General features: G+C 31.8%; 7 protein-coding genes and 1 long non-coding RNA gene across 17 annotated transcripts in view; 5 read left to right on the forward strand and 3 right to left on the reverse strand.

The window, feature by feature from the left end:
• Positions 1-834: 834 nt before the first annotated feature.
• LOC100814645 (auxin-responsive protein SAUR50) lies at positions 835-1,469 on the reverse strand. The gene has a single exon (XM_003520603.4). The coding sequence runs from the start codon at positions 1,458-1,460 to the stop codon at positions 1,095-1,097; it is 366 nt and encodes a 121-aa protein (XP_003520651.3). The 5' UTR covers positions 1,461-1,469; the 3' UTR covers positions 835-1,094.
• Positions 1,470-8,841: 7,372 nt separating this feature from the next.
• On the reverse strand, positions 8,842-14,075 carry LOC106798100 (uncharacterized). Of its 6 annotated transcripts, XR_005890787.1 has the most exons (5): positions 12,178-13,933; positions 11,556-11,671; positions 10,162-10,225; positions 9,920-9,945; positions 8,842-9,691 (listed from the first exon to the last, which is right to left on the reverse strand). It is a non-coding gene; the product is annotated as an uncharacterized lncRNA (long non-coding RNA). The 6 variants fall into 6 exon arrangements; XR_001387566.2 differs by having other exon boundaries at positions 10,162-11,671; XR_001387565.2 differs by having other exon boundaries at positions 11,556-13,933.
• A 1,725-nt stretch (positions 14,076-15,800) lies between these two features.
• On the forward strand, positions 15,801-20,423 carry LOC100790026 (serine/threonine-protein kinase PCRK1). 2 transcript variants are annotated; one of them, XM_003521352.5, is made up of 5 exons: positions 15,801-16,149; positions 16,847-17,250; positions 17,661-17,921; positions 18,742-18,864; positions 19,417-20,423. In XM_003521352.5, exons 2-5 carry the CDS (start codon positions 16,861-16,863, stop codon positions 19,927-19,929), a joined length of 1,287 nt encoding a protein of 428 aa, XP_003521400.1. In that variant the 5' UTR covers positions 15,801-16,149; positions 16,847-16,860; the 3' UTR covers positions 19,930-20,423. The 2 variants fall into 2 exon arrangements, with proteins under 2 accessions (XP_003521400.1, XP_006577026.1); XM_006576963.4 differs by lacking the exon at positions 15,801-16,149 and adding an exon at positions 16,168-16,720.
• A 3,045-nt stretch (positions 20,424-23,468) lies between these two features.
• LOC100791075 (OVARIAN TUMOR DOMAIN-containing deubiquitinating enzyme 12) lies at positions 23,469-30,686 on the forward strand. 2 transcript variants are annotated; one of them, XM_006576964.4, is made up of 11 exons: positions 23,470-23,674; positions 24,597-24,968; positions 25,072-25,226; positions 25,806-25,879; positions 26,103-26,157; positions 27,418-27,492; positions 27,578-27,651; positions 27,752-27,800; positions 28,357-28,441; positions 29,319-29,411; positions 30,567-30,686. In XM_006576964.4, the coding sequence occupies exons 2-11, from the start codon at positions 24,677-24,679 to the stop codon at positions 30,626-30,628; spliced, it is 1,014 nt and encodes a 337-aa protein (XP_006577027.1). In that variant the 5' UTR covers positions 23,470-23,674; positions 24,597-24,676; the 3' UTR covers positions 30,629-30,686. The 2 variants fall into 2 exon arrangements, with proteins under 2 accessions (XP_040870060.1, XP_006577027.1); XM_041014126.1 differs by lacking the exon at positions 27,418-27,492 and having other exon boundaries at positions 23,469-23,674; positions 27,527-27,651.
• Positions 30,687-39,514: 8,828 nt separating this feature from the next.
• Positions 39,515-44,749, forward strand: LOC100815699 (RNA polymerase sigma factor sigF, chloroplastic). 2 transcript variants are annotated; one of them, XM_006576966.3, is made up of 9 exons: positions 39,515-39,764; positions 40,012-40,151; positions 41,129-41,253; positions 41,365-41,568; positions 41,677-41,965; positions 42,049-42,279; positions 42,574-42,714; positions 42,919-43,119; positions 44,101-44,749. In XM_006576966.3, exons 1-9 carry the CDS (start codon positions 39,719-39,721, stop codon positions 44,386-44,388), a joined length of 1,665 nt encoding a protein of 554 aa, XP_006577029.1. In that variant the 5' UTR covers positions 39,515-39,718; the 3' UTR covers positions 44,389-44,749. The 2 variants fall into 2 exon arrangements, with proteins under 2 accessions (XP_006577029.1, XP_006577030.1); XM_006576967.3 differs by lacking the exon at positions 39,515-39,764 and having other exon boundaries at positions 41,331-41,568.
• Positions 44,750-46,984: 2,235 nt separating this feature from the next.
• Positions 46,985-47,905, forward strand: LOC102661214 (uncharacterized). Its single transcript, XM_006576968.4, has one exon. The coding sequence runs from the start codon at positions 47,098-47,100 to the stop codon at positions 47,413-47,415; it is 318 nt and encodes a 105-aa protein (XP_006577031.1). The 5' UTR covers positions 46,985-47,097; the 3' UTR covers positions 47,416-47,905.
• A 13,947-nt stretch (positions 47,906-61,852) lies between these two features.
• LOC100791603 (cell division cycle protein 48 homolog) lies at positions 61,853-66,659 on the reverse strand. Its single transcript, XM_003521355.3, has 9 exons — positions 66,499-66,659; positions 66,206-66,371; positions 65,377-65,605; positions 63,981-64,747; positions 63,670-63,891; positions 63,446-63,517; positions 63,062-63,343; positions 62,567-62,926; positions 61,853-62,447 (listed from the first exon to the last, which is right to left on the reverse strand). The coding sequence occupies exons 1-9, from the start codon at positions 66,525-66,527 to the stop codon at positions 62,148-62,150; spliced, it is 2,427 nt and encodes an 808-aa protein (XP_003521403.1). The 5' UTR covers positions 66,528-66,659; the 3' UTR covers positions 61,853-62,147.
• A 1,307-nt stretch (positions 66,660-67,966) lies between these two features.
• The window catches only part of LOC100792127 (membrane magnesium transporter homolog), a 3,937-nt gene continuing 1,188 nt past the window's right edge, over positions 67,967-70,715 (forward strand). Inside the window, exons 1-4 of one of the 2 annotated variants that reach the window (XM_026127687.2) lie at positions 68,058-68,437; positions 68,525-68,577; positions 68,658-68,758; positions 69,399-69,818. In XM_026127687.2, coding sequence (XP_025983472.1) covers positions 68,365-68,437; positions 68,525-68,577; positions 68,658-68,758; positions 69,399-69,462 — 291 coding nt within the window. In that variant the 5' untranslated portion in view covers positions 68,058-68,364 and the 3' untranslated portion in view covers positions 69,463-69,818. Of the gene's footprint in view, positions 68,438-68,524; positions 68,578-68,657; positions 68,759-69,398; positions 69,819-70,715 lie in introns of those variants that run through there. The other variant, NM_001253057.3, reaches the window with a different exon arrangement.

Below are 70,715 nucleotides of genomic sequence, written 5' to 3' on the forward strand. Positions count from 1 at the left end.
CCATTTCAATGAAAAAACACACTTTTAAGAGAGTTGCTAATAGAAGTTTTATAAGACCATTTTTAACGCAAGTTTTTTCCCAGTTTCATAATTTTTATTTTTTTAAAAAAAGGTACCAGTACAAGTTACAAGACTTGCTTATAGAAGCAACGCAAAAAAGTGAGATGCTGTTTTTTTTTTCTTCATATAATGTAGCAGAAAGAACAAATAAGCAACGTATCACCATTAAAAGTACTCTAATGAATACAATCAGGAGTATTTGGGTAAGCGATGATTATTGTTGGATTTTAATGAAATAAGGACTTAAGTAATCAATTCTTATAATTTGAAGTTGCTAAAAAGAGGCTTTTCTTTTTGAAATTATAAATATTAAACTGTTTGACATTAGATCCATAATCCATTGTATGTTCGTTGACATTTGTGTATTTCATGCCTTTTAAACATGTCTGTCAGTCGTACAAGTATTTAGCGGTTGATATTATAAAAAGACTTAAAAAACAGTTCAAAACCACAAAACTATTCTAAATAAAAGGTTCATTAAATTAGGAAGGAGTTCTACGTAATTTTATAATTTCGAACAAATTTTAACTTATAACAGAGAATATATTAAAAAGTGTGTTGATAATATTATTTCATATATGTGTAATTATAAACAAATTGTTTTCATAATTTAAAATGTAATTGAAGAATTAGTTCATAATATTATAAGTATTATAGCTAAATTTTATATATATAAGTATTCATCCACAGCTTAAAATTTCTGAATTATTACTGCGCACATTTGATTTTCTTATCTATAACTCTAAAAGTGAGTTACGGAGAGAGATCCCCATCCTTAGAACCACGGATCAAGTAGGTTTAATTACAGAGAGTAATGAACTTCTTATTGTAATTAATTTGCTCAATTACTAACTCTGCATGTTCCCTGATAAGAGCAAAAATACAGAACAGGAACCTCTCCACACTTACACGCCTCAATCTACAACATAACATGGCTACACACGCGCGCGGACACACACACATATATATATCATTGTACGTAGTTGTTAGAGCTTAATTAATAATAATAATTAATGACTCAGACACACAAACACTCATTCGTTGTGTGGAGTAGTAGTGCTTGCACGGCGTAGGACAGTGAGGAAAAGATGCTCAGTGCAAGGAATATAGAGCTTTGAATCTGCAATGAAATCATACTCATCCTTAGCTTGATCCAGCAAAGTCTTGAAGAGTGGATGGTTGAGTAAGGTAATCTTGATCACATATCTCTTATGGTGCTCTCCCACATACACAACCAAGTGACCCTTTGGCACATCATTGGGGATAGAGTCCCCTTCATCTTCATGCATGGATGACCACTGTTCCCATTCACAGCAGTAACTGTAGGCAGCACAATGGATGACTCTACTTCCCATTTTCTTCCACTTGTTAAGGCACCCTCTTAGGAACTTTCCCTTCATAGTGAGAGAGAGAATGGGAAAGGGAGAAAAAGTACATGGAGTACAAGGAAAATGAAAAGGTTTATATAATAACGGCATGAGAAGTACAAATAAATGCTCTGCAGCATCATGTGTTTGCTTACTCGTTTTGAAGCCTATGCTTATTTTTTAATGTATGAGTTACGTGATTGTTGCAAGACAATTTTGTTTCATGACTCAATCTCAAAGCAACTGACTAAGTTAAGTGGTGTCAATTAATTCGTGCATTAATTAGTTAAAATGATGATACTTGAACACTCATATTTGTTAAATATCTAATTAACATTCAATATTTTCTCTCTCTTCGTATCACATCATAATACCTACAATATTTTATATTTTTCTCACTTTTATATCTTTTTCACTAGATGTCATTTGACATATTGAATGTTCATGAATAATTCTATTTTCTTGATGATATTTAGACACTTATAAGTTACTAATACTTTATTAATACTTTTAATTTCTCTATATCTCTTTATTTTATTTTATTATAATATCAATCAAATCAATCATATATCTATCTTTTCTTCTTATATCTCTCCAAGTATAAGCATCCAAGCGTGTTAAGATACATTTTCATTACTAATAAGCCAATGCTTATGTCATGAGAGAAAACATATGAAAGATTTTTTTATTTTTTATTTTTGTTACATTCCGTTAGGTTCTATTTGAACTAAACACCAAAGATACAGTAAATGGTTGACATGATACATCGTAGCTTTTGCCTATACAATTATCGCGGAAACATCAGTATCCAATATATATTATTCTAAGTGTGTCAGATACTTGGATACATCAAAATCCAATATATATTATTCTAAAGCTTGTCAGATACAATTAGCTGACCTTGCTTGTTAGTAGCTTCTTTATATAGCATCACACCTTGCGAAATAATACCAGCATGCAACGCAAGTAGGTTAGAAAATAATAGACAGGAAGAGCTAATTTCAGTTATGCATATAGTCAAAATTAACTTGAATTATGTTTTTATTTTTTACAATCTCTCTTGATATGTATGTCATATAATGTGGGTATTGTCTTGCTAACATGTGTTTGGTTAGTTATAAATTTAATTTTAGAGTGTTTTGGTTTGATAAATATAATTTAAGTAAAAGTGCATTGAAATTAAGTTAACGTATTTGAAAACCTATATATAAAAAATGGTCTTGATGATAAAATAAATAACATTAGAATAATGTTATTCAAAATTACTTTTGAATTATAGTATAACCAAACCAGTATGTCAGGTAGGCGAGTAGTTAAAAAGAGAAATCAAGTTTATACAATATAAAAATTTATGCAACGTACAGAGAGAGAAATGGAAAAAGAAGAGAAAGAAATATGTGATAAAGTAATTGATATGATTAATAGAGAATGAGACAAAAGAAAAAGTAACATTGTAAAAATTAAAATTATTGTATAGACTTTACATATCAGTTAAAAAAGTTTTGACATAAACAAACAAAAATGTCTATTGCGACTTTCTTACGACTTTCTTACTTCCATCCAAATCTCACTTTGAGGAAAAGACTCAACGGTTATTTACTTATTTGCCACAAATGCAAACTTTGCCAATCCTTTGCCACCAATTATATGTTTAGAGTACGTCTCAAACGCACAATTGCAGTTATCAATGTTAATAGTGTATAGAGCTTATTATGAGCATTAAAACTTATTTAAAGATTTGCTAGCTAGAAAAAGCCACTTGACTGTAATTCAATGTTCTAATTAAATTAATATCTTTCCCAGGAAGTAAGGGTAGTGTCTTTCTCTGTAATTCTCAAGGCCGGTGCTTGATGATTGACCTTTCAAAGTTTTTAAAGTTCAGACCCCACAACTTGGGGAGGAAAAGATAAGATATGAATGAGGAATGGGATAAAGTTTCTTGGGTGAAGTGCGATCCCACTTATTTCTCCTGAATTTCGATTTGTTTTCATTTTCTATATTTGTTACAAGAGAGAAAAATACTACACATGAGAAGCCACAAACATGTAACTAATAATAAATTCTAGTATAATTATTCCTATGTCTTTTACCCTTGTATCACAGAAAAATAAACATGAGAAGCCACAATCATGTGTCTTAGACAGTGTGATACCCACATTTTTTCTCTCTCTATATTATACTTATATGTAGAACTGATCAACCACATTCTATGTAGAACATTGGTGTCTTTGTCAATTGGAGCTGCTTTTTTCTAAGCATGTATTGATATGAATTTATTATTCTTATTTGGACTGATTTCAGCTTAATACTTGTTGAATAGCCTTGAATTTGTCATGCCGGCCAAATCTTGCATTTTGCATGGAGTAAGGAGGGTACTATATATCCGTACGAAAAAGTTACTGATTCAGTCCTCTAGGAAAGTGGGTTTGTGATGAGTTTTATTGTCCCTACGTAGCTCTCACACATTAAGGAATGAAAAATTCTATTTCCCTCATGTTTTTCTATAATTAGAAAATTGATGATAAAATGAATAATGTAATGGAATTAAAAAAGAAAAAAAAGTTATGAAAATTGTTATTATATTATAAGGATAAAATATCTCTCTAAGAAATGGGCTTATACATTGTATAAGGAATGGAAGAAAACATGTACAGTTGCAGACAGCAGAATGAGTGGTACAGTTCTTCACCCTGAAATCTTTGACCATCGATAGATGTGAAATGTTTGACTTGATTCCCGCAATCCGGTTCCTCATACTAAATTCACTGATCTTTAGAATTTAGATATTTTAACTAGGATATTGATTTTCAATGGTTTCGGATTCTGTTTTCAGCCCTTTATTGATTTTAATCTTAGCATTATATCACATGTTTTTTGTTTTCTTGAAATGAAGGTTAACATAATACATAAAGTGTAACCAAAAGTATAGACTGAAAAAAAAAATCAAAGAACCATACAATTTGTACCACTACAGTTCATTTTGCCACTTTGTTTTGGTTGAGAGAGGTTTAGAAAATGATGGGGTAGATTTTTAAATCTTACTTTTCATTGTATAATTAGAAATTATTAGGGAGTTGGAAACACTATTTTCTATGAAGAATAACTTTTAGCACTTACACTGAAATAATTGTTGACGATGGATGGGGTTTGAGATCCCCTTTCTCCTGGTCTGTGATGCTCAGAGACTCAGTATATACTGACCCTTTAAGACAAAAGTGGGTCGTGCTTAGTTGTTTGAAAGGAATAGCTAGCATGTCCAATTTGACACAACCTGCAACAGTTTTCCAGATATGAGAGGGACCATAGTGGCCAAGTATATGTTTTTGAAAAGCCCTTCTGAGGATCTTGTGAAATTAATTTTGTAATGGAACAACTATTTATTCAATATCAAATTACTAACTAAATACAAGAAGATTAATTGAAGAATAAACACAAATAATTATTTCCATAAAAAATTGTCATGTTAAATCACAAAAATTAACAAATCAGTGAAAAAAAGATGAAGAATCACGAATTGCCACAAAAGAAGGTCAAACTTCAATTGTAAGAAACTTTGATCACATTATAATTAATGCTTCATGATCTCTGATTTAACTCTAATTTACTCTCCTCTTCTAACGACTGTTAACTTCTTTAATTTCAGTAAGATGGTCTTTTTTGTATTGAGTTCTAGAGAACAATACTGTAATTATACTCACTGCATACATAGCTATAGATATTATTGGATCATGTCTGTGCTGACGAAACAACACTCTACATAGTACACATACCCGAATCCAATGGCTACTTGTGCAACATAATTACAATGATAAGAGAGAGTCTTCAAGGATAGTTGAAGCAGTTATTCAATTCAAATTGAAATTTGATGAGGTTCATTGTGCTCCATAAGGCTCGCGGATGATATATATATATATATATATATATGTTATTACACCTCAAGGCACTCAATACTCATATACTTATAATCCACCATCCATTTTATACATCGAAATTATTTGATTTGACTTGCTTTGCTCCTATTCCACCTGCAATTCTCTGTTCACATGAGCTGGTGCTACTGGCAACTTTATCATTTTTTGTTCCAACTTCTTCCTAAGTGCCCCCACACACATCCCTCTATTAATTCCTCTCCATGCTTCCTTTTAGGGAGCAATGCCTCTCTGTACTCTTAATGTGGGGGGTTTGATTTGGTCAGGATCGTGTGAAATTTAAAATTTAGTGTCGGTTGAGTACGTGGAAACCTTGGTTTAGACAATTTATTGACTGAATCGATATTTAGGCTACAAAATAATATCTACTATTTTCTTTGGGAGAAAAAAGGTCTTAGTATTTTGATGCCATTCCACATATAAGAGTTTTAAATAATGTTTTAGAGCTTGATTTTGTCAGATCTAAGGTTTGCAGAATGTCCTAAAACGGAAGACAGAATTATAGGCAACAGCAGATAGTATCTCATTTTGGACTTCAAATTACATAAGTAGATGTCATTTTAAAATGCAATCTTTACACACACACAATTCCAAGTTAAATATGGTGAAAATGAGACTCACAATATATTATTTTTCTTATTTTTTATTTATTTATTTATGATAAGAGTGTCTGAAAAGTGTTTAGCCAAAGATATTAGGTTACTCTCTTCATTTATATTTGTCTGAGTTGAAAAAAACATTTTTAATATAAAAATATTTTTTAATTAAAGAGTGTCAAACACATTTTCAAAAGACATGTTTGACAAGTGTATGTCCGAAAAGTATTTAAGACACCATGTCATTCACATTCCATAGGAGTGTTCGTGCTTTCTAAACCTAAGTATTCTATAATAATCTTTAATACAAATTTTTATTACATAGATTATTGAAATTAAACTTTAAATTCAATTGAAAAACAACATAAAGAAACACATAATGTACTGCATTTAGGTTTTGTTTTTTATTTCATTGGTAAAGTAAAACTGGGGACAAGTGTCCTTCATCTTTCCCGAGCCCTCTCATCTAATCATGTCTAGTATGAAAATGTATGGAACAAAGAAATGGGTACTTTATTGTTAAAATGTGATGTGATGTGATGTGTTTAGTCATAGTTGATAATGTTCCATTGTTTTAAAATTGAACAGAATTGCAGTCGTTAGAATTAATTTTGAATTGTTAAATGTAATTAAGAAGTGGTTCTATGGAAAATAAACTTGTTTCATTTATAGGTTTCTTACATTAAAATGTGTGCACTTTGTAAAAAGTTGGTTCTTGATGGAAAATAAACGGATCTTCAATCTTTTTCTCGCCTTTTACAGTATGCCAGTATTTTTAAGCAGAAAGATAATTGTAAATGGTGTTATATATATATATTTTTCAAGATAAAAGAAAAAAAATAAAAAAATAAATATTTTATTTTTCATTTGAAATCGGTACGTACTTTTATGCTTTAATTTAATTTTTTATTTTATTTTTATCATTTGAACTAAACGCATCCTAACTCTTACATTTCTTGGAGAGATGTCAGAGATACAATAAGAGAGAATGAAAAATGTAATGATGATGTGTTGCGAAACTAAAAAAGAAATAGAGAATTATAAGAAAATTAAAGTTGTATATAATTAATCATGCATTGGCATCTACATATTGCGGAGATTTGATTATTCTGTCATGATACGTTTTTGTCTAATATTTTTTTAAAATTTAAAATGAGCGCATTAACCAACTCTTACAATAGCAATTCAGATACTTTAAGAGCATATTATAAAATAACAAAAAGAATACTTATGCTTTTTACTGCCTTTTTAGTTTTTAGAACAGCAAACAAAGAAAAACATTAAAATAATTCCATAGAACCGCAGAGGATAAGTCATGAGTTGTCAGAAGGATTTCATTAGCTGATATGACCCTCGTAGGAAAAATTCACATCAATGATCAAACAAGAGACCTTGTATAAAAATTTCACTCGTTAAAAGCAGTATTATATATACCATTATCCTACTCCATGCATATCGTTTAACAAGATTTGCTTAGATTGTCATTGCATGAGATTGAAAAATAAAATTATAGTGAAATTGCGCGAAAGCCCACCTTATCTTGTCACATATTAACAAGCCCACAACAATCATATAAAATAATTGGCATCCGTGTGGTACATAAAGCCTTCATTTGCGTTTTTATAGATATTAAGTAAGGAAGCTAAAGTGCTTGAAGAATAAAGATTAAACTACTAGCTTTTTTTATAGCATTTATAGTGGTCACGTCTCTCTTGGGAGAATCGAAGGCCTCAGGAATAGGTGGGATATATGGCCAACAACAGAGAAATCGCGTTGGAAGGGGAAAAGTGATGGGAAAAAGGCCAATATCAATAACCCAAAAAGCAGTGTTGAAAGTGTAAACTACCACCATTCCAAGCTTAAAGGAAACTACAACGATGTCGTAGGAACTTCTCAAGAAGATGGTGGGAATAGAAATTTAGATGGCAAGTTCAAACATAGGGTAGTCCATGCATGAGAGCTACATGCATAGGTTGAGTATGATGATATTATATATGGTTGCTCTAATAAAGGGGCTCTTTATTTGTGCTGGCAAGTAACTAAGCTCGATTACTTTTTTATAATATAGTCCAAGGTTTATGTTGGGCATAAGATGTGAGAATTACTGGCATGTATAATGGGGCTAGCTCCTGGTTTCGTTTGCTAAGTTGTAGATTCCAGTGGTGTGTTGTTCTTATGTGTATGTGTAACTGTCTTGAGAACTAGCTTGCGTTGGCCGTTTCTAACTTTTTGCTCTGGTGTCCTCACTTGACCTTTTTTTTGCTACATAATAGGACTTGACCTTATTCTTTTGTTTCATTCAACATTCGCTTTTGCAAAACTGACTTGTAGTCTTAAAAATAGCCACCACTTTGTTTCTTAATTTAAATATTATATAGTCATTCAATCATAATTTATCATATATAAAAAATTTATTAATTTTTAAAATAATTTAAGCAGTAGTTTAGTTTATAATTAAATAACAATGTAAAACTATTTGTACACACTGTAATCTTCTGACTGAATTCTCTCAACTGAGTGAAGTGTGTTGTGAAATACACACTGCAAATTAACAACTTCTGACTAGAATTCTTATTGATTTTATTTTAGACTATGAAACTATCATATCCTGACGTTATCGGAGCCGTTAGAATCCAGTCTTCGAATTCCCTTTAAATTCCTCAAAATTATAACACCCTATTAGATAACCTAATTTTTTTTATAAAATAATAATTTAACTTATTTAATTTTGAATACCTCACCTTCGTGCTTCTTGTTAAGAATCAATGAATTACCATCTTTATTCTCTATTTCTTTAATCTCTTAAACATTTATTTTGCAATAGGAAATTACAACTTCATTCAATTCCTTGTTAACCAAAGGGGTGAAATGTTTTAAAAAAACTTCAAATAGTCCACTGTGGATTGAATTGAAAATCCCCGTTCAACTCACCACAAAGCATTAATAACTTCAACGTACTATATTTTCCATTTGGAACATTGGAAATACAGGGTTCTCAGTTCTCAAGATGTTTGAGTCAGCACCAGATACTGACAATTGTACTTCCGTACTCATGAATCTTGCTTTCATCAACCAGTAGAAATAGAATTCCAGTTACAGCTAACAGCAAGCTGAGCCTATCAAAGTTTTTAAGGTCCATAGTTGTTGAGAAGCTAGTAAAGCTCCATGTACTGAAGGTCTCGCTTTCAGTCCACAGGTATCACAACTTAAGCTTAAGATTGTCCTTCGATTCCAGGATCTCCAAGTTTCCGACTGACTCACCATTGGGTGTCAAACCCCGAATCTTAACATCATAGTAAACTTCTTCTAGTTTTCTTAAGTCATACTTCATGCCTGACAAGCCAATGGTGGAAAGATATCATCCAAAAAGATGGTATGAGTGAATACAACTCCATGTAAACTGCCGCAAATACCTTTAGTACACACAGCTTGTATTAATTATTATAGTTTAGTAGACCAATATTGTTTTAAGATGACAAATATTTGTGAGAACACTGAGAATACAATATCAGTACTCAGCACCATTATCTGATGAAGGTAATGCAATGACAACAGGAAAGAAAAGAAATTATGCATAGACAAGGTACAAGTAATAACGCATCAAACTTCTTTCGCAAAAAATCATTGCGAAAATTAAGCATGCGGAATGCAGCATGGAGATCTGTTAAGAACTTTAAGACCTTCCTTAGACAATCATAGTCCCCACCCCAGCAGTCACTTGATTCACCACATACCTCGGCTGCAAAGTCAAATGAATGGCAAAATAAGGTGTAATTGTCATGATGTATTTTCCTTAAACATACAGAAGTTTGATAATCTATTGTGTATATGTAGGTTCAAATATACAAACATTCATCCATCTCTAGTCTATATTCTTCTTGACAATATGGTTAAAAACATGTAGTGAAATATCTACTCTATTTTATACAAGTTGATATGTAACAATTAAGAGGAAACAAGTTCTTACCAATTCATTAGACATAAAACAGACACCTGCATGGTATAAATGTATCAACATCAGTATAAACAGCAAAACTCTGAAATCATAATCAGCTATGCAATGTGATTGGTAAAAACTAGACCTATGACTCAAATCAAAAGATGGAGTTGTGGGTTGGATGATTTTGGTTGACTTCTTTAATCAGAGTAAAAAACTTAAGAATCATCTGTACTAATGAGGAATGACTAAATATAACATTATAACATTACACATTTGGTTATTGAGCTCCTTTGCCTTGGAAACCCTGCTGATTCTGACTGCCATACCCATGTTCTTCAAAATGAAAATCATATTTAAATTAGTCACCACTTCCTGAAGGAAGCCCGCCTAAGAAAACATGCAATAGAATCATATTCATCTCCATAAATGATCATTATACAGAAAAAATTAATGCATGTACATATTTAGAAGGCTCATGTATTAAGTAATCTTCAACATCTAGGCCAAATTCTGAACTATTATTCACTGCAACATAACAATAAGCAAACAGAACTTATAAATCTCAGTGCTATGTGCGGAAAGTAGTTGACATTATGGCAAAAAAACAGGTAGGAAAAAAAACAAATACATTTTGTTTCCACTTATTCTGAGTCACAAAAGACAGGAATGGGCATGGTGCATATAGAAGAATAGAAGATAAACAAATAAATTGACATAAACAATCAACTAAGAACTATATGTTCAATAATATAATTTGATATAAAACTATAGAAGTTTATTACAATCATAAGTTCAATCACAATGGCTCTTATTATTTAGAATAGCATTGAAAAAGGTTGGAAAATTTAACTGTCCAAAATATGCTTAGCTATCCCAGTTAGATGTTAAAACTCGTGTTAATGGAAATTTACATGAGGCAAGACTCTTAAACGTAAAACAATGAACTCTAGGTATTTCAGTTTAAATAATCTTTGATTTTGGTACTTCTAATATGTAGGGCACGCATTAAATTTTAAAGTATTGAGTTGATACCCACCAATTGGACAATCAATGGTTCAGATTTTTACAGCTTACAAGTACCTATATAATAAATTATAAATTATATATGTAAGAACCCAGTCCCTTGATCTTACCATTCTACACCAGTGTAAAGTGCAACCTTCATTAGATTTAGAATATCTCAATGTAGAACAAATAACAATAGTTCAGCAGGACATTCGTTATGCCAAAAATAATGTTGGCTGTTTCTTCTATATAGCAACATGAATGATATAGAGTTCTTTAGAACAACTATGTGAAAGCTGTACAGCTAATTAATGCCAAATATTGGACACATAGTTCTGCCCTTATGCATGGCGTTCCTTTTATTTTCCCTTCTCCATGTTTACGATTTAGATATCAATGTGGTAAACACCAAGTCCTTCAATACTTTGCCTAACCGTGAAACTCTTTCATGCATATGCTTATTTTACGAAAGACATCAGTTTGAAACTTACAATCCCCTGCTGCTTAAAAACTTAGGACTATATAATGCATTGAAGTAATATATAGTTATTAATAATGCGCAATGACATCAACATATGCATGCATACCTACCTACCTACCTAATGAATAAAACATTGATTGACATGGCAATAACTAACACGAGAGTATTAAGACATACACCCAAGTTTTTCCTCAGCCTCTTTGTGCTCGAGAAGGCTTCCTGTTTCAAGCCAGTGCATAAAAGTAAGCATCGAAACTACGGGCTGCGTCTCACTCTTCCAATCACCATGATACCTACAACACACAAAAAGATTACATACCCAAAAAGGAAGAAAAAAAACACTAAAAAGTTAGAAGATAAACAGTTCCTCCGAACTTAATCATCTATAGTATTGCCCAGGGTATCCTCCAACAACTTCAGCAAGTTGCTTATACTGCTTCTTTAACACATTAACCTGAGACTTGGCCTTCTCTAAAAGCTCTGTTGTTCAAACCCAAAAAACCAGATACAAGAGATAATGAGAAAACACTTTGCCTTGCCACATCATACACTTCACCCCCTCAACATTCATCGCAGGTATTCAATGGATAGCAAAATCATCTAAACCTAAAAATGCGGAACACAAGTTTGGATTTTGATGCTTTCTACTTAACACTCAACCCTTAACAAACAAACCCATTTGCACACCACAAGTACACGATAGAGAAACCCAAAATCGGTCCAAAAAAAAAGTTAAAAAAAGGAAATTAGTGTGGTTAGGGTTAAGTGAAGAAGAGGGACACAGTGTGGTTGGTTGTACCGGGAGTGGGGCGAGACTGGTGAACGAGAAGAAGGGTGACATAGATGAGTCTAGTGGAGGACTCGATCTCCGAAACGACGCTTCGAATTCGTTCGCGCAAGGTTCCAGATTCTTCGAACTGAACCCTAAAGTCGTCGAATTGCTTCTCCAGCGAAGACGCCATTAAGGAGGAGAAGCACGAAATGGGTGGTGCGAGGCGAAACGTTTGGGGTCTTCCAAATGGGGAGACGAGGTGGAGAGGGTTAGAGTTTAAGGTTAAGGAGCGAGAAAAGGCGTGGCAGTAGAAAGCCGCGTTTCGAAACGCCGGTTTCATATATTGCATGGTATTGATTGTTTCCTTGGTGTAATTGCTATGCTTCGCATTCGCAAGCAAAGTGTTACCATCAACGACTACTTACGTGCTTGCCAAAGGGTGACTTCTATAAGAAATATCAAATGATAGCTAATGAAACGGAAAATCAATCATTACGTTATTTTTTTTAGGATTAAAAAAAAATAAGAATGTGAAGTGTAATAAAAGCACACCACATTTATAATCATTGTAATTTACTCTTTTTTTTTATCTCCTAAAGTAGGTTTCTTGTTTTTTTTTTTTAATATATGAGTTGATATTGACATGTTATTGATTAACCGAAAATAAAGACTCAAAACAAATTTTTATATATTAAAGATTCAATACAATAAAAAATTATTAATATTAGTGATTTAAAACAAAAAAAAATGGCATTATCTAAAAATTATTTTTTAAAACTTATAACAAACATAAAAATACTATATTCTCGTATTTACATTCGTGAAAATAACTTTTAATATGTGAATTAAACACATTAAATACAATACAGTAAAAACTATATAAACAAAACATATACGTGGACAACAAAAGAGGATAACTAAGAGTCAACAAAGAAAAAGAAACAGGATGCAGTTGCAGGGCGGCAAAGCTGTGTAGTGAGAAAAGAAAGAAAATTGATAGAAGAAAGCAGCCGTAGAAGAGAAGAAAAAAATAGGATCAGATGAAGAAGAGAAAAAAAGAAGGAAAAGGGGTTCCAACTTGCAGAAGTGAAAGAGAGGAAGGAAAATAGGAGTGAGTCGCTCAAAAACAGATAATGCTCAAACCAAACACCACCTAAGTTGGTCGCTGAAAACATAGCATCGTTACATTATTATTTTTTACCCCTCTTTTGATTTGTAAAATGCTTTCAGGGAACTTTTAAATCACAAAATGTTGATGGCTACGATAAAACTTTTATTTTCATTAGTTTCACACACAATTGCATCATCGAGCATTAAAAAATATACCCACGAATTAATCCTTTAAGAGGAGACTTACTAAATAAAGCCCACAGAGAAACATTTTACAATACACAAATTAAGAAGAGAAGGAACATTTGCATCACTAGTAGTGCCTTCACTGTAAATAAATTTAAGCCTTGGAATTCAAAACAAGTAACCAAACAGAAGCATCACGGGAATGAACAAGGATGAAGATTTGATTGAATAAGTGCTTGCACTATTCTTCCCCTTATGATCCTTAACGTTATTTTGATTTCTGTGACACCTTTGTGTGTTGGACAACATGCAATCCTAGATTTGTTCTTTTTTGAGTGTTTGGTTTGCTTGATTCCATGATCACACCGTACATGGCTGCATGCATGCCCCAGAAAAAAATGCTTTTTGAATTTGATTTTTTTATATAAGAAATTAGACAAAGAGAAGTAGGACAAGAAAAAATAGCAGAGAAAAAGCAAAAAAAAATTGTTACTTTTGATTTCCTTTTGTTGCCTTTTGTAGTAAATGTGCTCCCAGTAGCTGAAAACATGAGGATGTTGATCAATAGAAAAACCCATAGAAGTAATGTTTTGGTCATATTTTCAAATTGTTTGGGAGAGTAAAGTTGCTTGAGGAGAGGCATTCGAAAAATTTCATTATTTATAAGGATTTTTTTCTAATGAGTAAAGATGGTTCTAGTAAGTGAATAATGTTTGTGCGGTGCACATGCTTCATGCTTCCATTGATTATCTTACCTTGGCAAAAGTATCATCTTCTTTGAGCATAATCCAGCTAGCATGGCTTCCCTTAAATGGGAATATAACACGATGATAGAAAGTAAACGTACATAAACCTTGTCCAAAAAAAAAAAAGAACATATTCCCGTAACCGAAATATATACGAAACTAACATTTTCTTCTGTTTTGTTTACCTCGAGTCAACCATGGAAAACACTTAGTTTGTTTGGTTCCACTTTAGTAACCACCAAACTTTGAGTTTAGATCTAGTCAAACTTGATCATGACTTTACCAATATGTTTGACACTTCCATGTGATTTAGTTGAATAAATTTGAGTCTGTATTAATGTTATTTTGAGTAATTTTTGTGTTTGATAAAAAAATTATATTAAATTTTCTCCTAATGTGATTTTATAATAAAAACATTCAAACATAAATTATAACGTTTTAAAATCAATTTTAATTAAAATTAATCTCATTTAAAATTAATTTTACCAATAGAACAATACTTATTAAAACACGCACTCAAAATGTCATGCTTTTTCCATGTGCATGTCACTCCAAAAGTACATCTTTTCACATTTGAGATAAGCCTTAAGTGTGTGTTTGATTTGTTAGTGACATAAACTCTAAAATGAACAAAAAAATATTTAAAAAAATATTTAAAAGACTAAAAATGAGTAAAATCAAAACTCTAATTTGATAATGAACAAAAACATATTTAAATCTAAATTTTATATCATATTATTTCACGTACTAGTACAATATAAAAAATACATAAATTTTTATGATATGAATTTCATTTGTTTCATAACAAGTATTGTTTTAAATTTTTTTACATAGAGCAAGAAAATTTTGAAAATGATAACAACAATGTCTCTTAATATTTTTTTTAATACTTAAGATTAGTCAAAATTTATCAAAAATTACAAATTTTGATGGATTTCATTTCTCAAATAAGAAGAAATAGTCATTAAATGAAAAATTTCTCCCACAAAAATAGATGATTTTTAATAAGTTTTAATCAATAATAAAAATGTTAGAGAAAATATTGTTAAAGAACACTCCTTATTTATTGCATTCCACTTACTTCCTTCATCTTATAATAATCATTATTATGTAAGAAGAAAAAAATATTTTAAAATAATTATTATTTTAATTTTTTAAAAAATAATTATCATTTTAATTTTTTCATGTAATATTATTTATTTTTTTCATTTATATATATTCTTTACAATATTAATAATATGAACTAAAAAATGAATTAATAATAATAAGGTTAATTTAATAAAATTATTGTAATATTATTATTCTCGTTCGCTTATTTATTTATTTCTTGATTTGTGTAAAATGATTTAGCATGACAGTTACACCGACACAGATGAAATGTAATTTTATAATCCAAATAAATTTTAATTAATTAAAAAATAATGTTAGAAAGAATAGAACTCCATTTGGTTTAACTTTTAAATACATATACAAACTTGGGAGAGGGAATAAGAAATTAAAGTGTGATTTGGATTGTATCCATTCACCAACAAGGGACCTTGACTTTGATGACATTGTCCACTAACATTAACCATTTAACCTTAACACAAGCTGTTTGTTCCGTCTCATACGGCAGCAGTGCTCATTGGAGTCAAATCCTAAACACCCTTTTCACATTCCTTTTCCTCTCTTAATGACACATCAATGCAACGAAGGTTTGACTATTACTTACTTTATTAGGCTCTTAAACTCTGTTTGGTAAACTAAGGTGACCAAGCCAGAAGCTGCCGTGTGGAAAACTTCTCCTTCCGAGCCTGGACTGGACTCTGTCTTTCTCTTCTTCATTCTCAAAAAGTCTTCACTTTTCGAGGCAAATGAGTTATGTTGTTGTGAGGGTGGTCCTCTTCAGAATCTTGTCCTAAAGGGAACTTCCAGCATCTTAATCTTATTAGATCAAAAGTTTTCTTTTGAACCAGAGGTGAGTTTCAACCTCAAAACTCTCCTTTTTCTTGTTTTTCTTTTCATTTAAATAAATGGTTAGCAATTTATCCCATTTGACCCTGAACACGTTCAAACGATACTGGGCTTCTCCTCTTTCAGATTGCAGTATGCATATGGCCAATTTGGACAATTCCTAAGTTTCTAGTCTTAATTTATTTCCTAGAAACAAAACTTTGTTTCTATTAGCAATTTTTAACTATGTGTAGTTCAACAAATTGACTTATTTTTTATGGATGGTTTCTATTAGTATGGAGGTTTACTATTTCCAAGACAAAAATTTGATTTGTTTAGTATTTCCCAAAAGCAAAACTTAGTTTCTATTAGTATTAGTATGGATGGCCAATTTGGGCACTTCCTAGATCAGAATTGGTTCTCTGAATGCTGTTGACTTGTTTAGCTTTGGTTGGGGGCAAAATATACATGCAAAAATTTTCATTGATTGAAAACATTTATGTTTGGGTTATCTGAAATTGGAGATGTTGATGACAGGGAGAATTAGGCTGATAAGGCTGCTTTGGAAGGTTTTTTTATATGTTTTTTTGATGCAAGTGGGTGCTTTTTTTCTTTCTGAATTCTATTTAAGGACTCTTCAATCTTCACCATATATGACTTTATATGCTGTATTGCTTTTCAACTCTCAACTTTTATTTTCCCTTCTGAAAATGGAAATGCAGTCCGGTCAGCAGCGATGAAGTGTTTTCCATTCTCGTATGGAGAGAAAAAAGATGAACCGAAAGGCTTGCAGTTGCAGTCAACATCGGGTCGATCTGACAATTCCATGTGTGTTGAGGCTGAGGTTAGAAGATCCGGTTCTGAGTTAAATTCTCAGGATGTTTCGGACAATGGCAGCTCAGAATCCCAGAGGAGGAATGCAATTCCCAGTTTGTCCCAGAGACCCAGCAACCTCAGAGTGTTTACTGTATCTGAACTGAAATCAGCCACCAAGAATTTCAGTCGCTCTGTTATGATCGGAGAGGGTGGGTTTGGGTGTGTCTACCTGGGATTGATAAGAAGCGCAGAGGACTCCTCCAGAAGAATTGAAGTTGCAGTTAAACAACTTAGTAAAAGAGGAATGCAGGTGAGAGTTTGCCTTCTGTTTTTATCTTAGTGAAGGTATTGCCATGCACCAGTGTGTAGTTATTTTTCTCTATGATATATACATTTTGTGTTGTGATATCATAATTCAAGTTATAATGCATATATTATAAAACTTGAATGCTTTGAATTGTCACATTAGTTGCCTCATGTAGACATGGTTAGACACTTAAATAATCTAACTCTGTTCCGGTGTTCCCATATGTTAAATTTAACTGGTGCAAAAACTTTTAAATTGTCACATTTTGATTTTGTTAACCTTACTTGAGGCTAGAAGATTTCTGTTGTCAAGTAAGATGCTCTGGTTGGTACACAAGATAGGAATTATGGGTTAATCTTTTCTATGTATTTTTTCCTTCACTTTAAATTTGTTACTTTACTTTTGCCTTGTAGGGCCATAGGGAATGGGTGACAGAAGTGAATGTTCTGGGCATTGTTGAGCATCCCAATCTTGTGAAACTAGTGGGTTACTGTGCTGATGATGATGAAAGAGGAATCCAGAGGCTTCTAATTTATGAATACATGCCAAACAGAAGTGTGGAACACCATTTATCTCACCGATCAGAGACTCCTCTCCCATGGACTAGGAGATTAAAAATAGCTCGAGATGCAGCTCGTGGGTTAACATACCTGCATGAGGAAATGGATTTCCAGGTATAGGTTTATAGCCAAACTTTCATCAATTCCTATTCAATTTAATAAGCCTGGTCTAGAGTTTTTTTCTGCACATTTATATACATCACATCCCAAAAGGAAAAGGGTTAATTACTCTCTCCTTGCCTGAATAATGGTTATGTTATACTTTCCTCTCTAGTCTCGACTCTCGAGTCACCTCTTATTTTAAAACTTACACTCCCTCCCCTAAGAGATGAAATGTTTAGTAAAATTTAATGTACATGATCCTTTTTGTAATGAACAACTATGAATGAGCCTCCTAGAGACATTTTCCTCTGCATACAACTTTTAGTTTGGCTGGGCCTGGGGCAGCTAATTTTAAGCATACTATAATTGATTTTACATTGATTTTACATTGATTTTAGGACTTTAAATGAAAAAATGATGTTTAAACACCCCTTTTAATGCCTTTGGAACTTACAATCTTTATTTCATTTTCTAAAATTCCAAAGTCAATAGTGAAGGTTCAAAACTGGCTACATATTAAGCAAAGGGTCACAAAGATAGGAAAACTATTCGTAAGGTAAGAGGCCCGTGCACCTTAAAATGGACTAAAGCATAACATATATTAATCTTAGGGAAAGGGAGTGTAATTTTGTAAAATAGAGGAGAGGGCTGTGTAATTTAAGCTTTTAAGCATATAATATATTACTAGAGAGAAATGTAATTTACCCAAAAAAGAAGAATGGGATCTGGGAGGAATTAAATTTGAATACTTCGACCAATGTCATGCTAAATTTATTTACCATTCAGATCTGTGGTGCAGTTGATTGATGCTAACTGTGAGTGCATTGTGTAGATAATTTTCAGAGATTTCAAATCTTCAAATATCCTATTGGATGAACAGTGGAATGCAAAGCTATCAGACTTTGGGTTAGCAAGGTTGGGACCATCAGATGGACTGACTCATGTCTCAACGGCGGTATGTCTAAGTGTATTAATCTACGATTTTGTAAATATATATTGTTTTGCCTTTAATCTTTTCTATTGATTATTTACATGAGGAAGTAGAGAAATTCAACATAAGACTAGGGGCCTGAACTTTCATTGTCTGTAAAGCTGCTGCTGGTCTAATAGGGCTGAATAAAATGATCATGTGAATTATTTGATATAATAGAATGATTGATAAAAAATATGACTGAAAATTGATAAAAAAAAAAAAGAATCATAATTCAGTACAGAAAATCATAAGAAATGCTCTGGGTGTCTTTTGATAGCCATCTATGTCAAAACTTGGGTTCATTTCTTAAACATAGAACATTTACTCAATCTAAATTCACCTTTCATTTTATCACTGTTATTGTTATTTCAACATGGGCATATAGATAATAGATGGTTAAATCACCCCTTTGTTGCTACCTCTTTTATTGTTCAAGTCTGTAGCATATTATCCAAACAGCACTCAACCATAGATAAGTGTAATCCAGTGACTCAATATATTACTTGTGTTCATATGGCTGTCTATGTTTGTTAGGTTGTAGGAACAATGGGATATGCCGCTCCTGAATATGTTCAAACCGGACGTCTAACTTCAAAGAATGATGTATGGAGCTACGGTGTCTTCCTTTATGAACTCATCACTGGTAGGCGCCCTTTAGATCGAAATCGCCCCAGGCGTGAGCAGAAGTTGTTGGAATGGATAAGGCCATACCTATCAGATGGGAAGAAATTTCAACTAATATTAGATCCAAGACTTGATAAGAAACAAGTCTTCAAGTCAGCCCAGAGACTCGCTATGATTGCTAACCAATGCTTGGCAAAAAATCCCAAGAATCGCCCAAAGATGAGTGAGGTATTGGAAATGGTAAATGGAATGGTAGAATCATCATCCAGTTCTAGTCCACAGTTGCCCCTGAGGAGTGTGGTGACATTGGAAGCTTCCCAGGATACTGAAACAAATAACAAGAAACGAACCATGGATCAGAAGCTCGGAGAAAGTAATTGGTTTGTTAGGATGTGGAGACCAAAGCTTGTAAGAACATGCTGATTATTGTAGCTTTAAGCCGTCAAGCCTGTTACTTGGGAGCAAAGCTTCTTCATGATAAGGGAAGAGCTACAGCATGTTTCTCAATGTCTGCAACTTCTTCATCTCTTCTAAGGATGTGTACAAATCTGCCATTACATGCTACTTACCAACTACCATAGTTTTTTCTTTCTTGTCAAACTACTTGAGGAAATTTTCAGGGATGATTTATGAATTTTAGGAGAGACAATAGGTTTCTGAGGATATCTGATGATTCTGTTTGTTTTGGTTCTCAGAGAAACCATAATGCTGGAAATTAATCACTCAACTGAAATGGTTGTAAAATAGTTTAGCTATAGTTTTAAATTAATCTTTAACAGCATCTTGTAATTTTACTACTTTTGTTAAGAGTTCCATAGAAGTTCTGCAGTGTCTTGAATCAAATGCACAAAATGCATGAATGATTCTTGCATGGTAATTGGTAAATGAAAGTTCAAAACCTAGAAAGGCAATTCCTACGTGAAATCACATTATCCTTAAGTTTCTTTGGTTGAACTGATATAGTTCCATGGGCGGTTTAAAATGAGGTGAACTTTTGGTCTTAATAACAAATGCATTAATTATTATGATGTGAGTTTAATTTTGATATGTTGATATTTGTCTGTAAATTTTTCATGTCATTATGTATTGACACTTGTTCCCAAGCCAGAACACAATTGTTATTGGATAATGTGATAATGGCTGATAATATGAGAAATTTAAACCTAGCGTGACTTAAATTAAAGTCAGAAAGGGTTTTATTTCTTCTCTATATACATGGGCACACACAGATGGTTAAGTGTGTTGCACCAAACAGCAACACCCAGTCATTAAGCCATTAGTAAGTCATAACATTTGGCTTAGCTGTAAAAAATAGAAAACATTTCAATAAAAATTATAAGTTTACATTGTGAATATATTATAATAAAAAATCATCAGCTGGTTGTAAGGACTCCTGAATATGTTAAAACTGGACGTTTCACGTCAATGTTGTATAGAGCTGTTTATGAACTCATTACTAGCAGAAGCTATCAGATGGGAAGAAATTAAATTTCAACTAATATTGGATCGAGGACTTGATAACAAACATATAATCAAATTAATAAGCCAGAGACTTGCTATGATTGGTAAGAGCTCATGCATACTTTCAAGTTTCAATGCCATGCTGTCACAAAAATGTGCAACCTTTCTATCTCCTCTAGCGACGTGTATAAATCAACCATAGGTGCTTCTTCTGTCTGGTCAAGCCATCTGAGGAAATTGATGCTATAGATGAATGATTTATGAATTTCATGAGAGACGATAGGTTTCCATAGAATACACTATAGGCATATTGGCTGACCCCAGTGTGCATTTGTTTCAAAATTTTCCATTTTTTTCTCTCATTTCATATTATTTAAAACATTTAACTGTTGATCAGACTTCACCCAACTCAATTATGATTTGTTGGATTGGGTCTGACTCAATCAAACAAGTAAACCCAGTTCAACTAATTTATTTATTCACCCCTTTTTTTGATCCATGCACTCCTGTAACGCCAACGTCATTGCAGATGTGATTCTTTTGTATCTGTAGCTTCATTGTTAAGATGTCTTACAAGTGCTCCTTTGAATTAGATTAAACACCATCTTTGACGTCAAGAATTCAACCATTTCCTCGTCTTTAATATTCACATTCAACAATGCATGCACAAAGTTTTCGCTTTGAATAATATGGTTGAAAAAAAGAACAACAATGAAGAAGCAAAGGAGATCGACGGCAACCAAAGGTTGGTACAAATAATAGTAACTTATATTCAGATTCAAATTCTAATTAATCCTTCAATGTGAAATATTTAAAAGGATAATTAAAAAACTAGGAAATTGGATATGTAAATCATTATTTATTTAAAAACAATAATTAGAAAATTTGATAAATATATTTTTTATAAAAAATTTGATAAATATAAAAAAGATAAAAATGAAAGAAAGTATAAAAAATTAAAAATTAATATTTTAAAAAATGTTAGTTTGAGTAGCATTTTTTAACCTTAAAATTATTTTAAAAAAACTAATTTACCTGCAACAAATTTTTCTACTAGTAAACAAAAATTAGAAGATATGTAAAATTCCTTTTCTTACCTAGCCAGAACAAACTCGCCTGAGTCCTGTCAACATCATTTTCTATTTTTTTTTTAAGTTAATAGCTATCAAATAAAACGTGAGTACATCATCTCGCACTGAATTTATGCTGTTGGGTCCTTATTCTCAAGCAATTAAAAAAAGAAATCATATTTCATTTACTTAAAAGCTTCAAGTGAAAGCAACTCTTCCTCAATTCCCTCCTTTTTCTTCTCGCCTAAAAATTGCTAAAGATACTGTGAATGATTAATCCACAAAATAAACACACGAGCATTATCAACAAAAAAAAAAAAAAATATCTGGACGAGTATAGCTGATTAAGAAATTAATAATAATTATTTTATATACTATTAATATTTTTAATAAAAAATTATTTTTGCTGTAAAAAAATTAAAAAATTCTCTCTTATTTTTATGATAAATATATTTAAGATTTTAGTTCTAGATAAATCTTGTACAACACATAACATGAATACAAAATGTGAAACCGATGTGCTGGATTTTTTCGCTCTCTCAATGGAAAACTGATCTTTCAACAAAGATGGGTGAAAAAAGGAAAAAGAAAGCCAATACTCTATTTATTGCTTCATTTTGTTTAGTTTTTAGGAAAAGCCAATTTACGAGAATGTTGCGCCAATCACAGACGTTGATTCTCTGCCTTCTTCACTGAGCAACCGATCTGAACCGTTGTTTTCTTTTCCCAGTCTCAATTCGAATCGCACCCAACCCAAACCCACCCCTTAATCAATCAACTGTCATTCCTAGTATTTTTTTTTATAACACTTAACTTTTTAAATTTGTCTCTTATTTATTTAAGATTCAATCCATATTATATTATGTATAATTATTTTTAAACTAAAAATACACCTTAACTAAATTAAAAGAACTATTTAGAAGAGACAAATATTAATTACAATCAAAATTTTATAAATATATAAAATTTAAAATAATTTATTATTATAAATTAAATTAATTATTTTTCTTAAGTTTAATAAATTAAGTAATTAAATCTTATAAATAAGAATAAAAATAGTACAAAGTTTCCACAAGATCCTCGACAGACGAAGAGCATCACCTTTTGAAGATTTTCAGGATTGAGAATTATGTTATGCCTGTGATTAAAACAAAATATCCACAATGTAACAAAAGAAACAAAATACTCAATATGTTAAGAGTTAAATTTTTTATTACGTGAATAGAATAATACATGTAAGAGTTTCTCATTAACTTATATTTTATTTTCATGACTTTTCACTATAGAATATGGACCTTTTGCTGATAAAAAGAAACACAAAATAAACAGAGCTTAGGAAAAATTGTAGTAAAAGCTTTTCTCACATAGTGCAATTAATACAACCTAAGAAAGAAACCAAGGTGTTCGAACTTTAACGTCGTGGTAAACCGTATATAAGCGCGTGAATTGAAGTGCGTTTTTTATTTAATTTTTCTCCATTCGTATCATAAATACTCATTCAATTCAATGCATCCATCGTCGTCATCTATTGCGATTGTACCTTCCCTATGTGAACAGTGATTTTTCCTCAACAACCCTCTTTTTTTCCTTGTTCAACTGTGCTGCACTTTCTCAATTCAGTTGGTGCTGAATCGAAGGTGGGAAAGTTCTCGACTCTGTTCAATTTGATTGTGCTGTTCAATCTCTATTTTATTTTTTCAGTGTTTCATTTTCTGCATGTTATTGGAACACACTCAGTTTGTTTTAGATGGATGTAAGCGGTAATCACGAGGTGTAGTGTAATAGTTGTTTGATCTCAAAATATTGAATGAAGATGGTAGAAAGTTTCTACTTTTGTGTTGTATTTTTTTTTTTTTTACGCATAAGATCCTTGGAGGAGGCACATTTTAATTCGTTCTTCTGAAAAGGAGAGCAATGTGGACGTTTCCATTGATCATACAATAATATTTGATGGTGTTGAAAGTTGAAAGCGATTATCAAATACTTTTATAAATTCCAATTTGTTAAATCCTTTTTGACCAATATCTGGGAAGCTGGTCTAGCGGGATTATATATTACTATTGGAGTTGAACGTGGAGAAAGCTTTCAATTGGGTTTTTTTTTATAAGGGGAATATGCTACACTATGCCTACTTGGTTATTGCATTAGTTTAACTTTTTGTTCACTACGTGTATGAAAGGTAGTCTCTTCTACCTATCATGCTAGAACATGTAGATTGTGTTTGTGAATGTTAAGGAGATTTTCAACCGGTCCAATTAACGTGGATTAAAATCTTGAATTTCAATTTTCAAACATGAAAAGCTGGAAACAAAAGAAGTCTATATTATCATGTTTGATGTACCAAATATAGGACATGATGAGTGTTTATTCGATAAAATGTAAAGGTTCAAAATTGTTATTATTTGCATCTACACGTTCATTTTAGGTCCTTAATGTTAAACTTTGAAGAATTGTGCCTGCTCTGATAACTGTATTATGATTTCTTCCTAACTAGCTCTCTGTCATTTTCTTTGTTACATCTCATGATCCAATCTCTTAATCTACAAATTACTTGTACAGGTGTATTCTTTCTGGTTTGCAAATCATTTCAACTTTCTCAGAAGAAGATTCATATTCCTTTTCAAGATTAGTGTTTAGAGATGGCTTTATATGAGCATTCAGATGTTTTTCAGTGGGGTCTCAATCTTCTTGACGGTGACCCTGCTTATAGTCCTGGATACAATAGCAACATAATTCAAAAGGATGATAATGAATGTAACAATGAAGAGACTGATGGGATGATTACCCGTAAACTTCAAGAAGAGTTTTCACAGCTAGAGATTGCCGAATATTCAGGATATTTACAGGGAGGTGAACAACAGTTCCATGTTCCTGATACTCAGCCTGCATATGATTGGAATAGCTCTTCAATGGTGAACTATTGTTCAGAAGGTATCATTAAAGATGTAAACTGTTTTTTCTTGGTTATATTTGATTGGGGTTTATTTATTTTAGTGGGTATTGATTTATTCAATCAAATATTTTACACATGCAGGTTATGATTATGCCCAAGAAGGAATTGGTAATGGAGAACCCTCTAGTTCATGTTCTCGTCCTTGTGAAACAGAGGAATATTCGTTAGAGCTAACTGACAATTACCCACTTGATGATGAAGTAGGAAGGAGATTGAGTCAAATGATACCAATTCATGTATGTTAAGCCTCATTTGCTTCTGTATATTCCTTTTTGGCTCATCTATTGAAACGATAAATAGATATACTTGTGACCTTTTAATGCTCATTTAGGTACTAAGCAGATAATTCACTGTGTTAGACTTTTGTCAACTTCTAGGATTTTTTTTTCAGGATTACATTTTCATTTTATTAAGTTAATTGGTACTGATAGTAATATTTCTTTTCATAATTTTAAATTATTGGTTTCTGAAAGTCTGAAACATTTAGTCCTACAACTTATTATTTTTCATGTTTATTGATGAGTGAAGCAACTTCCAGGTTAAGTCATCTACCGTGCAGTGGTCGTTTTTTTGGGCAGTATAACAAAATATATACTGAATTTATCCAGTTTTCTAACAATGTGGTTTCACTAGCACCCAGTTTAAAATGTTTGTCTGTTGTTATTTTTTCTTTTTTAATGATGAATTTTATCCCTTTATTGTCAACCTACTGCCTTTCACTTAGTATGATTTTTAGAATGTTCATTTTTTTTTATCCGTCATAAGACTTGTGTATTCGAAAGTGATGCTTAAAATGCCTTCATTTTCTTGTTTAGCATGTTCCAAAAATTAATGGTGAAATTCCTTCAATTGATGAAGAAACTTCAGATCATCAAAGGCTTCTGGATAGGTATTAGTCACAAATGATTTTCTTTCTGAGTAATTGAATATTCACTATTTTCTTTGTTTTTTGTTGTCACTATTAAAGCTTAAGCTATTGTGAGAGATGGGCTTCATCTTGAAATGTTTGTTGTTTTTGAGTTTATAAATAAATTATTGGTTGAAAAATTATTTGTTGTGTAGATTTTCGTATCTTCGACATGCCTAACTAAACTGGGCAAAATTTTAAACAGATTGCAGTTATACGACTTCGTGGAGCACAAAGTACAAGGTGATGGGAATTGTCAGGTGTGTTGCATCAAATGTTCATTCATTTCCAATTTTCTCAAAATCCAGGGCTAGAGTAGATATCATTTGCTTTAGACTGCACTTTTTGAGAAATATCAATTATTATTATGTGATTAGGATTTTGCTCTAAATATAACATTTTGCTCTATAGGCAGGAGGGTGGCTAGCACAAGGCCAATAAGGCAACAGCGGTTGGCCTTATTGAATTTTTATATATTTTTTAAAAATATTTTAAAATTATTAGATAATAAATTTTATTATATTATTTGTATTTAATTTTTTATTAAAGATTTAGTAAAATTTCTTCTCTCTAAATATAAAATAGAATAACTGTATTAAATGAGAATTTTTTAAGAATTATTGTTTAATTAGAACACTTTTTAAAAAATCTTTAACAAAAATAATTTTGGATTTTTTTTGTTAATTTTTCCTTTTTTCAACCTATCTTTTTCATCTTTAAAGTTAAATTCAAATATTTTTTAAAGAAATTATTAATAAGTAAAAAATAACTTTATATAACAATATAAATAACTTATCATAGTATTAAAATATAATTATATCTTCAAAATATTTTTTGATAAAATTTTTAATTATAATATAATACTCCATATATAATAATTTTTTATTATATAAAATAAACATTTATCTTGTGTATGAAGCGTGCTAATATATTATAAAAATTAGCAATATTTAATTACATATGTGCACGCGTGTGTATGTGTGTTTGTATGTGTAAATTTAAGTTCTAGGTAGCATCAATTTGATATTAGCAGTGTATACATTTTTTTTTTAAATTAAAGTTAGTAAAAGGAATTACTGGCCTAATAAAAGTATGAAACTATGTTAGAAAAATCTTTTTTAGGGCATGTAATGTTCATAGAATATTATTATTACTTCTTGTAATTATTGTCAATGATTGTTGATTTTTTTTTAAGATTACGTTTTTTAAGATTTAATCTGAGATAAACTTTGTTGTAAGATAGTGATTAAAGAATAAAATGTTCAAATTGCTTAATTATTAAATTTTAGTTAACAAATATATTTCACAATATTAGAAGAATAAAATAAAAAGTGAAACTCAAATAAAAGACTTGTTTAAGACCTCAAAACCAGTAGGCAAGGTCCTGACTATAGTAACTGCTTCCTCAACCTAACCTGGAAAATTTTCTTAATCACATGATAGTAATTTATATTTTTCAAAAGTAATTATGTTTAGAGTAGTTTTCATAGAATAATTATTTTATTTTCATTCCTCCCTAGTTCCGTGCACTATCTGATCAATTGTATCATGCACCTGATCACCACGTGTTTGTGAGACGACAAGTTGTCAATAAGGTTTGTTGCTTATTGTATTATCTTTTTTATGCAGGTTTGTTCAATTATTCTTGGATTCTTACTGTTGAATTGTGTTTTTAATCAGCTTAAATCTAACCCAGAGATTTATGATGGATATGTTCCCATGGAATATGATGACTATTTGATCAAGATGTCTAAGTAATAATCTCTCTTTGAGTGAGTGCACACACTCATGCACTGAGTAATTTGTTTTTGGTTAACTGACTGTCCCTTTTCTTTCATCATAAAATGAAATTAGGAGTGGCGAATGGGGTGATCATGTCACTCTCCAAGCAGCTGCAGATTCGGTATGACTGTTACAACTTAATTACTCTTCCATATATCCTTTTTTATAGTACTTGTATTCAATTTGCTGTGCAACGAAAAATGTTTCGTCAAACATCTAGAAATAATTAAATGATAGTGTGACCATTTAGTTTCCCAATTTGTTGCTTAACTGTTTCAAGTTTGGTTGTTGGCTTTATGCTCGGCCATTATTTTGTTATAGTCATCATATTTAATTTTTCTGGAAAGAAGATGATTGAATTTGGCTATGGACTACTACCTGTTGTATCTCCTTATAAAATGGATCATTTGTTGGATGTTGTAGTAGTTTTGACTATCATACCCTTCAAATTACAAGGTGTTTAGTAAATAAAGTCTATCAATGCAGGTTTGTAATATTTAAAAATTAAATAATGAATTATCAACTTTGAGGTATTGTCTGATAAAGTTTGTTAACCTTGTGTGTTTGGAGACAATGTCATTACAAAGTTTAAAATAGTATTTGGAACTTGCTATGAAATGATATGCCTTTTTACTTCATATTAATATATTTGATTTTCTTTTTTCTTTTTCCTCCAGTATGGTGTGAGAATATTTGTGATAACTTCTTTCAAGGACACCTGTTGCATAGAGATACTTCCTCATTTTGAGAAGCCAAAAGAAGGTTGGTTTTCTTTATGATGGGTCTGGAAAAATGATTCATCTTATCACTAAGCCCTGCCCTATTTTTCTACTTGAGTTGAGACCAAGTGGGGCTGGTTTTTTCCTCTACCAAGACTTTTCATTTTTTTTTCATCTTCTAAATTTTCATTTTTTGCTCTCCTGTTATTCTTTTTCATTTCCTTCCTATATTTTGTTCACGTTGCCTTGATGATAATTTAACTTTATCCTTTTTTTTTCCTTTCCAAGGAATGCTGTCATGCTTATAAGAAGATGCAATAGTTCTATCTGTTTTATTGTGGTGGAAATTTTAAAGATAATTGTTGAAATAGTTTTTTCATACTTATGAATTGTGTTCATTATTTTTTGTTGTATAAATAAATTTTTTTCTTTTGTAATTTTTTGTATGTCTAACTTATAATATGTAATATTTTAAAAAAATATTCATTATTTTTACACATAAAATTGAAACTACTTTTATTTTAAATGATATAATTTTGATGGGTATCATAATAACAACAAACACACAACTAATTTTATATAATTTTATACTAGTTATCATCATAATCATTGTTATAATAACAACAAACAAAACTAATTTTGCATAATTTTACACTATCTAACCTTAACCATCATTATTTTATATCAAATAAAATTAATTTTACATAATTTTACACTACCCAACTTTAAAAATATATATACACATATACAAGAAATACCAAGAGGGGGGCTAGCATCCCTTCCTCAGAATGGGATTCTAGCCCCCTCTACATCCATCACGGAATTTTGACAACATTTTGCTTTCGGTATTAACTATTTTAAGATAATTATTTTAATTTCATCATATAATCAACTTGGCTAATATGTCTCTTTTGTTGCAGTGATTTTTCTGAGTTTCTGGGCAGAGGTGCATTACAACTCCATTTATCCCCAAGGAGGTATCAAGACTCTATCTACAAGTTTTGAGGTTTTAGGTAAGTTTTTTATTTGAGTTAGACTTTAATATAACTCTTCAATTTTTATTTATTCTTCTAACATTGTGAATTATATTTATTAATTAAATTTTAGTAATGAATATTTTTTACATTTTATTTTTAATAACTTATTTAATCACTGTCTTATAACATAGTTTGTCTTAAATTAAATCTTAAGAAAATGTAATCTTTAAAAATTATTTTCAACAATTATTCACAATAATTACAAGAAGTAATAATAATATTCTACTGACATTACATGCACTAAACAGATTAATTTATTTTGATAGTAATTCTTTTACTAAATTTAATTTTTTTAAAAAAGTCTAAACTACTAATACCAAATTGATGTTCACTAAAATTTAAATTTACACACGCACGCATATGTGCACACATATATAATTAAAAATTATTAATTTTTATAATATATTAGCTTGCACCATGCATAAGATAAATGCTTATTTTATATAAAAAAATATTTATATTATATTATAATTCAAATTCTTATAAAAAATATTTTGAACTTATAATTATATTTTAATATTATGATAAGTTATTCATATTTTTACATGAAATTACTTTTACTTATTAATAATTTATTTAAAAAATATTTGAATTCAACTTAAAAACAAAGATGAAGATGGATTTTGCAACAAAATTATTAATTATTATTTTTTGTTAATTTTTTTTAATTTATTTTTTCATTGTGCATCAATGAAAAAGATAGATTGAAAGAGAAAAAAATTAACCAAAAAATTCTAAATATATTTTTGTTAAAGATTTTTTCTTAAAATGTTCTTATTAAACAATAATTCTTAAAATTATTCTTATTAGATATAGTTATTCTATTTTATATTTAGATAAAGAAGAAATTTTAATAATTTTTCCATAACAAATTAAATACAAATAATATATTAAAATTTATTATCTAATAATTTTAAAATATATAAAAATTCAATAAGTTAAAAGAGGCCTAAGGTGGTTGTCTTATTGACCTCTTGTGCTAGCCACAGTCCTGTAGGTATTTTTTTTCTTCAAATTTTGCATTTCAAAAACAAGTTCCGAAATTATTTCAACACTAATGATATATTTATTTGTCAAAAATATTGGATATTAGTTGGTTAATCATGTGTATATTTTGTCCTATTGATCCAGATATACCATCAAGTGGATCTAGAAAGAAGAAAAGGTGGTGGAGTTTTGGCAGTAAGCATTAGAGTCTTAGCTGGCCTAGTAGGCACACACCCATTTTGAAGTATAATTTTCCTTCTTCAAGATAGAATTTATGTCCCCATGATAATTTAGCTGGCCTTTTTTTATAATTAATTTTATTTATCTTTTTTATATTAATAATTATAATGATAAAATCTGGGTCTGCTCTGATGACACTTACATCCGCAGACATTTTGGATGCCTTGTAGAAGATACCAAATTTTATACATAAATAAAGTATTAAACATTAAAGTAGATAGATAGATAAGACTAATGATATTGCTAAGGTTCTATAGATAGTGTGTTCCCTTCTGGATTAATTGGAAGTCTTGTTGGCAGGTTATCGATAGAGTTTTAACTTTTTTAGTTATTAGTCAAACAACTTTAGTGATACAATAAACACATCATTATATGGAAGTATACAAATAAAACATTGAATTACAGATTTACAGTACTCCTCTCCTCTGTTCCATATTGTGTAAAGAAAAAAAGTCTTAGAATAATTGTTATTTTTGTTATTTCTATTTTTACTTATATTTTTTATTATATTAATGATGAAAAATAAAATTATAAATTTTATAAGATTAATTTTAAAAAATTATCACTCTTTCATTAATTTGTTTATGTAAAAAAAATTAAGACTATAAATATTATGAGAGGGAGACCACTCATGGATGGTAACATAAAAAAACTTCTTTAAAATAAATATTTTTCATATAAGTATTTTTTGAGAAGCGAATAAGACTTTTTTCTTAAAATAAGCATTAAATTATTTTTATAAGCAGAAATAGTTTAAAAAACATACTAAAAAATTAAAAATTACTTATTTTATTAAAATAAATATTTATTTCAATAAGTGTAAACAAACTCACTCATTCATTTATCTTCAAATATTATGTCACTCTTCAATGCTACGGCTAATCTTGTGCTTGGATGAATTTATGGTTAATCCTTTTTGCGCAATTTTAAAAGTGTATTCTCTACCATCATGACATAAACATACATATATTTTACAAGAATTAAAATTAATTATACATGCCAAAAATGATTAGTTATTATCAATTATACTCTTTATTTATATCAATTTTAAAAAATAAAAAACAAATAGTAATTCATAATATTTGAAACAAAATAAAATTCATCAGTTTTTAAAATAAAATGAAAATAGCATCATAAATAATTTTCTTTTATAAATTTCACTTTTGGTTCATTATATTTCAGTATTTTTTTATTTTGGTGAATTAAGTTTTAAAAGTTTCATTTTAATCTTTATTTTTGAGAGTTTTATTTGATTACGTTAAATTTTAAAAGTTTCATTTTAGTTTTTTATTTTTGGCTTAAATACATTTTTTGTTCATACAATTTAGTATTTTTTTTTCATTTTCATCCTTACAATTTTTTTAATCATTGCAAAATGTTATTATTTGGTTTATTGTTCTTAAAGTGTTTTAAATAATATTTTTTTACTATTCAAAGTGTTATCTAAAATACTTTAAGAATAAAAAACAAAACAAACACATTTTTTAAGGACTAAATGAAAAAAATGTTAAATTACATGGATAAAAAATATATTTAAACCTTTATTTTTTAAAGTTCCATTTTTTTATCATTTCTTTTATTTTTTGTTAAAAACATTACTGATATGATATGTGAATGTTTTAAAATTTGACAGAGCACTAAATATAAGTAAAATAATTAATTTTAAAAAGATGATAGTTAAATTTAATTAATTATTTCAACACTTAAATTCACATAGCTCTAATTAAGTTTAATATTTTTCTTTATCCATAGGAATAAAGATAGTATTAGGGAGTTTATAACACTCACCCACCTATTTAGTCATGAGTTAGACTTGCTTGATAATTAAGTGATGCAATCCTACCCCCCAAGGGCATTGGATAGAAGACTTCAAGAAGATTGGGTCAAAAATGCAAGAGAAGGCCCTAGGGTTCTCATGAGCCTTAGGGTAGATTTCGGGCCCATGGGCTAAGTATGAGCCCACTTATCTTGGTACATATTAGATTAAGATTTCATTAATTTTGGGCCTTGTATTTAGGGCTCCATAATGTAGGTAGGGTACCCTAGAAATATAGGATTTTTCAGCCCTTGTATTTTAGGGCACCTAGACTAGTTTTTGTATTAGGGGTAGTTTTGTAATTTCACATGCACTAAGTGGATATTTGATGTGTGTGGTTGGAAATAAATTTAATTGAATTGGTAGAAGCCCAATCCAATTAAATTTTAGAGGGGGAGGTGAGCATTTGCTTACTACACCCCATTGCCACATCATATAGTCACACTTTGTGCATGTCCTTCATGCTTTTCATGCCTCATGACACCTAAGCACACTTAGTGGAGAATCTTGGAATTGATCTTGGATTAGTGGGCTGAACCATAACTAAAATTCACTAATCATAATTAGTGAAATTTTGGCTCCAAAGTTTGGCTCCACAAATTCAATTTCAAATTCAAGTGAAATTTGAATTTCCCTCCAATTTTGTGTGACACTTAGGCTATAAATAGAGGTCATGTGTGTGCATTTTTTTGAACTTTGATCATTTGAATATTAACTTCAGATTTCAGAGCTCCTTTTGAGCACAAAATTTCGTGCTCTTCTCTCTCTCTCCCTTCATTCATCTCCTTCTTCCTCCAAGCTCTTATCCATGGCCTCCTATGGTGGTGAGCTTCTTCTAGACTCATCTTCTCCTTGAAGTGGCGTCTCCTCTCTCTCTTCCTTCTCCATTCCGCTGCCATTTATCTTCCAAGAAGCAAAGGAATCCATTGATGAAGAAGATCCTAGGCCTACAAGCTCCAATGGAGCTTGCATCATGTGGTATCAAGAGCATCTTCATCTAGGTGATGTTCTTTTGCTTCCTCTATCTTTTTGTTCGGTGAATTCTCTTTAATTCCTTGTTCTTCATCTTATTCTCCATGTATATCCTCCATTGTCTTGTGGTTTGGTGCTGTTTAGAGTAGATTAAAAAAAAATAAACCGATTAAATCTTAGATCTACACTTGTTCTTGCATTTCTATGGTTCAAATTTTGTAGATCTACTCTTGAATCTTGTTTTTGTGTTGATTTTAGGTTCTATCAATTTTCATTCATAATATTCTTGTTCTGAACCTTTAGATCTAAATTTTGTTCCAAAATATTGATTAGAAAAAAAAAACACAAAAATCTAAGTGTAAATCACTTAATCCATGTTGTCTTAGAGTCATGTTTAGTCATAGTAATTGTCACATTATGTTCTAAGTTTGTGTTGAATTTTATTTTGTTGATTGAATTCTAGATACATTTGTTCATGTATTCTTGTCATTCTTAGCCTATCTTTTGAATTTTGAGTCTAATTCATGCATGTTATTTAGTTCATAACATGTTCTAAATCAATTCCTAGAAGTAGTCTTCTTCTTGAACTTTTTTTTTTTGCTTTCTAAGTTTCCTACATGATGCCTATGATGAAGTTGAGTTGTGGTGCTGAGTTGTGGCTGGATTTGTGAATCAAAATAAGTCTTAAGCTCTCTTTAATTGTGTTATTCAAGATAATTGAGCATAAGCAAACACAAATTGTAACTATCCAAGCCTTAAGCAACATAAACACTACTCTTGATTTCTAGGCTGAAATCGCTGGTTCTGGCAGCTTGAACATACGAACTTGTATAAATTACTGGGAATTGGTAACTACGTTTTTTGAGCTGAAACTTTTACTGAATTTTCTAGACATCTGGACCAAAATTATAAAAAAAGAATCAAGCGATTTGGATTAAAGAAAAAAATAATAAAAATCTCACAAGTTGGCAGAAAAATCAGTGTCCAGGAAAAAAAAGAAAAGTGAAAGGAAAGTGTGCTTGTTGTTTTGGCTCAAAATTTGTTCTATAATTGGTGCATATTTTATACCAATCCTAGTTCTGAAATTTCAATTGAACATTATTGTGAAAACAAGTGCCAAAACTAGAGGTTTCTTGAGTTTTTTTTTTTTAGAGTTTTTCTACTCTACTCTAGAGCCATTCTAGGTTTCTCTTTGAGTCCTAGCTTGCTTTTTGTGCTTTTCATTGCTTTAATTGTTGAATAATCCTTGGAAATTTGTCTTGTTAAAACTCTATTGGTTTAGCTTTCATTTCATTTTTTTTTTGTCTTTGGTTATTGCTTGTCTCTTTGTTTCCTTGCTTGTGAGTTGCCATATAGGGAATTGGAAAAGGAGGATTGGTGTCATATCTTGAAGAATTTGAGTCAAGAAGCAAGGGGCCAACCACCTTAAGAGCTATTGGACTAAGAAGCACTCCAAATTGAGTGAAACACTAAAAAGAGAATAGCCACCACAATTGAGGACTTTTTTTTTCTTTGTAATTTTGTAATTGGCAATTTGCTTTGTTTTCAAATTTTGTAACAAAAAGGCCTTTCATTGGAAGTAAGTTGGGAGCCTCCGCTAGGTCACCCTACTTCCATTTGTGTGTAATAATTTTAGGCAATTTTCCCTTAGGATAGTGAGTGTTTTGTTGGGAACCTTAAATGAGGTCATCCAAACACTCTTAGGATCCGCCTAGTTTGCATTTCTTGCACTTTAATTTCTTGCTTACTTTCATAGCTTATTTCTTTTACCCTCCATTATCAAACCACCTAGATAGCTTGCCTTTTACCAATTAGTTTTTACCTTATCTTTCACACCTCTTTTAGTGTTTATTTTGGCTAGTTTCAACCATAGTTTCTTTTACCTTTTGTTTTCAAAGCCCCAACAAGAAAGAACCATAACTTAGGAACCAACATGAGTCTTCATTCTTCATCTAGTGTTAATGGTGAGGGTTCTACTCCTAAGGACCCCTTGTATAAGATATTAGATGAGTTGAGATCCCTTAAGTTGTGGAAAGAAAAACAAGAGAGAAAAGAAAAAGGTAAAAAAAGAGTGGAAGAAATAAGTCAAGATGAAAGAGAGAAAATAAGAGAGGAAGAAAGAAGAAAAATAATGAAAGAAATGAAAAGAGAAAAACATGCCTCCTATAGTAGTCATGACTCTTGCAAGAGTTTATGTGAAGAACTTAGCGACTATTATAGAGGGCTTCATAGTTCACATACTAAACATCACTCCCAAAGAAGAGAAAAGGATAGAAGGCCTCAAGAGGTTAACATTAGCCTCCCATATTTTCACGGAAAAGATAATGTTGAGGCCTACTTAGATTGGGAAATGAAGGTTGAACAACTCTTTGCTTGCCATCATATTAGCGAAGAGAGAAAAGTTCCATTGGCTACCCTTAGCTTTCAAGGGTATGCCCTCTATTGGTGGACTTCCCTTGTTAAAGAACGAAGGATTCATGGGGATCCTCCAGTAGAGTATTGGAATGATCTTAAGAGTGCCCTTAGGAAGAGGCACATTCCCTCCTACTATGAAAGAGAGCTTATGGACAAGCTCCAAAGGCTTAGACAAGGGAGTATGAGTGTTGAAGAATATAGACAACAAATGGAACTACTCCTTTTAAGAGCTGGACTTAGGGAGGAGGAAAGAACAAGCATAGCTAGGTTCCTTAGTGGGCTCAATATGGAAGTGAGGGACAAGGTTGAACTCCTTCCATATAGGGACCTAGATGAGCTAGTCCAACTTTGTATAAGAGTGGAGCAACACCTTAAAAGAAAGCCTTCTTCAAGATCTTATGGCTCTCACTCTTATCCAAGGAAGGACCAAGCCCATGGAATTTTAGGGGCTGCACCTTCAAAACCCAAGGAAGATAAGGGTAAGACCATAGAAAAATACACCCCTAAGACTAGTTCCCAAGATAGGACTAGCAACATTAAATGCTTCAAATGTCTTGGGAGAGGTCACATTGCCTCTCAATGCCCCACAAAGAAAACCATGATCATGAGGGGTCAAGACATTTATAGTAGTCAAGAGGAGACTACTTCTTGCCCTTCCTCTAGTGGAAGTGAAGATGAAGTAAGGGGTGAAGAGTCTAGTGAGGAAGTCTACCCCCATGAAGAAGGTGACCTCTTAATGGTTAGAAGGCTCCTTGGAGGTCAATCTTGTGATCTATCTCAATCCCAAAGAGAGAACATCTTTCATACAAGATGCAAAATTTTAGATAAAACTTGTTCTCTCATTGTGGATAGTGGATCTTGTTGCAATTGTTGTAGCACAAGATTAGTTTCCAAGTTGAACCTTACTATCATTCCCCACCCAAAACCGTATAAACTTCAATGGCTCAATGAGCAAGGGGAAATGATAGTTAACCAACAAGTGAAGGTACCTTTCTCCATTGGGACATATAAGGATGAAGTTAATTGTGATATAGTTCCCATGGAGGCAGGACATATTCTTTTAGGAAGGCCATGACAATTTGATAGGAAGATCATTTACAATGGCCTAACTAATGAAATTACCCTCACCCATCTTGGCACCAAATTTGTGTGGCATCCTCAAACACCTTCACAGGTGGCCAAAGATCAACTAACTATGAAAGATAAGAGGGATGAGGAAGAAAAACTAGAAAAACAAAAGAAAAAGAAGGATAGTAAGGCCTTGTGTTCAAAGGCCAAGGGGAAGGAAAAGGAGGAAAAGGATTCCTCCAAGAAGATTGTTAACAAGGAAAATCATTTTGCAACAAAATGTGATATTAAAATAGCACTCCTTCTTAAACAATCTTTCTACCTTCTCCTATCAAGGGAAACTTCCCTTAGCACCGCCTTACCTCTTGAACTTGAGGTTATTCCTCAAGTAAAGGAGTTGTTTGATGAGGGTTTGGTTCGCAAGAGCTTAAATCCTTGTGCTTTGTTTGTGCCTAAAATAGGTATTATTAGGCACCAAATCCCTATGATAGGTGGTATAATGAATGTGTTGAGTGGTGCAACACTCTTTTGTAAAATCACTCATGCACCCAACATCTTCATGATTTGTGTACATAGGGACTCATTAGGTAGGTTTGTTCTTATTTTTTGTTTCAATGCAAACCTAGGTGCTCATGTGGGACACCTTAGGTTTGTCGTAATTCTTTTTAGGAATAATCAACATGAAAATAAAGAAAAAGGTATGTATTATTCCATTACTTTCCTTAACTTTTTAAATAGTGATCAAGGGCTTTCCATGAACCCTAAGAGAATAAAGGTCATTCCTGAGTGGCCTACTCCACCAAGTATAAGGGAAATTTGGGGCTTCAATATCTTAACAAACTTTTACAAAAAGTTTGTCCCATATTTTTCTATACTTGTAGCACCACTCATTGAGTTGGTGAGGAACTATATTCTCTCATGGGAAGATGACCAGGAAAGGAGTTTTCAGTCCTTACCATACTCTAACATACCCAACATCACTAATACATATGTTTTCATTCTTTTTACAGGTGTTGAGGAAAGAATCCATGAGTTTCAAGAACCTCTGGATTTGAGGTCAAATCCTTTTCAAGGGGGGAGGGAATGATGCAATCCTACCCCCCAAGGGCATTGGATAGAAGACTCCAAGAAGATTGGGTCAAAAATGCAAGAGAAGGCCCTAGGGTTCTCATGAGCCTTAGGGTAGATTTCGGGCCCATGGGCTAAGTATGAGCCCACTTATCTTGGTACATATTAGATTAAGATTTCATTAATTTTGGGCCTTGTATTTAGGGCTCCATAATGTAAGTAGGGTACCCTAGAAATATAGGATTTTTCAGCCCTTGTATTTTAGGGCACCTAGACTAGTTTTTGTATTAGGGGTAGTTTTGTAATTTCACATGCACTAAGTGGATATTTGATGTGTGTGGTTGGAAATAAATTTAATTGAATTGGTAGAAGCCCAATCCAATTAAATTTTAGAGGGGGAGGTGAGCATTTGCTTACTACACCCCATTGCCACATCATATAGTCACACTTTGTGCATGTCCTTCATGCTTTTCATGCCTCATGACACCTAAGCACACTTAGTGGAGAATCTTGGAATTGATCTTGGATTAGTGGGCTGAACCATAACTAAAATTCACTAATCATAATTAGTGAAATTTTGGCTCCAAAGTTTGGCTCCACAAATTCAATTTCAAATTCAAGTGAAATTTGAATTTCCCTCCAATTTTGTGTGACACTTAGGCTATAAATAGAGGTCATGTGTGTGCATTTTTTTGAACTTTGATCATTTGAATATTAACTTCAGATTTCAGAGCTCCTTTTGAGCACAAAATTTCGTGCTCTTCTCTCTCTCTCCCTTCATTCATCTCCTTCTTCCTCCAAGCTCTTATCCATGACCTCCTATGGTGGTGAGCTTCTTCTAGACTCATCTTCTCCTTGAAGTGGCGTCTCCTCTCTCTCTTCCTTCTCCATTCCGCTGCCATTTATCTTCCAAGAAGCAAAGGAATCCATTGATGAAGAAGATCCTAGGCCTACAAGCTCCAATGGAGCTTGCATCATTAAGTTTAACCTAACTTAAATATAACATAAACTAAATTATAAGCTCTTCATTTTTATTAGAGGAGTTTAACTCAGTTGGTTGATCAAGATGTGTTGATTAAGGTAAATCTATTAATATTTTTCTTTGATTCTTATGAATAAAAAAATATAAAAATTTATTATTCACTATATTAGTTCTCTTGTTAGTTATAAATTTTGTGTTTTTCTGTATTTATCCCTTAAATTATATAAGATGATTTTGTATTTTTTTAATCTATGAGAATAGAGAGTAATGGCAAGGAATTTACATACATTAACTCACGCACCCTCTTTAATGAATGAGCATACCTCCTCCACAAAGATGATTATGCATGAATCGTTGTAAAATGAAATAATCCAAAGTTGAAAAATGAAAACTGCTAAGGAGATTCAATTTAACGGCCGATAAGGCTGGTGTCTACCGAATGAGTTGTTGGGCCAGTTTGAATTGGGCTTGATGGTGAACCAGTATATTTTTAAATTTTTTTTTATATATAAAAAAAGAAAATCTTTTTGGTTAGGCGATTGCCCCAAACCGAAAAACTTGAGGTGTGGAATATTAGGGTAATGCAACAGAACTAGAGAAGGAAAGAAAAGAAATCCTTCACTCTCCGATATTTTTAATGTCTACATTATCTTTTGGAAACGCAATTCCTCCTTAGAAACTGGAAATTGGACACGTAGTCCTACACACACAGAACATAACACTGCTTCTAATACCATGTTTTCTTCGTCTCCACCGTTTCCTTCTTCTTCTTCGCCTTCAGGTAACCTTATCACAACTACTATTTTTTCTTTCTTTCTTTTATTATTGTTATTCTCATTATTAATTGAGTGATTTTGTCTCCCTTAAATATCCAATTGACAAATGCCTGTGTTTTTCAATTTCATTTCCCCGATTTTTAAAAATTACATGGTATATAGCATACTGTTGTGTTTAGATGGTTTAAATTAAGGGTTTTAGAGGTATTATGCATGCTAAGATAATTTAATTGAGTTGAAAACTGTGTGCAGTTACGATGCTTCATGAACAAGCTGCTCCTGCAGTTGCATCCTGGTCTTCTAGTTCTGCAGCTCAGCATTTTCCTACCTCAGTTCTTTTACAAGAGCAGCGTGATGAGTATAAGCCCTTACTGCACGTGCATAATAAGGAGGTTCAATTTTTGTTTATATATCAGCTCCTTCATTGTTGGGCTTGTTTAAATGCCAATAATAAGGGTCTATTTGGATAAACGTCTTCAGAAGCACTTATAGGAGAAGAAAATGAGATGGAAAAACGAAAAAAAAAAAAAAACCTTCTCCATAAGCTAAAAAATAAGCTTTTGGAGAAGCTTACATGATCGAGCTTCTATAATTAGCTTATGCATAAGCTAATTTTAGCTTGTGAAGAAGATTTTATTTTATTTTTTTGCTTATTTTTCCTTCTTATTTTATTTTCCTATAGGTGTTTATGGAGAAATTTATCCAAACAGGCCCTAAGAGTCTTTATTATCAAGCACGACTGCTTTCATTTGCTTCATGTATCCTTACATGATACATATCTGATATTGATACTCTTGATACTTCACCATATGTGTTTGTGAAATATCCCGTTCTTTAAAAAAAGTTATGAAATCCTAATATAGCTACATCTGAGACGTAGAAGTGTGTATGTGTATAAGATAGAAAATATAGAAGGCATAGTCCCTTGATGAACCAAAAATAGAAAAAGTTCTCTTTATGGATGATCTCAAGAAAGGAATGTTAATGATAGTATGATACTATTTCTAGTTGTAGACAATAAGAAGTGATTTGTTATGACAATGGTTTTTAATTTTTATTTTGTTTTTAGTAATATACAAAAGGTATGTTCTTAATTTGGATTTGCAGAATTGCAATTATGTGTTTATTATGCTTTATGAATTTTATACATATTGCATATCTTACTCATATTGTGTCCTATATATTTTTAGAATAAACATATTCCCATACCCATAACAGATACATATTATATTTGTCACAGAAATTGTATCTATGCATGATAGAGTCTTTATATTTTTTCTTAGAGCGGCTTTTAGTTTTGTCAGATGTAGTGGTCCCATTTTTTGTGTATGTTATCAATTGATTCACCTTTCCTTTGTTTTTATTAAAGACAACACTAAATACAAGGCAGATGGATATGACCTCAGTTCATGAAAAAGGTAACATGAGCAATGGTGATCAGTTAGTGCATGACTTTGTGCAGCAGTTGCATCTCCGGTCTCATTTACAGAACTTGTAAGATAATTGCAATCTCATTTTAATTTCATTTGTTGTAATTGCTAAATTTTTTATCCAAAGTTGTCTCCTTATAGGGTGTAAGGGTGCATGTACGGTGGTTTATTGCAGATTGACTTGTTCTCCGACAAGGGGAATTGCTGCTTCTTCGATTCTGCAACCTGTTGATATTGATTCTGAGTGGCCTGCAGATGGTCTGCCAGGGAATGCCATTTCTCTTGCACAGCAAGCTTTGTCTGCCTCAAAGCAAGCAGTTTCAACAACTGGAGAGATGAAATTGATTGAAATCGATGATGATGATCCACTTCCTTTTGGGTTAGTTCTATCCTTTTGGTTGATTCTGACATTCACAATTATTTTATTCTGTTTTTAGGATAATTAGCTTTTGACTTTTGAGAATAATTCCTAAAATATGCCATTCAGTCTGGCCTCCACAAGTTTGGCTAACTCTTCACTAAAAAAGAATAAAGTTGTGAGGTCGACACGGATTATAGAAAGAAGGTCTAAACAGAGAAAATCATCGAAGTCAAAAATTATTGACGAAGAAAGTTACCTTGAAAGAAAGTCTGATGTACAGAGAAGGTTACGTTTAGAGAAGAAGTTAAAAGAAGGGTATGATCAAAATGACCCCCTGCGCTTGTTCCTGTCGGGTCCTGAATCAAGGCAACTTTTGACCCGTGAAGAAGAGTCACTATTGATTACTCAGTTACAGGTGCTTCTTGGAATTCCATATTTCTTTAAATGCATGCTATGCTCTATGAAGGATCTTTTTCCGTAATGTGGAATATGTAACAGGATTTATCAAGATTCGAAGAAGTAAAGATCAGGCTTCAATCTCAGTTAAGGCGGGAACCAACTTTGGCTGAATGGGCTGATGCTGTGGGCCTTAGTTGTTATACCCTGCAGACACAGCTTCATTGTGCTAACAGAAGCAAAGAAAAGCTGTTTCATGCCAATTTACGCATGGTAGTTCACATTGCTAAACATTATCAGGGACGTGGTCTCAGCCTTCAGGACTTATTTCAGGTAGTCTCTGAGAAATTAATATTCGCCATTCCCTGCTACCAAAGTCTATTTATAGTTCCTGACTCTTGCATAGTTATTGTTAATACTTAGTTTGCGATATAGTATGTCTTAACATTATTTTGAACAAAGAAAAACTATAGAATACATATTTGGCTAAAGTTGGAGCTGCAATTGGGTAAAAAAAGATTCAACTAAAGGATCTCTCTGTTATTCCTTTTGAGAATTGTTGCAATCATTACCTTAATACATAATTAGCAGTTACATCTTTACATTCCTTTTCTTGTGATATCATAGGAGGGAAGTACTGGTCTTATGAAGAGCATCCAAAAGTTTAAACCTGAAGCTGGTTGCCGGTTTGGTACTTATGCATACTGGTGGATAAGGCATGCAATAAGGAAGGCTATATTTCTACATTCCAGGACAATCCGTTTGCCGGTAAGAACAATTTTTATATTTCTTTATAATATAGTTAGCCAAACTTAACCTTCCTTCTTCTGAAGTGTCAATATTCATGAAACTGTTACATGTTGACAGAACAAAATGATACTTTTGCATTAATTTTTATAGTATGTTATCTGTATAGCAATTAGCAAACACCAATTCTATTTCTGTAACATGGAATGATTGTATTATCTCCAGGAGAATTTATATACCCTTTTGGGCAAGCTCATAGAAGCAAAGAAATCATACATTCAGGAAGGAAATCTTCACCCCACCAAAGAAGAATTAGCAAGAAGGGTAGGAATTACAGTAGAAAAGTTGGACAATTTGCTATTTGCTTCAAGAAATCCAATTTCGATGCAGCAAACTTTGTGGGTGGACCAAGATACAACTTTCCAGGTATGGCCTTCAAGTAAATTTGTTTTTCTCCTGCCATGATATTATTTATCAGATCTATGATTTGAAAACAGGGAAAAGGAAGGCTCTGTATTGATATAATGATTTTTTAGAACAGCTGATGCTTACTAAGCTTCCCATTTTAAATTGGCGAGTTCCTGTATCAAGTCTTTTGCTTGTGCTGATAATTGTATAAACAAATTGGTACAAATCAAATTGCAAAGAAAACCAAAATGAAAATGTAATTGACTGCATGAATCATCTCAAATTCACATAGTTATTGCATTCTGTTGTGCGTGATGATAATGAATCAGCAGCAGCTAAAAGGTTTTTTATGATGTGAAGGAGGTCTTAGATCTCATTCCTACAATGTAATTGACTGCATGGATCATCTTTTACATATGTTTCTCATATAATGTCATATATGTGTATTATAGACTTGTTAGTTTATTTGTAGGATTTGAAACACCAATGAATTATGGATTGTGAACTGTGAAATTTGGTTTGGTTTGAGGTTGATCCGCAGACTGAACTAAACATTCTAGACTAGACCTTGATCACCCCTAACTAAATATGTCAGAAGTAGTGATTGGACTCAAGTCACTAAACTCTACTTGGTTCCGAATTGAAGTTGGATTATTTAGATCTCCTCCATATACTGTTGATTTATAGAGACCACTGACAGTCTAAAATTCTCTTGTATTGATTAAAGTGTTTATTCATTTTGGCCTTGGTTGGGAATATTACAAAATCTTATTCATGTTTCTTTATTTGTTTTGAGCTTGTGTGCTAGTATCCTTGCAATGCGCTTCCACTTTGAATTAAGTTATTGTCATATTGCTTTGGTGTAAATTTCTGTTAAGCTGGTCTCCTAAGTCCTAATGTTGGAGAATGTTGGGTGCGTCAGAATAGACCCTCTGCCTTTGTGGAGCAACATCATATTATGAATGTCCCAAATTGATCACAATTTTATTACAATTGCAGGAGATTACTGCAGACTCAGCAATTGAGATCCCAGGTGTGACTGTCTCAAAACAGCTAATGAGGAGGCACGTGCACAACCTCCTAAATATCTTAAGCCCAAAAGAAAAGGGCATAATCAGGCTAAGATTTGGTATTGAGGATGGCAAGGAGAAAACATTGTCAGATATTGGCAAGGTGTTTGGTTTGACCAAGGAGAGAGTCCGACAGTTGGAGTGCCGAGCATTGTCGAAGCTCAAGCAGTGTCTCGAAAGTCAAGGACTTGATGCATACATAGACTTGCTTGTATAGATGAGTAGACACCAAGAAGTTCGTCTTACTTGGCTGTGACTTTTTTTCTAGCCAAGTGCAAAAGCGACCAAGCTTTTGATGAGAAAGCTGACACTCAGCCGTGGTAATTGAGGATGAACCGGGGTAGCTATTTGGGGATAAGAAAATTCAATAACCAAAAACGCTTATTTATAAGATTTGTCCAGCACCTGGCATGTGTTGTTGCTGGGTGCTGGACAGTAGAAAACCATTTTTTTTTCATTTCTTTTTTTTAAAAGCTTCCATTGATTTTTTTTTTTTAAATCCGTGCTGATAGCACGGGCCACACCTAGTTTGTAAAAATTGAGAAGCCAAATTATCAAAAACCATATTTTGATTTAAACTGCTGTAATATGTTGATTTATTTGCTTACAAACAAAGAGGCATCTATCTGTTGCAGTCAAACAGGTAAGCTGTAACTATAACTTCTTGCATAGGGGAGGGAGCTCATACTGACCAACATAAATGTAGCACTAAACCAAATAAAAAGATATAGCATATAGAACATTTCAATAGAAATTATGAAAAAAAGAAGATCTAAGACAATAGAAATATCTCTTTCCATAAATGCATATCGATTAGTCAATAAATTTATGTTAATTGTACTAAAGTAATACTTTATTTTGGTCAATAGGAGCAACTAAAAGAAATAACTTGATACGAATTTTATAAATATAAAAATTAATTGGTACACAAATAAATTAAGGCGTTAATTATGAACTAAAGACATTTTCAGGAAATAAATTCATTATTTGCTTTAAAAAAATCAAGTGCTGTAGAGGCCTAAGCCACTTTTGGGACTAGTTGAATTTGTTTTTGCAAATTAATGTGAAGAGATATATTTCTATTTGAAGATATTAAGTGCCTCTTCGATTTCAAGTTTCATAAAAATTGGCTGAGCCATTTCATTGACATATGTACTTGAATTAATTAGAACCACATACTTGCGTTAGAAAGTGTACTTTTCATTGAAAGTTGAGATTTTTTATGATTTTAAAACAAACGGATTAATTTGATATAAGATATACCACATGTAAGAGACACTTAAACGACAAAATGATGCATGTGCAAGGAAATGTACAAGTGGTTTGCAAATAGCACTACTTGTTTATTTTCTTGTATCTTTTACTAGAACTAGTACTTATCTTACATCCTCAAAACGGAAAATTATAAATCTTTTTCAAACGATGACGGTGATCATAAAGTTTAATTGAGTTAGATCGTGGCAAATGAAGATCCCTTATAGGAAAAAGGTATCTTCAGACCCAAAAAAGATGACCCAAGATAGGTCCCGTGAAGAGGACCTCTGCTTAATTAAATGTTAACATCACGAAATACAACCAAAGCTCCACTTGTATATCTAACTTTATTGTCGACTTCCACGCTCCCATAATCTCTAGCAAAAAATAGTAAATTGGATGCTAAGTTCTTAATCTATAGCTACGAAGCTGTCAACATTCACCAATCCCCTCAAATTTTGCTTTATGATATCATCTTAGGGGGTACAATGCAGGCACGAAAAGGAACACGGTGACCCAAATGAAGCCATAATTAAGTTCATCAAACTTTTGCATCCTTTTTCGCTTTATGTTGTATTGAAATTAGTAGAAGAAAAAGGAAGGAATCTGGAAATGCCAAAATATATGAATAGTTGTGCACATGTTAGACATGATGTAGCAAGTGTGAGCAATGACCCGGACATTACATATGTATCCTTCTTCATCGAGGAAATTTCATGTCACGATTTCCGCAAACATTGAAACAAGAAGAAAAGGTAACCTCTATTATGCTTACACCCACAAGATTTTAAGAACAAAAAACAATCCTTTAGGGGCCTTATAGCCACTATAGATGTGTAGTTTCCGCTAGCTCTGTCTGTCTTATTGCATATATGAGGCATACACATAGGCTGGGCCAGTAGTTGTATCCTTCCCAGTAGGCAAATGCGTTAGTACTTCGTACTGAATAAAACACTAGCTTTTAATCCGAGAAATCTCACTCACTCGTCAAATAAGGGATATATTATTTTCCAATTTAACATGACATTCTTGTCTTGCATCATATATTTAGAAAACATACCAATAGGTTGGGCTAATGAAAGATATTAGTCTTTCACAACGTGATTAATCAAGGTTGAAATCTCTCTTGAAACAAATGTCCTCATTTAATATATGATTGTGTCTTAAATAAGATTGTTTTCGAAGTAGAAAACATGTAAGAAACAAAAAAAATCTAGAAAAAAGAGAAATCAAAATACTTCAAAACTTAAATGAAAATTATTTTTTTTCTCTTTTTTATAGATAACGTGTATCTTCTATTAGAGGAGATTCAACTTTAACGGGATAAAATTGCTATGGACAACAAAGTCTTGAAATATTTAACATAGTTGTACATTTAAGACTTGAGACTACTGATTAAGCAGGGAACAATCTTGTGCCAATTAATTTATGTGTTTGGTTATATTAATTTCTCCTCCTTTTAACGTTACATCCTCTAGGTCCCTCCCAAAAAATAAATTAAAAAAAAGCATTGACATTGGAGGAATTAGTACCCAGGAGGGTAAAATATATAGCAACCTTGGCCCATTCTATTTTCATATGCTTCTGACAACTGGTGGTTTTGTAATAGTAACAGTCCATACTTGATCTAGAAGACCCAGAATTACTAGCTTCCTATCCTCTGCCCAAATAGATGTCTACACTGCTATATAAATACCTAGTGGAAGCCGTAGCTACCATGTTTTCCACCACTATATTTACTGCTTTATGGTGCCAAATCAGGGTCAGTACACAACTTGCCAGAAAATCATTCATGGCAGTGAAGGAAAGCAACACAAGCCAAAATATTCAGCAGCAGCAACAACAACAACAACAACAAGAAGCTTGTGATCCTTGCAAGTCCTTTGGCCAAAAGTGCAGTCACATTGTCAAGAAGCAGCGTGCAAAATTCTACATTCTTCGCCGTTGCATCGCCATGCTCTTGTGTTGGCATGAGCGTGGTGACACATAATAAGGCCTGCCACAACAGTATCATCCTTTTCTCTGTCATTGTAACATAAAGAGGGTACTACTACTATGTCACACTGCAAAATTGTCACTTTTTCTCTAATAGGATTATTGCATTGTGTGTAATCACGTGCAGCTACTAACATGTGAAAGAGATTAGATCTGTTTCAACTTTCAGAACTATTATTATTGAGTAGATCTTCTTTTTCATGTGTCAAGACCCTCCTCTCAAACTTGCATATATGTTATTATATTTGAGGTCTAGTTCATTGGAGAGCTTAATGAAACTTATATCATCACCATATGCAACAGCATCTTTCTGCTTCATATCTTGAGAGTAGCTTGTTTTATTTGTTCCAAATGAGAAAAAAAATTGTTGAAATGGTCGATGCGATTTGCATTCAACAATCTATTTAATGTCGGTTTCTTTGTTTGTACAGAACCATATCTTTTTTATTTCATCTAACCGAATTATGGTGTATAAATTAACTTTACCATTTATACTCAGAGAGATCTCAGGAGGTAGGTCAGTATCAATGTAATTAATTATTACTCCTAACTTTTGCTTCTTTTATGCATAGTTCTCACGGACGATAAATTAAAGTAGTAACTAACTGGAAACTAACTTGATATAATGTTTGTCTCAACTTTAACTTCTGGTGACACAATTGCATGTGTCTGCAGAAATATAATTATTGACTTCATTTTTTTTTATATAAAAAAAATAGGAAGACATCATTAACCATGTGGCTAGCTACCCAAATTTTCCTTCACCTGTCTCTGCCAAGCTTTCAATTAAAAATGTTCATTATTGCAGGACTCAGCAGAGAGCTTCAAAATTCAACACAAGAAGTGTTTAAAAAATAGTAGTAGCAACATATATGAGTTCTTTATGCATCAATTATCATGCAACCCACACCTTCAAAAATCCAATATGATTAGTCAATTTTCAGACAATGGTCCTCGTGCTAAGGAAACATCAGACAAGATCAAGCCTCAATTTTTTTTTTTCTTGGGTCCATCGCCATTCCCTTTTATAACTTTCCACTTTTTCAATAATATTTTGTGTCCTAAAAAATCACACACCGTCGTCTATTGGTTAAAGGTTGCGATCGTAGCAACAAATAAAAACTCAACATATGCATCTAAGTCCAAACTAATTAATGAATTTTTCATTTACATAATAGTAGTATTATTGTATTTGCACAAGCACTTTGCTCACAAAAAACAAGAGCTTGTGAAGTTACGGCAATAAAGTTAGGTTTGATTCGATTTTACGTGGGTGAAATTCAGTTAATTAATCTAGAAGCACTCTGGTTAGGTTGAGGAATTTGGGGAGAAATAGGAAAGAATGACTCAGCATGAAACAAACTTTACGTGTGGTTGCTTTCTCAAATCATTAGCATAGCTGTTTTTTATTTATTTATTTTTATCGAAAAGAAAGAAATCATATTCATCCCCGCGTATTGATAGCGAAACTGTTTTTTTTTTTTTTTTCACTCTCTCGCTCGCCATGAAATTTCAACGAAATTTCCTTACGAACATCTGCCAAACTAATTTTCAAGCCATGAAATTCACACACTCATATTCTAGGGTATAAATTGCACGATAGTGGAAAAGTGACCAACTATATAATATACCCTTCATACGCGGCAAGTATCTAGCTAGGTTTATTGCTGAGCCCCTACTCCACTTACTCTGAGGCTAGTGAAGGAATATGTTTAACCTTACCTAGGACCAACTCAAACATGTATATATCAAAAACCTGTGAGAACACCAAGTTGGGGCCCCAGCTCCAACCACGAATTACCATCCTCTCGTCGATCTCATGTTAGTTTTTATCTCATAAAAGAAAAGATACAAACACAATCGTTAGTTTTTTTACCATATAAAATATCATGGCTTTAGAAAAAAAGATTTTTTTTTCTGAAGAAGGTTTACATAGATACTTATCAATTACCTATTAACAAAGTATTTGTATCGGTGGTGGAAATCAAATCCATATTTTTTTCGATATATATTCGTTCTTTATCAAATAAACCAACCTTTATTTTAGTGGTGAAAGTGAAATTTTGAACTAAATAAATAAGGTTAAATTATAAATTTTATTCCTCTAGTTTTTTAAGTCCATAATTTTAGTCCTCTTAATTTTTAATTATAACATTTAATTTCTGAACTTTATAAATTGGAAATTTTGGTTCCCCTAATAGATTATTAAATAATAACTGTGATGATCAAAGATATTAAATTAATTATAAATTAAATAAAAATTATTAATCATTAAAAAACTTTAATAAAAAACTATTAATCATAATTTGGAGTTGCATGTGCCAGTAAAGGTGAAAGAAGTGTTTGCGGATAAGGGAAAAAGCATAATATAGTGGAGAATTGGTATTATTAATATTGTTTATTAAATTTGTTAATAAGTAATAATATTACTTAATTTATAATTAACTTAATAACTCAATTAATCAAAATTATTTGTTAATAATTTATCTGAATGATCAAAATTACTCATTTATAAAATGAAAAATTAAATGTTAGAATTAAAATTTAAGGAATGAAAAGTATAGATTTAAGAAATTAAAATGAACAAAATTATGATTTACCAATAAATAAATATCTGTACGTACCGACATGCTGAGTGTTGACGTGTGGATATAATAGATGTGGTTTAATTAGGGCAGGAATTAATAATAATGTGATTAAAGTATAGTTGAGATTAAAAGTAGCTAGGTGGGGAAAATAAGAAGAGGATGAAAGTGTTGTTGTTATAGAGGGTGGGTCCATTAGAGGAGACAGCAAGAATCGTAATGAGAAGAAAAGATGAGTTGTGGGTACGACCCGGTGCTGTGCCAAGCTGCTCCCCTGACCCTGACCCTCGTGCGGCCCTCTCTGCACCGTGGGCTCACTCCTTTCCTAACCCTTAGGTCCCACTCACCCACCCACTCTCACGCGCTTATCTCATATATACTATTACCCTAACTCTTTCATTCACTATGCTTACGTCATTTTCTCACTAATCATTCCTTTCACCTAATAAATAATTCAACTAGTTTTTTCTTTTCCTTTTGAGTGTGTTAATGTGTTAAGGATACTGCGGCCCGAGACCCAAAGATTAATCTTTCAAAGTATGTATATCTATTTCAGGAATTTATAAATAGACATGAAGATTGAAATGCTAATCACGTATTTAAAAGACATGGTTAATATAACAGATTGCGTTGGTAATAATTATTTACTTATTTTCAACTACGATTTTCGACAAATAAGATGAGAAGTGCTCAAGGTTTTTAAACGCCATTTGCGATCTTGTTTTCAGTCGTAATGTTGAGGTTTATAGAGTGCAATATTGTAGCCGCATTTGTCTGCAACTTTCTACTATATAAGAAAAAAAAAAAAAAAGCAATGAAATTGTGAGACCTCAATCATTTTTTAAAACCTTGGATGTGCTTATGTTTATTGTCAAAGAATTGTCTTTGAAAAAAATATTTGTAAGAACAAAAAAAATGGTTTGTGACCTGGGGCTAATTTATATTAAGAAACCAAAATAAAGATGAGATGAAATAAAGTTATAACAGGTTAATAATGTTACTCAAATTTTTCAAATGAAATAAAGTTTGTTCATCTCCACACTGTCTTGCTTCAGACATCTTTTTCTTCCCCTCCAAATGAACGTGCGTGTAATTAATGAAATCGTGTAAAGTCTATTGACATAATTATTGAATGACAATTCATCATTGACCTTAAAGAAAGTGAAAGAACGACTCTATAGTATCTTAGGAAATTATGTAATAGGGTGTTGATATAACTATAAAATGACGACAACTTCATCATTAAACCTAAAACAAAAGTCAAAGAATGATTCTATAGCATCTTATTCCATCATTTAAACAAGGAAATGTTATATCATTCTTATAGTAGATCATGGAATTTTATAAACTATTTCAGTCCTTTTTTTTTTCCTTCTTTTCCTTTGAAAAAGTTGTAACTTTATTTATCATACATGAAAACTTTGTTTATAAATAACATTATGTACTGCACAATTAGGAATTCGGGTATATTAGGATAAAAAAAAGATTTCCAGATATATTATTTATAAATAAAATTCAGTGTAGGATTTGGGACGTACATAACTATAATCCAACGTGTTGTTTGATGTTTTCCCCCTCGCCGACCCTTATCGAATTCATTGTCTATTCTACTTGGTGCATCTTTTGGATAACACCTTTTTATAAAGAAAAATAGATTCCATATTCAAACTTCAACAACTCTTTTTGTATTTGTTGAAAATAGTTCTGGGTCAAAATGATTTAAAAGTGTTCAAACATACTAGTGCACTCAAAGTAGTTACCTCAATGAATCCGATCCGGCCTATTGAAAATAAATTATAAGAGCAGGTTCTGTGTTTACTATCTTGACGATTTCAAATACATTCAATGATTCTGGGTCAAAATGATTGTACATCCTGCGCGAGTATGTAAAATTTACTGCTGACCTGAAAGTTTTAAAAGTAAAATAAAATAAAAGAAAAAGAAGGAATCTTTTCTCCCATACACCTCACACACATATAGCCTATATGACTAATACTGTTAAAATTACATTGGAGGTCAATGGAATCTATCCCTATATAAAAGGGTAATTCTTAATAGATTTTTAAATGTAATTTCTGGATGGGTAGATTAATTGCGTGTCACGAACTTCATCTACGATGTAGATCATCACATTCTCTCTACGTTTGAGAGGAAAAGGAAATGGAAGGAGCCAAAATAGGTAGTTGTGAAATGAAGAAAAGAAAAATATCATTATATTCTTACATGTGTAATTGTTATTTGTCGACTTGTACGCTATTCACTTATATAATCGATTATGTGCAAGCATATATTGGGACATGTCACCTCCGAAAATTGATTATATGTGAAACCGTAGACCAGATAAAAAAACAAAAAACAAAAAACAAATAAAAGAGAGGTTAATTTTGTTAAACAAGAATAAAGAATGTCATTTCTACGCCTTTTTCAAAAAAAAATATTTCTTCTTTATTTTCCAGCCACCAAAGAAGAAACTTAGCTCAATTTTTCACTATTTCATCTGCGCCTTTCACTTCTTTGGTATCTCGCTACTACCAAACATATCAAACATTAATGTTTGAGGAAGCGGTGCATTGCACCAAAATCTTATACCACCTCACATTGAAACCAAAAATAATATTAATTTTTATTTTATTTTTTAATGATATCACCATGATTTTATAAGTTTAAATTAATTCTTAATATTATTCAAACATAATATTTATAGTGTCTTACACAATGATGAAAAATAGTATTTATTATATAGTTTGAATCTGTAATTAAAATTTTAAAAATAAATAATATATACATTAATAATGTAAAAAAATCATATTATTATGTAATCATAAACGACTATGTATATAATCATTTTTTTTTACTTTTATAATATGAATATTAAACAAATAGATGTTATTCAGCTAAAGAAGAGACAAACAATCGAAGAAAAAAAAAAAGAGGCTTTTTTCGGGTACCAATCCCTTTTACACAAGATAGAATACCTATCCACAGTAAAAGCTTTTGCAGGCAAAATCACATTATATCTAAAGTTCTAAACTAATATGCTTATACGGTTATCCCCAAAATAAACCTCCCTGCACCTACTACTATCGGGTTTAATCTAATAAAGGGTCACCAATATACAAACCTACGCACTTCCAAGCATATATTGTCATGCATACAATTCGGCTTCACATATATATCAGCATAACCCCATTCATCAATTTCAGTCACTGCTGCAATCAAGCTCTTAAAGGAACCAGGCCAGGACATTACAATATCAATATGATTTCGTAATAGGTTGGTGAGTCCGAATATCTAAATATAATTTAATTAAAAAAATTGAAAATTAGATTGACCAATAAGAAAAGATAAAAGAAAAAACGCATGCCTGTTAATAAACTCAATCTATAACTATGAATACTATTAAAACAAAATTGTGAATTGGATGGCTTGATGTCTCCACTCTCCAGAACGTAAACTATATATATCGATGGGTGTTTTCCTTCTCTCTTTTTTCTTCCCTTAGTTTTCTTTGATATACTTCGGGAGAATACTAACAATTAAACTTAAAATCTTGGACGAGACGAATTAAGTGTTAGTGGGGTAAATTGGTTTAGTATTGTCTCCTTCAATGGAGTTTGCACACTTTGGTAGGCTCAAATTGAAACACGTTCCAACTTCCAAGGCAAGTGATCCTGAAGCGAAAATTTTATACCGTGAGAAAACGGAGTTCCCAACTTGCAAACAAACATACCTTGACTCATCAATGACAACAATTTAAATGTAGAGCATGCATGATGCATCCTGAGCCGTAATTCTTCTAAGTCCTACCAATTTATGAATGTGTTCGGAGAGGGTAGCACGGTGTCACAGGATGTTTTGGAATGGATTGTACGGTGCCAGATGATTTTTTCACCGTTAGATTTTTTATTTTTTAAATTGACGGTCACAATTTTTTCTTTTTTCTTTTTCTTCCTTTAAACGGCGTCCGAGAGAAAGATGGAAGGGGAGGGAACAAAGGAAGATGGAGGGGTAAATTAGGAAAGAGAAAAAGAAAAAGAATAAATTGAAAAAAATATCAACCATGGATTAAAATTTTAAAACACCTAACACTTTTAAATAAGTTTCGCACCGTGGCTACCTCGCAAAACATTTCCCCCGCACCACCGTGTGTACCAGAAAGGAGGAACGCACGCAAGCCTTGGCCCCACCTTACACTACTCTGTTTTGTTTATAACGTTGATAAGTACTAATGTTGTTCTAAACTCGCTCTATCTGATTTTTATAATTTATTTTAAAAATAAAAAGAAAAGTATATTTAATTGAGAACGCTTGTCATAAATATTTTTAATTTCTATAAATATAATTAATTTTTTTCGAAATAATTTATTTTATTATTTAATGATGACATAATATATATTTAATCATATGTTAGCAATTATTCTAATATGATATATATGCCAAACTCAAATTATTAGTGAGTGGTGATAAGAATTATTTTAAAAAATATGAGAATTAACAAATATTTGGATTGTTCCTATTTATAAGATTTAAAATTAAAATAATGGATTTTCTTTTTTATGAGATAAGTTATAATATTTCTTATATTAATTATTATTAGACTAAAATTACATCTATTTAAATTAAGAGGGAAAATATCCTGATAAATAATTAGAAGATGAAGAAATATTAATAACAAAAATAATTTTAAATTTAAGATAAATTTATTATTATTAATTAATTAAGTAATGGAGTCTTATAAGGGAGGGAGTATGTTAAAATGTGTGCTAGAGAAACAAAAGTCAAAGAATCCAACTGCATGCAATGCATGACTTGACTATTGGGGATTGTAGATTGCTTGGTGCTTGCACTAGTATCTATGGAGAGGGGGGAACCTAGAAGCAAACACGTGCAATCCTGACAAGGTTGAAATGTAGGGTGTTACCCAAAAGCAATTTAGAGTGCCCATCTCTTGTGTTTTTCTGTACCACCCACTCACAACTTCCCACGTGGGGACGCACGTGTGGGTGTTCATAAAAGTACTGCATACAACACAACCATGATTAAATACTTTATTTATTCATACCTATTTTTAGGTTATCTTCTCCAACCACTTGTCAGTGCGCCATAATTTCCGATTCCAATTTGTTTTGTAAATGCCATGGCACTATTAAAGTGTGAAACAAGGACTTGGGTTGTAGTATGTACTGTAGTGCGTGGATTCTTTTTTTCTCCAACAATAATACATCCAATCAAATTCACCATGAATAGAGGGAAAAAACAGGAAGAGTAAAACACCAATGGACTTTCTACTTTCCGTGTCCACGATTCTGCTAATTTACAAACTAATTAAGAGAAAGTAGAGGGGAAACTCTTAAAGCCAGAAAAATGATAGCTACAATCTAATCGAGTTGTTTATGAAGATATAGAATTAAAATTGTTTTTTTTAGGATCTTTGTTTGGTTTTATTAATCACTGTCGATATTAGTAATAATGATAACGATCAACTGAAAAAAACAATCTCAATATTTTATACATTTTAATTATATCAAATAATGTTAATTATTTTATTTAATGTAAAAAATACCTTTAAATTGACTAAACTCGATGGTTTTAATTTTTTATAAGCAAATTTATCGTTTTGGTTCATTTAGTTATACAATAAAGAGTAAAAATAATTATTAGATTAAATTATAATAATATATTCTTTCCGCAAAATTATGTTAATGTATTCAAAAATATTTAAAGGTATTCTATTATTTTAATTTATAATGTAGGTAAAAACTAAAAATAATATGTTAAATAAATGTTAGCATTGAAGTTATAACCAATTAAACTAATAGACCAAATTATATTTAAAGATAATTAATTTATATATATATATATATAATAATTTATAATATATATTTAATACATATATACATTTACATAATTAATTTTGATTTAATGATGTATTTTTAACATATACAAATTTTAAAGAAAAGTAGTACGATTAATAAAAAAATATTATATCAATTAAAATTTTAAATATACTTATATTTAATAAATATAATATTTACTCATATTATTAATGTTAATAAAATATTAATAAACTCAATAATCATACTATATAACAAAAAATATGCTTATTTATAATTTTATGTAAACAATATAATAATATTAAATATTATATAATACTTACACTCTTTTTTAAAAAAATTGATTACTTTAAAATACATTTCAACAATATTTCTATAGATTCAGTTGACAGCCATGGTCTACGTCCAATCTTCAAGTTACACCTGAAAAAATTTCACTATTTATTTAGATGTTACAAACTTAGAATGCAATAAGCGTAGTACACTTAAACGCAATCAATCATGACAACTCCAATTGGGATACTCATCACTTCACTTTCTAATCACCTTAAGGATCACATACCCTAGGGTTCTACAGGGAACCCACCCTGCAAACTTAAGAAAAACTTACTCTTAGAATCTAACAAAAACCTTTTCCTATAACAATAAAGAAAAACCTATTATTGATCTTAATACAAGCAAGCCAAAAGTTATTAACCACTCTCAAGGTAGACAGTTGTCACAAATTGAACGTCTAATGACTTACAACCCTCACTAAGCATTGACTCAAGAGAAACATACTTACTCCTATTTACTTTTTTCTTTTGTCTTTTGTTTAATGAAAAGTAATATTTATATAGGATTTAAAAGATCAAAACACTTTACTTTTGAAATTTTCAAAGATAAGATTTAATAAGAAAAATATTAATATGTGTAGAATTATTTTAGTTTAACTAATGACTCGAGTTCGAATGTTGATTATGTCTTTGTGATAAATATTTGAAAGAAAAATTTTGTCATTCATAATTATTTTATCTTATTTGAGTAAGATTGTCTTTTATCAAAGATACATGCGAATATTAATGTATCAATAAAATTGAAAAATCAAATAATTATTTTAAAAAAATATATCAATTAGATGCTTTTGCTTTTCAATATTACATTAACTGTGAGGTTAATTATGGTTTAGTTTACATTTGCAAGGGTCTTTGGTTTATCAGACATATAGGAAAATGTACCGAAAATGGCAAGTTATTGTTTAGCAATAATCTTTAACAAGTTACTGTTTATCTCCCTTAATTAGTTGTGTATCCTTCAATTGAACTCATGAAAAATAGGCAAAACGAAAAAGGGGGGAAGAAAAAGTGAGAGTTGTGAGAAAATTGAAGGAGGGTACAAGGCACCCCCTCTTTCCTCTGCTGCATAATTGTTATCTACGTGTATGATATGATGGTGCTCTCTCCATTATTATTTCAAGGTATATGATATGATTTGATGTGTTTCTCTCCAATTATTGTGCCACTAAAAATGCATTAGAAGATTGGCAACCAAGTCACAAAAACGACGCTGTCTCCGGTTCACAATATAATTGAAATGGTACTTTTGTGTGACTTATATTTGTAAGAGTACTAACATATGATCTCAGAACAAATCTCTTATATGAAGTTTCCTAATCTAAATAAATGTATATAATATCTCAGTGGCTAGAGGCCAAGCTTCGAATAGGTAAAAGAACAAGACGCATTAATAATTATAGGGACAGTACAAAATTACTAACTCTTGTCAATATTTACTACGATTTCTCCCTAGACTTTGAACCTATATGCTTAATGAACCTAATTTTATTAAACAAATCCGTGTCTTAGTTGTATATTTGCGGCTTACTCTAGCCATAATTTTGTAGATAATTACGTAAGTTTACATTCTTCTAGATTCTAGACATATCTTTCATAAACATCTATAAGTATATTTGAAGAAAAAAGGCAGTGTGACTAGACTTTGCCGCACAAAAGTTTATAAATGAAATGGTGTGACATGATAGAGAAACGCAAAGAACACCCAATTACCTTATCATAGGTCTAAAAAGTGAATGAGGATTCATTATTAGGACTTGAGTTTCCACATAAGACTGCCCCTCAAAAAGTCATTCACTCAAATCAGTGCACAACTAATATCTTAGACTCAAATCATGTCTTTACCCAAAATAATATTGGACATAGAGGAAAAAGAATTGTTTTTTCTAATTCGTGTACACCACACCAACCCTAAGCCTACAAACTCGTGGCTTGTTTTCCATTGAGGAACATGAACCCTGTTTCTCCCGCAAACCTTGACTTGGGCCATTGTGCAAGTCCCATCGTTAAGCATGTGACCCGGTTAATTTTACTCAAACAAATATTCCAATCACTAACCCACTTGGAATGTGATGCGAATACGACATTTTTGTGTCTTTATTTTCCTAAACTTTTAATGATAAGTGCACAGGGCTTGCGGATAAAGGGGAAGACAACAGGAACCAAATAGTCAAAGAAAATAAAATAAGAGAAAAAGAGAGAAAAGGTTACAAAAGCTTGTACAATTTTGTTTTTTTTTTATTATTATGTAGTATTGCATCATTTGTTTGTTCAGAAAGAAAATGTTTATTTTTTCTTGTACACCCAACATTTTGTTATTTTTAAAATTATCCTTGACAAATTTATGAATTCGTATGGATCCATACGAATTAATTTAAAATTAATGATCCATGCAAGATTCGAATATATGACTTTCAAGTTAATATCATAATCCTCTAACCAACTCAGTTAATAAGCTAATTAAACATATTAGAACAAAATTAATTATCAAAAAAATTATTTTGTAAATTTACATGTGCATTAAATATACATTAAAAATTTTAGTGTTATATATAATGACATTAATTATTTTATAACATAATTAACCTATTAGATCAATTGGTTATAATGTCATGTAAATAAGGTGAAAGCCACGGGTTTGAATCCTGCATAGGCCATTAATTTGTAAAACATATGGATTACAAATTTGCAAGTTTAGAATCTAAAAGTTTTCCAGGGGTAATTTTGAAAAAAATGAAAAAGTGTTGGGTGCACAAGCAATTTTTTGGGTGCGCAAAGTAATTCACATTAAAACTAGAGGAAAAGCTAGGAATTACTAGTTAAACGGAATTACTTTCGGGCCATGAATAAAGCCTAGGGCCCATTGGAGACGGTAAATCTAATGTCCGAGGATTTTCATTTTCTTAAGCCCAAAGATATTAAAACTATGATTTGCCGACCATAAATATGTACGAATAGATACTTGCCTGTCCTTGGGTTTTTCTTTTTGTTACGGAGAGATTGAGGTTGTTTTATTGTGTCTTGGATTCTTTAGCACTCAGCAATAAAGCAAGCTGGGTTTGGATGTTTATTTATGGTTGGTTTTATTGTATTACTGGGAGGGTTTCTCTTGGGCCCTTGTTTTTGTTAGTGGCCCATCTTAGTTCATGCTGTGTTGAAGCTGTTCTCATCGGACCAAAAAAAATCAGATTTGCCGGATCACAATAAGCACCATATGCACTTGGTAATTTGAAAAAATTGTTGACTAAACTATATCTTTTTGTCGAGTAAACTTGTTGAACAATTAATTTAAAGAAATTTTTCTTTAAGAAAAAATAGTTGTTTTAGCATTTTTAGTTCATTAGGTATTGTAATTATTTGATTTAGGTCGCACGAGTTTTTTCTCATTTACAATTAACCTTCTTCATCATGCTTTCATTCAATATATAATAAACTTAATTGACGTGATAAACTAAGCATGGCATGATAATGAGTAAGTACATTGTACTAGCTATATTAACTTAAAAAGTTATATTGACTTAATTATCGTGTTTTGATGATACTTGTAGGTAAATTATTTTTTTATGACAACAATGATAAATAAGAGGAATGTCTTATCCTTCTAAGTAAAATTAATGACATAAATATTAGATGAAATTAGGATAAAGGGATTTGTTTGAAAATGAGAGAAAACCCGAGGATTCAATTGGCACGATTTGAACCTAAAAAACCAAAATAGCATAATTGCGATATTTAAAATCTAAAAACGGAATTAAGCCCATTTCATTTGCAAATGTTTACTCAAAATTAGTTGTGTACAAATGAATGTGGTGTGTTTGGAAATTTGTGTAGATTTATTGGTGTTTGACTTAACGTTACCTAAATATAATCAGTGTTACTTGAAACAGAATTAACTTTTGCATCTTTCTCATCTATACCATATGATTTTTTTATTAACAAATATTAATTATTAAATTTTGTTTACCAAAAAAATCGAATCCATAATTTTTCCATCATTTCTTTCTTTCTTAACCATTCAATTAATCTTATATTTCCACGATATAAAATTATTGACACACATGATTTAAAATTTCAATACAAAAGAACACCATTACAGTGAATAAAAGTGTAAAACTGCAATTTGAAATTTTATTTGTATCGAAAGTAATTTTTTATTGACGGGTGTTATTTAGCGTGAGTGGAATTTACTAGAATAAAAAGTTAAATACCTGTTTTTTGTTAAAAAATATCTATCTTGTTTTTAAATGCTGGGAAAAAAAAGAAAATAAAAAAAATAGTAAAAACAAAAGAGTTAAGCTCTTATAACAAAGACTTCATTGCATCATAGTAAAAGAGGGGATGCAATGCGGAGAGAAATAAGTAAATTACCTCCAAAATAGCACTTTTCCTAAAAGAACGTTTGAAGTGGGAAAAAAGAAAAACACAAACAAAATGAGAAATGCACGGTAACATACTAACATGATCTTTACAATTTAAAGGAAAAAGAAACAATACAAGTTGCGATGAATGTGTGCTTATCTCGGACATGTCGGTCTTTGCAAATCCGAGCAGACAAGCATTTATTAAACTAATTAGTGTTTTTGCCTGGAATATGGTATATCAACTATGAGAAAAGATAAATACTACGAAAATAATAAGTTATGAAATAGCACAAATTAATGTGCAAAAATTTCATTAGAAACCAACGTTTATTGGCAAAAAAATAAAAAAATAAAATCAACCGTTTATTTTATCGTATTCTTTATGATTTTTGGTACTTGGTCCATTTTGCTAAACATTATTTTACTCTCAAAATTGGTTTAAAAGGTAGTATTTTTTTGGTACATTCAAAAAACTAGTCTCGAGTTCTGGAAAACACACCTATCCCTCAAAAAGATGCAGAATGTCAACCCAAATTCTGCTTAAATGATTCTTTCATGCATATTCAACAATCTCATATAATTGGGTTTGCATCGAATATATATATGATTTGGTGCTTCATTCCGAGACAAACCAAAGCAAGAACCGGAAGTCCGGAACAATTTTTTTCCTTTGCTTTGAAACTAACCCTCAAGCTAATTATCAATGACAATAAGTATTTAAACAACTAACATTACGGATATATTTTACCTGATTAATAAACTAATAGCCGTTGGGTAAATGCAAATTGAAATAAAACTCGCCATATACAGAAATAATTTATTGGGCTAAAAATATTCAAAACAGATCAAGAATGCATTTGGTGCTAAAAAAGGGGCAAGATTCCTATCTGACAAAATTTCCTACTTCTCAAAAAACAAACAGCTAAACACTAATTTATTAAACTGTAAAAAAAACGTTCTATATTGTTTTCATGTAATTTTCTTCATCTATAAACAAGAAATCATTATAATATCATTTTTATTTAAAGATCAGATGCTTATTAAAAGATTAAAGGATAAGCTTTATTAAATAAATGGCATAGATTTTAAAAGAGTAAAGGGAAATTTTCTAAAATAAAATAATGGAATATAACCTATAAGTTCATGCTCTACAGCGAATAACATGGTAAAACACTAAAACGCTATGTAAAGAAAATCATTTCAGACCATCCATAGTGCTACGAGTAAAGAACACAGACAAAAAGCTACCAACAAATTTCCTATACAATATAATTTGCATGGGAAAATTTGGGTATCCGTTAAAATCTCATGGCACAAAAATAGCATAAATTTGTGTGTAAATTATGTCCATATAAAGTGTTATACACTTGGAAATTGAGCAGCAAAGCTACAAAAGCTGTCAAGTAATACAATAAAACTGAAATAAATTTTTGTCAACTTTCGAAGAGGCTCGAACCTAATGCTCTGGCCATATGAACAAATGCCGTTTGCAAAAACAATAGACAATAATAATCCAAAGGAAGCGTTTACAGACCTCATTTGCATACACGAAATGAGAAGTAGATAATTAAGATAGCACGGCATATACGAACAAATAACAGGCATACAAGTTTATCTAATTGTAAAGATCATCCTCGTCAGCTCCACCAGCAGAGGAAAATGGGTCAGATGCAGCAGCTGTACCACCGGCGGAGGTGGAATCTGCAAACCTGAACTCACTTCCAAATCCTCTAGACTGCTGTAATGTTTGGGCGAATGCCTGGTACTTGCGAATGTCAGCATCGCTAACACTCCTTCGAGCATATTTCATTGATTCCTCAAAATGAGCAGCCTTGATTTCTGCTATTTCATCTTCAACATCATCCTCTTCCATTGCTTCAGGGTTATCTCTTTTCCTCCTTTCTCTCTCAATGTCCTGGCAAGAGTCATTGTTAAAGAACAAAATCTTTATTAATTCAACTTTTACAACAAATTTTATAGTTGTTAAATGTCCTTAGTAAAGGAATACAGAGAAAAAGGTGTCCAGAACAGTACCTTCTCAATGTTCTCTCTAATGGCATACTTGCACGCACGCTGGCAAATCTCCGTGATATCAGCACCACTGAAACCCTGAGTGTACTTTGCAAGTGCTCTAAGATCAACATCTTTCGACACGGGGGATTTCCTCAAGCAGGCTTTAAATATCTGATGACGGGAATCCTCATCTGGGAGGGGGATATAAATCAACTGGTCGAGACGACCAGGACGCAGAAGAGCTGGGTCAATAATATCTGGTCGATTAGTGGCCCCAATGATGAACACAGTTTTCTTTGCCGACATTCCGTCCATTTCTGTAAGCAGTTGGTTCAAAACCCTGTCAGCAGCACCACCAGCATCTCCGACACTACTACCCCTCTGCAAGACAAACCAAGGCAAATAGTTGAAGACTGATAACTATAAAAAGACAATAATAGTTGTCTAGACATAAATATTTTGAAACCAATGAATTTTGCCCAAAGTCCTAGCTTGGTAACCTTGAGTGGTACAAACCTGAGTTGCAATAGAGTCAAGTTCATCAAAGAATAGGACACATGGAGCAGAACCACGAGCCTTGTCAAAAATTTCCCTCACATTAGCCTCACTTTCTCCAAACCACATTGTTAGTAGCTCAGGACCTTTGACACTAATGAAGTTTGCTTGACATTCATTGGCAATAGCTTTTGCCAAAAGCGTTTTACCACAACCAGGAGGTCCATAAAAGAGGACTCCCTTCGAAGGTGACATTCCAAACTTCTCAAATTTTTCAGGGTGTTCCACTGGATATTGAACAGTCTGCAAAATAGAACAGTATAAAAATCCAGAAGCAGAAGAAAGAAAACAAGTGCATCAATGTAACAGCATTGATATCTTCCCAGCTTCAAATGCTCAAATTACCTCTTGGAGTTCCCTCTTAACATTTTCAAGACCACCAATATCTTCCCAGCTGACATTGGGCACTTCAACAACCTGGTACAAGAAGCAAAGTTAAAATTAGAGAAACAATAAACTTAGGAAGATGCAGTCACAAAAGGTAGCAAATAGAGTCAGAACAAGAGAATAGATGCTTAATGGTTAAAACTTTCATAAAAGAAACATTTAAAATTGCTGACAAAACTTACCGTTTCACGTAGAGCAGAAGGATTGCTTGATCCAAGAGCAGTCTGGAAATGCTCATTTGTCACTGCCATGGAGTTCAATATTTCAGCATCAATTGTCTCATCTTCCAAGTCAATCACATCCATTTTCTCTCTGATGCATTGAAGTGCAGCTTCAGTACACAAAGCAGCTAGATCAGCACCAACATAACCATGAGTATCCTTGGCTATTTTTTCCAAATCAACCTGCAAATGACAAAATGGCCAAATATCTTTCAGGATTCAGAAGATTTAAATCAAGCCAAAACATAAGGGAAAAGGAATTTCAATATTACATCTTCAGCAAGTTTCATGTTCTTTGTATGAATCCGAAGAACCTCAAGACGCCCAACTTCATCAGGAACTCCAATATCTATCTCCCGGTCAAATCTTCCAAACCTCCTAAGAGCAGGGTCAATGCTGTTGGGGCGATTAGTAGCTCCAATAACAATTACATGAGCACGTGATTTAAGACCATCCATGAGGGTCAAGAGCTGGGAAACAATCCTCCGCTCCACTTCACCATGAGTCTTCTCCCTCTTTGGAGCTATCGAATCTATCTCATCGATGAAGATGATGGATGGCGCATTTTTCTCTGCTTCCTCAAATGCCTTCCTCAGATTGCTTTCACTTTCACCAGCCAGCTTTGACATGATCTCAGGTCCATTGATGCAGAAAAAGAAGGCACCAGTTTCATTTGCAACTGCCCGAGCAATTAAAGTCTTACCAGACCCTGGGGGTCCATACAACAGAATTCCTTTTGGTGGCTTAACACCAATAGACTTGAATAACTGTGGGTGCCTCAGTGGCAGTTCCACTAATTCCCGAATCTGTGCCATTTGCTTTCTTACACCACCAACATCATCATATCCAACCTCGTCTAATCTATTCTCATCTTCCCTTTTAACAGGCTCTCCTTCACAGAAGATCTCTGTGTCTGGAGCGACAACACAGTACTCAGAAGGGTCAGTTTCAATAACCTTGAATTCAACACTTCTCATCCCCCCTCTCACAAGGAAGAGGTCACCCTTCCTCACTGGTCGATATGCCTCTAGGAAATAAGCTACAAAAGCAAAACTGAAGTTAGCATTCAAAATAAATTAGAATGAAACAAGTTTAAATGTCGATGAGTGGGGTAGATGCCAATGAAAATAACAGAGCAAAAGATTCAACAATGTCCTGTTGTCATTTTAACATTAATACTTACTAGAGAATTTTTTGAGTAACCAATGTTTAGTATGACGATAAAATTTAATCCTAGATATTTTCATAAGCATGGAGACTGTGCAACAACTCAAGATGTAGAATCACCTATCATGTATATAAAAAACACATTCTTGGTCAACTCATTATATTGAACATCCCATAACACAAGGAAGCCACTATATGAGGATTGTGAATTGTTGGTGATTGGGATAATGATAATTCCTTCCCAGCGATCAATTATTTGTTAGTTTTCTCTTGAAATGCAATCAAGTTATTACTGTTGAAGACAATCATTGCATCAAGTTCAAAACAAAATTTATCACCAAATAGGATCAAGTGTTATTACTAAATATCATAAGATGAACTACTATTTAATTTCAAGCCTTTCCTAATCAAAGAAGAAAGTTGTACAGAAAATATACAATCCATAAGCAAAAGAGAAAACCTTTACAGGGTCCAGCAAAACACAATGGTGTAGTAACTCACGTTTTAAGTAGGCATCAAAGAGGTTTCCTGTTACTCCTTCAATAGTATCATCCACAGGAAGAATGTGGACTCGCTTTCCATATTTGACATCAGGACACTGATGCACTGAAACAACATCTCCAAGCCTAACCCTAAGGTTGTTTCTTACAACCTTGTTCATTCTTATTTTTGGTTCCTCGCATGTCTCATCAGCAAGTGCGATACATATTGTATCCTTTCTTTTTTTCCCCTAAAGGATCAAACATAGAAAAGAAACATAATGATTATATAGGGAACAAGTTATCCTGAAGGAAAAAATGAAACAGCTCAATTATGTGTAGAGTATGTTCATTACGAAACACGCAATGGGACAAAACTAACGATATAGAACGTCCCCTTTTCAAGTCAAATTAAGCAAAAAGAAATTACCAGAGGTATTTACATACAAATTAGTTACAACTATAAGTGAAGGCATTCAGCACAGAATGTTAACAATCTGTTTCAAGCCACAATAATCAGCACTGTTCTCTCTCAGTCCCACCCCTCTCTAGATACAAAACAAACAAACAAACACAGCCTCTCATACCAAGCAAACAAGCATGAAAAGCAGTTACTTTCTCTTGTGCCCAAACCCTAATAACCATCATCCTTAGAAGTAAAGGGAACACTATGTTAGCTAACAAACACTAATACGCAATAAAGAATTCAAAATACAAAAAACGTATTTTTATCCCCAAATAAACAAATACTTCCATCCTTAAATCAATAATCACAATCTACAAAACCTAATTCTCTCACAACCACCAAACACAGTGTAAAACACCATATTGCAGCACAAAACCAGAAATACCTTGATCAAGATGGTGTCACCACGAAAAAGTTGAAGTTTCTCCATGGTATCAGGATGAAGCGCGACAACAGAGTTGTCGTCGTTGACAGCTTCATCAACCACGAGCCGATTCGGAGCCTTCTTACGCTCTAATATGGCGGTGCTAAAATCCCTTTTTGTGCCCTTTCTGAGAAACAATTCAAACACAACCAGGCAACAAACATCGCACAATCAGATTCATCGAAATCGAAAACAAAAATAAGCAGTTAACGAAGAATTATCACGAAAAGAAAAGAAAAAAGTAAAAGCCGTACGCGTCAGATGATTCAGGTTGACTGGCCATGGCTGAAGAAACAAGTGTTGGTTGGTTCTTTGCTCTGCAGAAGAAAAGGATGAATCCGCAGAGACGTGTAGATCTGAGCGAGTTTGGTTTGATATTTATTGGTGGGTTTTGCTCCGTTTCTTGTTAAGAAAGAAATACCAGTGACTTTTTTTTTTTTCTTTTTTTTTTTTTCCTGTTTACTTCGGGTTAAGTTATCGAATCAAAATTATATTTTCATCAACTATATTATATCTTGCAAAGATTTGAAATTATGGTCGTTGAATTTGGTGAGCTTCCTCTATCTAAATTTATCGTATAAAGTATTATTAAACTTTATTTTGTTTTTAGATGCTAAAAGATAATTGATTTGTTTGAAGACAGTCAAAGATAGATTTTGCTTTCATACATATTTATTAAAATGATAAAATACATTAAATTTCTCTCATGTTTATTTAAAGATTGTATATTTTCATAAAGGATAGATGGGATGAAGAAAATATTTGGTGTTAGAGTAATGAAGGATAGCCGTTTGCATAAAGATTATGAGGTGAATAAAATATTTTTCACTTTGTTCTTTGGGATCTCTTTTTTATTACAAGTACATTGGGTTTGTTCGAGTAACTAGTAGAGGGTATTTTTTAAATTACGAGAAGAATACGTCTCGCAATCGATAAAAAAATTATGATATAAGATTTTTAAATTTTCATCACGTTAATAACTTTTCTTTATTAAAATATTGATTAGGTTTTATAGATTTTAAGCATGTTAATGTTAATTTAGTGATACAAATTTCATGTCTTGAAACAATCAATTCACCTAAAAAACAATTAATTCAAAAATCTATCACAAAATAAAAGTGATCATTATTTTAGTATAACTAAATTGACTCAAACCTAAAAAAATACCAAAATCATTTTTTTATTAGATAAAAGAACAAAAATGAATATTAAAAAATAAGATAAAAGACTAACGGTATAATTTAGCCCAATTAATTCAACGAATTTAATGATTTTTCAATGTATTTGTCTAATTTTTTTTTTGCTTTTTAAGAAACAAATCTCACATGTTTCTTAAAAAAACAACTTTTTAAAAAAGTTTAAACAAACTTGCTCTTATTAATTCTTTTAATAAAGCAAGTAGTTTTTATTTTTTTATATATTTGTATAAAGTTTTTTTTTTTTAAAAAAAAAATACTGATTCGTTTAAGAAGCAAATATTGCACCAATAATGTTTTGACTTAAAAAATGATTTCAAAAAATCTTTTTTAAAGTAAATTTTTAAAAAGTTGATAGACAAAGACACTATTGTTTTTTTTATAACTGCTTATTTTGTTAAAAATATTACAGTTTAGACAATTTTTTATAGAAAAAACCAATTCAAACAAATTTATTAAAAATGTGTTCCTTATAAATAAATAAAAAAACTGAAACAAACGGATCCTCCACCTTCTTGTTAAAAAAATCACTTTCTAATTTTTTTTTTTAATTACTTCTTTTAAACCTATACAAACTGCTCAAAATCATGCTCCAAGAGAAGAAAAAAAATCGATGAAGTTGAAAGAATTTTATTTATTTGTTTTGCATGTTTTATAAGCATTGGTAGAAGAATCTCAGTGACAACTTTAGTAGATTTTTTTTCCTAATTATAAATTTTTTATTATAAGATAGAACTCGAGATTTTATTATAGAAAATTGAGTTGAGTATTATTCCGATCCACTACCTGGGTTATATTTGTTTTGCATTTTGAATTTTCATTTACATTTTTTTACATAAACATATATACGCGCGGGTAATGGGTGAAGCTGGAATTGAAATCCTTGTGTAGTTGTTGCAGTGGAAGACAAAGAAGATCAAATAAATGGGTCTAGCTTTAACCGTCGGATTCCTCGGCCTTCTCATTCTATTTCACGCCGCTTATTCAACTATTCAGTGTATCCTAAAACTGATTATCAAACTAGTTTTGCTTTTTGAGTGTTGGGGATCTTGGATCTCAAATTTGGGTCTGATTTTTGTTGCAGACAGGGGCGTGTTGAAGATTACTGAAGAAGAGTTTTCAGGGCTTCCATTCGAGGTTATTTAATTTACATTTCAACCTAGGGTTTTGATTTCATGTAATCTATCTAATGTTTTTGGGAATGATGATTGATGCAGGTGGTGATTGAGCTGTTTCTTGGATTGCTGCTCTGTTTTTGGACTGCGCTCACTGCCCCGGGGAAGTTTCTATCCATACACCCTCACTCTGAGGAGAACAGGTAACTAACTTAATGCTAGGATGTTGTAACTTGTAAGTAACTGTAATGAGATGAATATGAACTGAGGAAACTGATTGTGAATTAGCATCTCTTCATTCTGTGTAGTGTACTTGTTTGGTGTAGAGGTGGTGAATGGTATTCTAGGGGAATTAATTTTGGAATTATCAGTTTTGGAAGATTGAGCTTTATTACGTTAGGAAATATAGCTGACTAACTTAAGTTGCTCGAATTAAGTATTGTTTTGTTTGTGGGTAACTTTGGTCTTGAACATGGGGAGGATTGAGGCTATACAGAAATCAAAATAGAGAAGGTGCTTAAGTTAAGAGGAAATTAAAGAGTTTCACTGAAAACCTTATGCATTATTAAGCAATAAATATTCAAAATCAACTTTGTGACACCTTACATGCTAGTAGTTTGGAAACAGATGGATGTAATATTTCTAGGGAAGATGCAAGAATAAACTAACAAATATTTATTTTGTTAGGGATAAAATGAACATATAGAATCTTATGCTTGGTAAATAAGATTGCATTATTGAGCAATTTGGGCTTTGTCCTGTCTTACCTAACTATATATGACTGTAATTTTATTTAATTAGTTCTGCATTTTTTCATCTCAAACTATATGCATAATTTGTCAGGATTGTGCTTTGTCCTGTCTTACCTGTACCTATCAAATCCATGGGTTTCTATCATGCTATATGAAGCTGATGCCTTACTTGATGGTTTAGAATGAAGATTCTGGGAGGGATGGTCTGGGTGGATGAACCCAATAATTGTTAATATATCTTTATTGATTTGGCAAGGTATCAGGACCTCATGTAAGTCTGCTTAATAGACAGTTAGGAGGCACATGGGCCAATAAAAATAAAAGGGGAGAGGAAAGTCAGGACAGTTGGGGGTTGAGGGTTGATTGAAAGAGTTAGTTGGAGGAGAGCTCATGTCTCTTGAGTATCTGGAACAAGGGGGCTATTGCATCTGCACTTTGTAGTTTGTATCTTCATTCTAGCCTCCGATCTTGGATTTCTGTCAATGAACCCTATTTTTTCTTTCTATATTCTGATCCAGTTCTATAACAAGGGTCCATCAATTTGCTATGGGCCATTTTAAGTTACTCCTGTTAGGTTCTTGATTCATATAGAGGCAGCTGGGTTTGATTTGACTAATATACTCATCAACATTATTCATAAAAAACGAGAATGAAAAAGGGGAATTTTATACTTCAACAAGAATGTGTATTCATGCTTCAACACATCAACCATTGATTACCCCACTTTAGTATTACGAGGGATAAAATTCTTACACTAATTTAAACTTAATGCTTTTTGGACACCACTTTTACCCCTATCTTGTTATTATTGTATCTGTTGTTGTTACTGTTGAGTTAATGTGCAAGTGAGATTTAATGAGAATATATTTTATAGTAACATGGGACCATGCTTTAAGAGTAGTGTGCTAAACAAAAAAAGTGGTGTTCAAAATGTTGGTCATGCATCATTAGTATATGGTTAATTAATCCATAGGTTCCTATACTTAATTTGGAAACTTTTCAAATATGTCCTTATAGATTCAAAATTTTCTTAATGGAGTCCTTGAATCAAGCCTACCTACTGTTAGAGCTCTATAGAGACCCAATTAATTCATTTACAAATTTTAATTTAGAGGGACCTACTTGAAAATTCATAAACATATAGTGATCTATGTATTTATATAAAGGGACTTATTTGAACATTTCTTCTTGGAAAATATTGTAATTTCTGTCTTTGGTTGTATTTTTCCCATAGTTTAGGGATATGCCTTCATAAGGTTTGTCTCTGCTATAATTTAGAGGGACCTACTTGAAAATTCCTAAACATATAGTGATCTACGTATTTATATAGTGATCTACGCAGCCATTTGCTCTGACTCTGCTGGCAAATATCACATGTTATGGAACTATTTGGATCCCAATAACCAGA

The sequence above is a fragment of the Glycine max genome, chromosome 3 (genome assembly GCF_000004515.6).
Source record: "Glycine max cultivar Williams 82 chromosome 3, Glycine_max_v4.0, whole genome shotgun sequence".
Classification (NCBI taxonomy): Eukaryota; Viridiplantae; Streptophyta; class Magnoliopsida; order Fabales; family Fabaceae; genus Glycine; species Glycine max.

Coding starts and splice junctions, on each gene's coding strand:
- LOC100814645 (XM_003520603.4), bottom strand. CDS start 1,460: ATGAAGGGAAAGTTCCTAAGAGGGTGCCTTAACAAGTGGAAGAAAATG.
- LOC100790026 (XM_003521352.5), top strand. CDS start 16,861: ATGAAGTGTTTTCCATTCTCGTATGGAGAGAAAAAAGATGAACCGAAA. Junction 17,922..18,741: donor ATGAGGAAATGGATTTCCAG/GTATAGGTTTAT, acceptor TGCATTGTGTAG/ATAATTTTCAGAGATTTCAA. Junction 18,865..19,416: donor TGACTCATGTCTCAACGGCG/GTATGTCTAAGT, acceptor TATGTTTGTTAG/GTTGTAGGAACAATGGGATA.
- LOC100791075 (XM_006576964.4), top strand. CDS start 24,677: ATGGCTTTATATGAGCATTCAGATGTTTTTCAGTGGGGTCTCAATCTT. Junction 24,969..25,071: donor GGTGAACTATTGTTCAGAAG/GTATCATTAAAG, acceptor TTACACATGCAG/GTTATGATTATGCCCAAGAA. Junction 26,158..27,417: donor AAGGTGATGGGAATTGTCAG/GTGTGTTGCATC, acceptor ATTCCTCCCTAG/TTCCGTGCACTATCTGATCA.
- LOC100815699 (XM_006576966.3), top strand. CDS start 39,719: ATGTTTTCTTCGTCTCCACCGTTTCCTTCTTCTTCTTCGCCTTCAG. Junction 41,569..41,676: donor GATGATCCACTTCCTTTTGG/GTTAGTTCTATC, acceptor TATGCCATTCAG/TCTGGCCTCCACAAGTTTGG. Junction 42,715..42,918: donor CCAGGACAATCCGTTTGCCG/GTAAGAACAATT, acceptor TATTATCTCCAG/GAGAATTTATATACCCTTTT.
- LOC102661214 (XM_006576968.4), top strand. CDS start 47,098: ATGTCTACACTGCTATATAAATACCTAGTGGAAGCCGTAGCTACCATG.
- LOC100791603 (XM_003521355.3), bottom strand. CDS start 66,527: ATGGCCAGTCAACCTGAATCATCTGACGC. Junction 66,372..66,498: donor CAACCTGAATCATCTGACGC/GTACGGCTTTTA, acceptor ATTGTTTCTCAG/AAAGGGCACAAAAAGGGATT. Junction 62,448..62,566: donor TTAGAGAGAACATTGAGAAG/GTACTGTTCTGG, acceptor GACTCTTGCCAG/GACATTGAGAGAGAAAGGAG.